Genomic DNA, 72,089 nt, shown 5'->3' with positions numbered 1-72,089 from the left:
CTAGAGAACCTGGACCTTTTCAGCCTCCGCAAGAGAAGGTTGAGAGGCGACCTTGTGGCTGCCTATAAGTTCATCACGGGGGCACAGAAGGGAATAGGTGAGTATTTATTCACCAAGGCGCCCCCGGGGGTTTCAAGAAATAATGGCCACAAGCTAGCAGAGAGCAGATTTAGACTGGACATTAGGAAGAACTTCTTCACAGTTCGAGTGGCCAAGGTCTGGAACGGGCTCCCAAGGGAGGTGGTGCTCTCCCCTACCCTGGGGGTCTTCAAGAGGAGGTTAGATAACCATCTAGCTAGGGTCATCTAGACCCAGCACCCTTTCCTGCCTATGCAGGGGGTTGGACTCGATGATCTATTGAGGTCCCTTCTGACCCTAACATCTATGAATCTATGAAACAATGCTTCATCTCAATATTTACTACAATTTTACTGAGACATGATTAGATACAGTATATTAGTCTGAAGTCACACAGAAGATAGGTCAGCATAACACTTCACACAAGATATTCTCAGCCAGCATGCCAAGGCTTCCTGGGGTTCTGTGGTATCTTTTTAAGGGTACTCCAATGTGCTATGCACTGTTATGTATGCAAATACCTACCCATGGTTCTCAAAGATTTCAGATAGGTATCCATAGCATCAAAAATAGTTCTGACCTGTTATGGTCTTTCCGATTTCTTTACAGCAGAAGAATTGAGATATTATTTTTCTGTACTAAAAATGTGTGAAAGTTAAGAGGGAATATTTTCCACTTCTGTGAGTGAAGGCAGTAGCACTGGCAGGTTGCCTATACATTTTTAGATAACCCATTCAGGACTCAATGGTTAAGCTCAGCTCTTCTCAAGCGGTGTAACTTCCCAGCACAATTCTAAAGTAGTAGCTAGCATCCATTCATACGAGTTCTGTTGTTTGCTGTGATTAATGGGGGTTACATTTTTAATTAATATAGTACTGCTGACATAATGGACAAATTCATTATAAAAAAAGTCAAAAGTTGATAAACTGTGTAGTGAAATTGTAATGAAGAGTGAATCTTTGTATTCAGAAACAGATGAACCTGAACCAAGCATAAGTTCAAGTACTGGTATTAATATGAGACTGAAAATAGGTCAGCTGAGACAGTACAATGAAAACTGTCTAACTATGGGTAACAAGAGAGAAAGACTTCTTTCAGTGGAAGAGGAAATGAGAGTGTGACTTCAATTCAGCTGCAAATTAAAGATATTTGCAAGAACCACCTGGCTCAAGTGTCTCATTAACTATATTATAATATTATACATGCATGGGGTTTTTTCATTTTCTTTAAAAATGTTTCCATTGATATTGTTTTTATACACTGTAATAAATAAATTAGTTTTTGATACTGGGTTCCATTAAATTCAGAAAAATGAGGAGTGGGTGGATGGATGGGTGCCTTGAATTCAATGAGAAGTACCTCAAGACCAAAAACTTGAGAACACCACTGCTTTAGTCTTAAAAGGTTGAGAATCACTGGTCTACAGTTACACTCTGTTACAACCATATCTGCTCTGATCCTACCAATCTGCTACAATACCAACTTTATGACAACAGAATCTCTCTAATCACCACTTACAGCCCCAAACATGAATACCTTGGACACATCATTAATGACATGAAACCTCTCCTGAAAAATAGCAACCAGCTCAAAATAGCCTTGGAGGACAGACCTATCCTGACTTATAGGCCATGTTTCAAGCTCAAATGGCATCTCTCCAGCAACAGATTACAGAGATCCAATTCTCACTAACCTATCAGGCCTTGTTACAGACCCAGATGCCAGCTGTGGTCCCTTATCAACACAGAACACATCATCACTATATAATATGAAATATATGAATAATGAACTATAACATCTGACATTCATTCACCTGCTTATAGTGCTCCTCTGCTGTCCACACTGACCAGATGGGTCAAATCCTATATACAAGAATGAATGAGTGCTCATTTAACCTCAGTATCAGAACACACAAGAGCCCATGGCAAAATACTTTAACCTCCTTGGACATTACATCACTGACCTCAGAGTAGCTGTCCTTAAACAAACAAACAAAAAGTTTAAAACAAACTTGAATGCAAAATTGCATAACTAGTAATCACCCACAGACTGGATTGTGTTAACCATGGTCTCAACCGTAACTATGGATTCTTATCTCCATTACTTGGACTAGCTGCTAACTCCAGTGTCCCTCAAGTCATTAGCTGCCTTGTTGATCTCGATTGATTTAATTAACCTGCTTATTCCCTCTCTTCAGTGTGCTTTCCTCCCCTGACCTTTTCCCTTCTATATAAAACTCTTTCTTTCTGCCAGTCTATAGCACCTAATGAAGTAGGTTGTTGCCTATGAAAACTCTTGCCTAACTGAACCAGTTGGTCACTAAGGTGTTCTACCTTCTTCTTCACTTTTATTTAAAAATATTAAATGTGAAAGAAACCTGGAAATGAAACATTTCATTCTACCCCAAATGATTTGTTTTTTTTACTTTCAGTTCACTGATTTTTTTAAAAAAAAAGGTTCATGTCTGATTGATCCAAAATGAATAGTATTGATTTCTGCCAGACCTCTAAGCAAACTAAAAACTTGGCTAGTCACACAGCTCTAATAATTTTGAAAGATTCTTAAAATGCATAGAAGAATGCATGTTATGCTACATCCTTACTGCTCTCTTTCTGGTACTTAACACCCTACATGTAGAAGCAGCAAGTAATCCTTCTATTACAGAGCCCTATGGACTTGTAGGAAACGTTTATGTAGTCAAGCCAGGAGCTGGGCATATTTAAAGGATGGAAGTCAGGAACAAGGAATTTTGGGATTACTGCTGGTGTACTTGTGCTTGGGGTTTGCAGCCTCCTGAGTGAATTCTCAACACATTGCAGGGAGAGCTCAGCTAAGAGACAGGCTGAGTCTCAGATGAAGACTTGAGTCACAATGAACTACCATGAGGAGTTTCAGTGTAGACGGTTGGCAGATACAACCTTGAGGCTGGCCATCAGGTTGACTCTAACTGGTGGTGTAGACATAGCTCCAATACAAATCTCTCTTTGTTTGTACACCCCAGATTGTGTTTTTCTCTCCCTAACATTTTCATTTGTTTAATTAGATTTGGTCACCTTTGATTAAGCAACTGGAGGAAAAATAAAGGTAAGAGGGTTTGTACAGTAAAAATGTCTGAATATCTTAGAATTATGTTAAAAGAAAAAGAACACATATTTCTATGACAGAACATCTCATATGATAAAAGGTTAATTGCTAAAGACTATTTGGTGGTATAACTTTTAGAATCCAATACTGTAGTAGTGTTGTATAAAATATCTAGACATCTTTAAGAACACATTATTATGAAATGACTACCTGAAATTCAGTGGTTGTCTCTCACATACAAGATGCTGTGGCCGTAAGGAACAGGACTATGAACAATGGACTCAAGCTGCAGCAAAGGAAATTTAGGTTGGAGATTAGGAGGAATTTACTAACTAAAAGGACGGTCAAACATTGGAACAGGCTACCTGGATAAGTTGTGAATTCTCCATTCCTGAAAATTTTCAAGAACATGTTGGATTGACATTTGGCTGTGGTGGTTTAGTCAGGGATGATCCTGCCTTTAACAGGGGGTTGGACTAGATGACCTTGTGAACTCTCCTCCAGCCCTACTTTGCTATGATTTTATAATCCTATAAACCCTCACCATGAAAAAAGGAGTTAACCATCTTAGTTGTCTTTTCAATTTTTTAGGGTTTTTTTTATTTGCAACACATGTATGAAATGTGAAGGGGACTCTTGGTTCAAAGTCTTTCAACTCTAGATCGCCATTTCAAATCCAAACCAAGCTGTGGTAAACAAGCAACGTGACCTAGATCTCTTGTGATTTCTTGATATAGGCATTTTATCACAGGTGAGGTATTAGCAAACCTGCATTATTGCTGTTGATGCTTTACTTGTCCACTAAGTAAACAAAGGATTTAAGACTCGACTTCAACTCAGAACCTTGCATGATTGATCACTTTCATATGTGAACTTAAATTTTACAAAAAAGGAAAAATATTCATATACAAACTAAAAAACTTCTGGGCTTTTTTCCTATTGGAATTGTTTCTATTTTTTCCAAACTTTCCTGAAGTGTTACATTTCCCCACAAAGCTGCCTTCTGGAACTACCTGCCTTCCATTCAGCCTAGGATCAATGTAGTGAGACAGTAGACTTTCATGAAGCTAGGGCAGCTGGGTGAAATAAAGGGCAGGAAGTTGAATGGAATCAGTATGAAAGATTTATTTTCCCCATTATTTAACTTATCCTGTCCAGAAGCAGTGAAATGACCTGACTTCAGAGGCCAGGTAATGTAGGTCCTGATGAATCACAAGAGATAGATGACATTGCTGGCAAGTGACATGACACTATCCTTGCTTTAGGAAGTACATCACTTGAGCAAAACTCCCTTTTTTCTCTATAAACTGAGTTAAGAACTCTCACCATCTTGCGTAAAGCACTGCCTGTAGGCCACTAAACTGGCCATAAATCCCATTTTTATCACCACCTCACATTCCCTAAATAAACATTTCATTACTCTCTTGACTGTAACCACTTTTCACTTGCCAACAAATCAGAAAACTGTGAATCCTTAGGCATATGAACATCTGCTTGGCACCTGAATTCAAACATTCTGCTCCCATTCATAAATTCTGGAGAAAGCCAAACAAGACTCATGTTTATGGTGGAAATGTTTCTACCCAAGTCTTGAACAAAATATTTCTAGCAGATATACAGTGCTAATGATGAGGGCCCGCTTCTAACCAGCTGTAAGACTTTGTTAAGCCCTGCTATTTTAAGAACCAGATGGATGTAGCAATTGGAGGTAGAATGCATTGGATCTAATCCTGTATCTACTCAAGACTATGGAAGTCTTGTTAATGCATTCATTGGGCTGAGGGATGTATGTTTGGTATTTAAGGTTTTCCTTAGAAGTTTTGAATAAAATGGGTCCAACATACAATCCTCAAACTGATGATTCTTAAAACATTCAGATCCAAAACTGTGCTGATCTCTGTACAGGGCTAAGCAAGTCCTAAAACCTTGAACTCTATCTAGTAAAGGGGACCTTCATATCCAGATTAGAATCTGAATTTTGCAGCACATGCTAAATTCTACAACACAGTGGGCGTGTCTACACGTGCATTTATGCTGGCTTAAAAGTAAGCGGGAATATGTTGATATCTACATGTACAGGTGTTAAAGTACATTAACACTGTGTGTGGATTGACTTGGGACTAAAGTCAGTCCACACACAGTGTTACTGCACAGTAAGGTAACACACAAGGTTACTGACTTAGTCTTACTAAAGTCAGACCAAGTCAATCCACACATAGTGTTACTATACAGCAAGGCATCTACACATGTATTACTGTGCAGTAACTAATCAGGCATCAATTTGAAAACTGCATGAAGCAGGTATCAAATTTATGGTCAAGTCAGCATAAGTCACCATACTTACTGTGCAGTATGGGCATGCAAGTGTAGACATGTGCCCATACTAAGCAGTTATTTTGGTTACTGCGCAGTAAATGCGCATGTGTAGATGTGCCCAGCATAGTCTAGAGATGAATCACTTCAGGTAAACATACCCATCATTGTGTCTATGATTTGGCTCCAAATGCTTTAAAGTCATGATAAAGAAGAAAAATGTTTGTCCAAGGCAACCTGTCATGTTTAATCAAGCTACTCAACATAAAAACAGCAACAGTGATTGTTCATCTCTTGACCCACATGTTCAGCAAGACAGACAATGATGAATAAGGACTATGTCAGAAAACAAGTTAATTTACATATGGGGGAAAACAATCCAGAATATTCTGTGAATTTACTACCTTACCTTCCAAGTTTTTTCTGCAGTATCACCTACCATAATGTATATAGAGAGCTGCCATCTGATAACTGCTAGGCAGGTGACAACTTGTGATTACTGCTGCTAATTAGCTATGGCTTGGATGCACTATCTATGACAAAATAGTTTATTTTTGTTACCCTTTTCTCCTTCCCTACACCTGCTTATTTGCTTCATTTACACATTAGCTCTTGTCTTTTAGATGGTAAGCTCCGCGTAGCAAGGATGCTCATTTCATTATAAATTTGTACAATGCTTAGCATTACCAAGCCTTAAGCTGGTTGAACGCTAGGCTCTATTGCAATGTAAATGTTATTTGGGTTCTTTAAAATAGTTATTTAGCACGCTAACCTAGAAACTGTTAAATAGCAAAATTATAAAAATATAAAAGAAAAGTTCATGTATTGCCATGCGTGCTCTTCGGAAAGCTTTTTGCATTCTTTTGAACAAAGAATTGTTGTATCTAAGATAAGCATACAAAAGTGTCATGAAATCAAGAGTAATTCTGGTCATTGCCTTCCCCAGAAATCCAGTAAGGAATGTCTTTTAAAAGACACTATGGCAACAAAGAGTGAGGTGCCTTTCAATACAATCACACTTCTTATGTCTTTCTAGGTTAATTTACCAGGAGGGAATACAGTTTTGGCTAATTGTTCCTTAGGTTAAAAAATAACATATCTGGAATGATGCTATAACTGCAGGTATTGGCAGTGGCACTGCAGGATCATAAACTTCATGTAAAGTAATCCTTTTTTTTTTATCACCATGTTCACTAGCTCTTTATTTCTCAAATAGCTATGAGCTTGTATTTGCTCTAGAAACTCTCGCAACATTACTAAAAGCAAGAGCTTTACTTACTGCCGGAACATAATCTCTAACAGATGCCTTCTTTGCTGGAGGAGGGAATGTAGTTAATGCAAAAAAAAAAAAAATGTGGAAAGGCTGTTAGTTTCTATTCCTGATTCGGCCTTTGAATGACTACATGGTAATGGGCAAGTCACGTCATTGGTTTGTGCCTATTTTCCCTCTGTGGAATGAGACTCATAACACCCATCTTACAAGATTGCATAGAGGCTTCATGAATGTTAGAAAACCTTGCAGATGCTAAGATGAAAGCACTCTACACATGCAAAATATTATGATAATTTTATTACCTGCAATTTATTTTTGATTTGAGCCTCAAAAAGTAGAATGCACTGGCCATGAACAAATCAAGATCATGTATGTTTTGACCAAAAGATATGGACAAATATTTCTAAATGTGGACAGCAAAAATTCAGGAATGAAACCCATGTTTGGGCACCTCTATCAACAGCTTTGCTTTCAGAGTGACTAAGCTCCCACAACTTCTCACTGATGTTACTGAAGATACAGAGTGTTCATTTTCAGAATAAAAAGTTTATTTCAGAACTAAACCTGAGCACAAAATAAAGTCTCTGTGAGTACAAAGTGCAGGAATCTTTCAAGGTACAGTTGTGGGGTTTAGAAATGGTAGCTGTCTCTGCAAAGATTCAGTACACAAAAGAGTCATTGCATTTTTATAACTGCATACGCTGCAGGTACTCACAACCTGTCAAAACCAAAAAGGGATTGATGTGAAGTGCATGTGTGGGTGAGGAGGACTGATTGTATTTATGCATGAGTAGTGCACAGTATCAGGAGATTCTGGCAATTCCTTTTCAGCATAAAGAAGGATACACTTTTAGATAACAACAGTTTATATTATGAAATATTCATTGTGTAATAAATTCTTTTAATACTGTCTTGTGAAAAATAAAACTTTTAAATTGTTTTTGCCTACTGTTGTATGTTCCCACTTACCTGAAAGTCACTAAAGTCAAATCTAGTGAATTTAGAAATTAAATCAAAGCTTTAATTCCAGTAAAGTGCCCAGCACCTATTGGAAATTTAATTAAAGACCTCAGAACTTAGCCCTGAATTCACAGTTATATATATTTATGACATAGCACTTGGAGAGTTACTCAAGTCTGTTATTTGCATTCTTCATTAATTAGTGAAGTCTGAGATACTGAGAGATAGAGTTTATCTTGGCATATACCTACCTTAAATAATGTTAAGAAATAAATCTATACTCTTAAAAAAAAAAAGAAGAAGAATTGGGGTGTTTGTTAATTAATTATCTTCAGCATGTTTTTCCAATATGCTGGAATTCCTTTTTTTTCTAAAGTGACCACTGTAGGGAGAGGAGACTTCATGGTTTATACTGTCCTTGATGTCACTGCTGAGGCTGATAACTAAGGTGGACAGGAAATATCAAATGTGGCACCTATAGATAATGAGATGGTTCAGGGCATATGTCAACATCTAATGCAGCGTAGGATTTTTTTTCCAATGGGCACATTGTTCTAGAAGTACCTATTACAAAGTTTCTTCTCCTGCTAGTCCAGCTAAATGGACCACTGCTGTCATCCTGTATAACATTCTTGTTTCCCTCTATGGACATTTGTTCAACTGAAACCACGCCACAACTTCACATGGATTAATGTCAGAAACAACAGTTGGTTACTATCAATTTAGATATATGTTTATAGGTAATATTAAAGGTTTCTGAACCTTGTGTGTCTGTTACTTAAATCATCATTTAAAAAATAAACAAAAAACCTTTATCATACTGAAGTTTATACCTGTTTAACCTCCATGGATAGCCATCACTGACCTCAGAGTAACTGTTCTTAAACAATGAAACTTTAAAGTCTAATGTAAATAGGAAATTGCAAAGAAATAAATAATCCACAGACTGAATTGTGCTAAGTTTGGTCTCAAAAGAGACTCTGGATACTTATCCCATTACCTGGACTAGTTTATATCCCTGAATGGGTTAGCTGTTTTGTTTATGTCTGTTGATCTCTTTAACTCGCCTTTACCCTTCACCACCCTTTATCCTTTCCACCTGCTTTCCCTATGCTTTGTACTACTTCATTTCTTTCAGTTTAATACACCTGCTCTCTGCAAGCCCTTTCATAGCATTTGACAAAGTAGGCTTTCACTTAAGACAATTTATGTCTTTCTGAATGAGTTAGTCTCCAGTGTGCCATATGGCTCTGCCTTCTTTCTACCTGTTTATTTGTCCCCACATTGAGTTTCATAGATTCACAGAAGTTTAGAGCTGGAAGGGACCTTGTGAGATCATTGGGTCCAGCCAGCCCCCCTGGTCTGGGCAGGAAAGACTGCTGGGGGTCAAATAACCCCAGCAAGTTGTGCCTTCAGTCTCCTTTTGAAGATCTCTAGGGTAGGTGCCTGTATCACCCCCACTGGGGGTCTATTCTAGAGTCTGGTCACACAAACTGTGAAGAAGTTTTTCCTTGCATCCAGTCTGAAACCTTCTCCTAGGAGTTTATTACTATTCCTCCTCGTTTTCCCCTGGGGCACTTTGGTGAATAGTTGTTCACCTAGCCCCTGATGCTCACCCATAATATATTTGTAAGTTGCCACCAAATCCCCCAAAGTCTTCTCTTTTCAAGGCTGAACACTCCCATATCAGCTAGCCTTTCCTCATATGCCTTGCTCTTCAGGCCTCTAATCATATGAGTGACTGTTCTCTGGACTCCCTCAAGCTTCTCCACTCCTTCTTGAAGTGCAGTGCCCAGAACTGGATGCAGTACTCTAGCTGCAGCCTAATCCATGCCAAGTAGAGTGGGAGAATAATTTCCTTAGTTTTGCTTGAGATGTGTCAGTTGATGCATGCCAGCATATTGTTTGCTCTGCTAACTGTAGCATCACACTGGCAGCTTATATTCATCTTATGGTCAATTATGACCACCAGGCCCCTTTCTGATGTGGTGTTAGCTAGCGTAGCACCACTGAGCCTGTAAGTTTGTTGCAGATTTTTCCTCCCCAGATGGATCACTTTACACTTCTTAGTGTTGAACAGCATCTGGTTCTGGTCCACCCATCTAACTAATCTGTCTGGGTCCAACTGGATTGTCAGCCTACCCTGAGGCATGGTTGCACTTCCGCAGAGCTTAGTGTCATCGGCAAACTTTGCCAGTGTACTTTTCATCCCCACATCCAGATCATAGATTCATAGATGTTAGGGTCGGAAGGGACCTCAAAAGATCATCGAGTCCGACCCCCTGCATAAGCAGGAAAGAGTGCTGGGTCTAGATGACCCCAGCTAGATACTCATCTAACCTCCTCTTGAAGACCCCCAGGGTAGGGGAGAGCACCACCTCCCTTGGGAGCCCGTTCCAGACCTTGGCCACTCGAACTGTGAAGAAGTTCTTCCTAATGTCCAATCTAAATGGTGTCCATTACAGACCTCCCACCCAAAGTCCTGAGCTACACCAGGAGTTTGCCCAGGAACTGGCTGAGGCAGCTTGCTCCAGGACCATGGTTGTCATGGGTGACTTCAATTACCCAGACATCTCATGGGAGGATCGCTCAGCAAAATCTGAGCGGTCGCAGAGCTTCCTCTCGTGCGTGGATGACCTCTACCTGACTCAAGAAGTCTATGGGCCAACGAGAGGCAAAGCACTGCTTGACCTGGTGCTGGCTACTGGGGAGGACCTAGTCGGCGACCTAGTGATCGATGGGAAGCTGGGTGACAGCGACCACGAGCTGATCACCTTCACCATCCGCCGAAAAGCTGGCAAGTCAGTCAGCAACACGCAAGTCCTTGACTTCAGGAAAGCCGACTTTGACAAGCTCAGGAGGCTTGTCAGTGAGGCCCTAAGGGACTGTGACCACAGGGAGAGGGGAGTTCAAGAAGAGTGGTTGCTCCTCAAGGGAGCGATCCTCAATGCACAAACTAAGTCTATTCCATCTCGGAGGAAAGGCAGCAAGAGGGCACAGCAGCCCCCCTGGCTCTCCAGGGACCTAGCAGACCTCCTGAGGCTAAAAAGAAAGGCCTACAAAGGATGGAGGATGGGAGTCACCTCCAAGGAGGATTATTCTGCACTGGTCCGGTCCTGTAGGGAGCAGACCAGGAAAGCCAAGGCTGCAACTGAACTCCAGCTAGCTTTGAGCATCAAGGACAATAAAAAGCCCTTTTTCAGATATGTGGGGAGCCGGAGGAAAAGCAGGGGCAACGTTGGACCCCTGCTGAATCAGATGGGGCAACTGACAACTGACGCCCAGGAAAAAGCCAACCTATTAAATAGGTACTTTGCGTCGGTCTTTCATCAGCCCCATGGGACGCCCATGCCCGCTACAGGGCCGGGAAGTCCGGGTGAGGGTGATCCCCTGCCCTCCATTAATGCTGACTTTGTAAAGGAACATCTTGAGAAGCTGGATACCTTCAAGTCAGCCGGCCCTGACAATCTTCACCCCAGGGTACTCAAGGAGCTGGCGAGCATCATAGCCCAGCCTCTAGCGCGGATCTTTGAAAACTCTTGGCGCTCTGGTGTAGTGCCCGAAGACTGGAAGAAGGCCAATGTGGTGCCTATCTTCAAGAAAGGAAGGAAAGTGGATCCGGCTAACTATAGGCCCATCAGCCTGACTTCTATCCCGGGGAAGATCTTAGAAAAGTTTATTAAGGAGGCCATCCTTAATGGACTGGCCGACGCCAACATCTTAAGGGATAGCCAGCACGGGTTTGTTGCGGGTAGGTCTTGCTTGACCAATCTCATTTCCTTCTATGACCAGGTGACCTATCACCTGGACAAGGGAGAAGAGATTGATGTCATATATCTTGACTTCAAAAAAGCCTTCGATCTGGTGTCCCATGATCGTCTCTTGGAGAAACTGGCCAATTGTCGCCTTGGGTCCCCCACGATCCACTGGCTGGAAAATTGGCTCCGGGGTCAGACCCAGAGGGTAGTAATTGATGGAAGTCACTCATCGTGGTGTCCTGTGACCAGTGGGGTCCCCCAAGGCTCTGTCCTTGGACCCATACTGTTCAACATCTTCATTAATAATGTGGACACTGGAGTCAGAAGCGGACTGGCCAAGTTTGCCGATAACACCAAACTTTGGGGCAAAGCATCCACACCAGAAGACAGGCGGATGATCCAGGCTGACCTGGACAGGCTCAGCAAGTGGGCGGATGAGAATCTGATGGTGTTCAACGCCGATAAATGCAAGGTTCTCCACCTTGGGAAAAAAAACCCGCAGCATCCTTATAGGCTCGGCAGTGCTATGTTGGTTAGCACTATGGAAGAAAGAGACTTGGGGGTCATCATTGACCACAAGATGAACATGAGCCTGCAATGCGATGCTGCGGCTAGTAAAGCGACCAAAACGCTGGCTTGCATCCATAGATGCTTCTCAAGCAAATCCCGGGACGTCATTCTCCCCCTGTACTCGGCCTTAGTGAGGCCGCAGCTGGAGTACTGCGTCCAGTTTTGGGCTCCACAATTCAAAAAGGATGTGGAGAAGCTTGAGAGAGTCCAGAGAAGAGCCACGTGCATGATCAGAGGTCAGGGAAGCAGACCCTACGATGACAGGCTGAGAGCCCTGGGCCTCTTTAGCCTGGAAAAGCGCAGGCTCAGGGGTGATCTGATGGCCACCTACAAGTTTATCGGGGTGACCACCAGTATCTGGGGGAACGTTTGTTCACCAGAGCGCCCCAAGGGATGACGAGGACGAATGGTCACAAACTACTACAAGATCGTTTCAGGCTGGACATAAGGAAGAATTTCTTTACTGTCCGAGCCCCCAAGGTCTGGAACAGCCTGCCACCGGAGGTTGTTCAAGCGCCTACATTGAACACCTTCAAGATGAAACTGGATGCTTATCTTGCTGGGATCCTATGACCCCAGCTGACGTCCTGCCCTTTGGGCGGGGGGGCTGGACTCGATGATCTTCCGAGGTCCCTTCCAGCCCTAATGTCTATGAAATCTATGAAATAAATCTGCTCTCTGCTAGCTTGTGGCCATTATTTCTTGTAACCCCCGGGGGTGCCTTGGTGAATAAATACTCACCTATTCCCTTCTGTGCCCCCATGGTGAACTTATAGGCAGCCACAAGGTCGCCTCTCAACCTTCTCTTGCGGAGGCTGAAAAGGTCCAGGTTCTCTAGTCTCTCCTCGTAGGGCTTGGTCTGTAGGCCCTTAACCGTATGAGTGGCCCTTCTCTGGACCCTCTCCAGGTTATCCACATCCCTCTTGAAGTGCGGCACCCAGAACTGCATGCAGTACTCCAACTGCGGTCTGACCAGTGCCCGATAGAGGGGAAGTATCACCTCCTTGGACCTATTCGTCATGCATCTGCTGATGCACGATAAAGTGCCATTGGCTTTTTTGATGGCTTCGTCACACTGCCAACTCATGTTCATCTTGGAGTCCACTAGGACTCCAAGATCCCTTTCCACTTCCATGCCACCCAGCAGGTCATTCCCTAGGCTGTAGGTGTGCCGGACATTTTTCCTCCCTAGGTGCAGCACTTTGCATTTCTTCTTGTTGAACTGCATTCTGCTGTTATCTGCCCACTTGTCCAACCTATCCAGGTCTGCCTGCAGCTGTTCCCTGCCCTCCGGTGTGTCCACTTCTCCCCATAGCTTTGTGTCATCTGCAAACTTGGACAGAGTACATTTCACTCCCTCTTCCAAGTCACTGATGAAGACATTAAAGAGGATCAGTCCAAGGACCGAGCCCTGCAGGACCCCACTGCTCACACCCTTCCAGGTCGAAACCGACCCATCCACTACAACTCTCTGGGTGCGACCCTCCAGCCAATTCGCCACCCACCGGACTGTGTAGTCATCCAAGTCACAGCCTCTTAACTTGTTCACCAGTATGGGGTGGGATGCCGTATCGAAGGCCTTCCTGAAGTCTAACCATACGACATCCACCCCTCCTCCTGTGTCCAGGCGTTTCGTAACCTGGTCATAAAAAGAGACTAGATTGGTCAGGCACGATCCGCCTGCAACGAACCCGTGCTGGTTTCCCCTCAGCATAATTTGTCCTGCCGGGCTCTCACAAATGTGAGCCTTGATAATTTTTTCAAAGACTTTGCCAAGGATGGAGGTGAGACTGACTGGCCTATAGTTGCCCGGGTCCTCCTTCCTCCCCTTTTTGAAAATGGGGACCACATTGGCCCTTTTCCAGTCCTCCAGGACTTGACCCGTGTGCCATGAGCTTTCAAATATTCCCGCCAGTGGCTCTGCAATGACGTCGGCCAGTGCCTTCAGCACCCTTAGATGGAGCTCATCCGGGCCTGCCGACTTAAAGGCATCCAGTTCCTCCAAGTGACTGTGCACCATCTCAGGGTCTACTCATGGAAGTCTGGTGCCCTGCTGCTGCCTCTCTACAACCCCAGTGAGAGACTTGTTGTGCCCCTCGCTTAGGAACACTAAGGCAAAGAACTCGTTGAGGAGTTCAGCCTTGTCCCCTCTGTCCGCCTCCAATCAGACTCTGCCTCCTGAAAACCTCAAGATTGACGCAGCTCTTCATCCTTCTGAGGCAGATTAATTTATTTCTAAGCTGTTTACCATGCAAGGTTGTGCTTTATACTGGTATGCAAGTTCCCATAGCACTCCTTATGAGTCAGGTAACCATACATCCCAGTTTCACCCAGGCTGTTCGAGATTTCTTAGGCTGTCCCTGCGTCCTGGCCAGTAGCTGAAAATTCAAATAAATGTCCTGGATTGGCACTCCCTGCCTGCACATGCCTGGCCTAGTTCCTCCAGAGCTCAGGCTGCTTACGTGTATATATGTGTGTGTGTGTGTGTGTGTGTGTGTGCGCGCGCACGCGCACACTCACATATATGCGGCCCCCCTGGAGGTCATAGATTCATAGATGTTAGGGTCGGAAGGGACCTCAATAGTTCATCAAGTCCAACCCCCTGCATAAGCAGGAAAGAGTGCTGGGTCTAGATGACCCCAGCTAGATACTCGTCTAACCTCCAGGTCATTGATGAAGAAGTTGAAAAGCACTGGTCCAAGTACCGAACACTGGGGGACCCCACTGGCTACCTTCTGCCTGGTTGACACAGATCCGTCTATTAGTACTTTCTGGATCTGACCCTGCAGTCAGTTTCCTACCCATCTGATCATTGAATTGTTGAACCCATAGTCCCCTAGTTCTTCCTTGAGAGCCTATGGGACACCAAGTTAAAAGCCTTCCTAAAGCCCAAGTAAATGACGTGACCTCATCTCCCTTATCCAGGTGGTGAGTAACCTGGTCGTAGAAGGAGATTAAATTAGTCTGACCTACCCATGACAAAAAACTGTGCTGGCTATCATTAAGAATTTTGCCTTCTACTAACTTGTCACTTGACTCTTTGAGACATTTTTCAAGGATTTTTCCCGGGTTGAGGTCAGACTAATTGTCCTGTAGTTCCTTGGGTCCTCTCCCCTCCCCTTCTTCAAGATAGGCACAACATTGGCCCTCTTCTGGTCTTCTGGGACCTCTCCTGCTCACCACAAATTCTCAAAGAGGGTTGCTAGTAGTCCTGAGATGACTTCAGCTAGTTTGTTCAGCACTCTCAGATGAAGTTCATCTGGTCCTGCAGACTTAAAGTTATCCAGCCACTCTAGCTGTTCTTTCACCAGCTCTACATTGACTGTTGGTAGGTGATCATCCCTACTGTGACTATTCTGTGTCATATTTGCATTCGGTAGGCTATCACTCTTAGACTGGGGAAATACAGATGCAATGTGCTCATTCAGGAGTTCAGTTTTCTCCTTGGTGTTGGTGATCATATGTCCAAATGCATTGAACAGCTGTCCCATGTTTCCACTAGTTTTCCTCCTGTTACCTACATACCTATAGAAGGACTTCTTATTGTCCTTGATTTTGGTTGTTAACCTGAATTCAGTCACCGCCTTTGCTTTTCTAATCTCCTCCCTGCACGTGTGGGCCACCCTTTGGGGCCTATTCCTAGCTTCCATTGTTGGCAAGCTTCCTTTTTCTTTTTCAGAAGATCTGTGACTTCCCTATTGAGTTTCCTCTAGAAATCTTCAGAACATGTTTTTTCACAAGTTCCAACCGTTCATGAATCTGGTTTTTTTATGATTAATAGTCTCCTCAGTCTCAAAAATTTAATTTTCTAACTTGTTGGTGTTATCACTAAAACATTTTAGTAGCAGATCTGGGTGTGCTGCTGACAAAATAATAATTTATATTGTATCAGTCAGTATCAATCCACTGTCTTAATCTTTCATAATGGTTTTTCTGCAGCTTCCAATTTTCCTCAGAATAAAACAAATTACTTAGCAAATGGAATATCTTCTTGTCATAATAATTTAATATTAAAATGTCAATAACGTTTGGTACACACAGCAAAGGGCACAAAGGTACAGTGACAGAGTAGAAATAAAGTAAACTTAATAAAGTCAGTGAGGAGATACAATAGGAATTTGTTCTGGCTCCTCTACCTAATATGAAAGAACCTTTTAACCTTGCAGTGCAGTATAATAATTGCGTAAGCAATAATATGGTTGTTTGTGCAGTTACACCTACTGTCTGCTCAGTTATAGATAGCTCCATGTTCAGCTTGCTACCTGGGTATCCGTGCCATCATGGTAAACAAAGCAGCAGGGATAGATGTCTGGGGATATGCAATGGCTATCCCAAAACTGCAATTCTGAGTTTACTTTTAATGTGACTTGCTATGGTATAAAGAGGAAAAGGGCCAGAAAATCTGCTGCTATATGTACCTTCTTGCTTTCCATCCAATGTTCCCATGAAGCTGATTGTAACAGATCTAGTGGCCTGTTACAAACTAGTCAGAGGGGACCAGCAGGCATTGGGGGAGTCCCTGTTCCCCTGAGCACTACCAGGAGTGACTAGAAATAACAGTCACAAGCTGGCAGAGGGTAGATTCAGACTAGACATCAGGAGGTGCTACTTCACAGGCAGGGCAGCTAGGATCTGGAACCAACTTCCAAGCAAAGTGGTGCTGGCTCCTACCCTGGGGGTCTTTAAGAGGAGGTTAGACGAACACCTTGCTGAGGTCGTTTGACCCCAGTACTTTTTCCAGCCATGGCAGGGGGTCGGACTTGATGATCTGCTCAGGTCCTTTCCGACCCTACCAACTATGAAACTATGAAACTAGGTCGCCCTCCCCAGCGCCATAATCTGTGCCTTACGTGGGGCGCCATTCGAGTCTGCTTTGGTGCTCTTATGTCCCTCTCTCTACTCGCCTGCCATGTCTTGATGGAAATTATTGTTGATGTTCTTGCGATTGGGAGACTGCCTATTGTATTTTTGTATGTTGGGGTCTTTCGCCTAGACAGGCCTGACCCCTGGATTTCTCTAGCTAGGCCTTCCCTGTCCAAAACCCACCAAACAGGGTTTGACTCCAAGGCTCTAGCCTTTTCCAGTGTCAGGTCTTGTTACAATTTGGTCCCCTGGTTCTTGGGCTCTCCGCGGCCCTGTCTCACTTTGCGCCCACTCTGGCACTCGGGCTCTCCACGGCCCTGTCTCGCTCTGCTCTCTGGCACTCGGGCTCTCCATGGCCCTGTTTCGCTCTGCACCTTCTCTGGAGCTCAGGCTCTCTGCGGCTCTATCTCGCACTGTACCCTCTCTGGTGCTGGGGCTGGCACACCCCAAATTCTGTGCCCTCTCTGGCACTGGGGTCAGTGCACCCCAAATGCTGCACCTTCTCTGGCGCCAGGGTCATTGCACCCCAAATGCTGTGCCTCTGGTGCTGGGGTTGGTGCACCCCAAATGCTGCACCCTCTCTGGCGCTGGGGTCCCCATGCTACCATGGGTCCCCTATGAGGCCTCCTCCTTCCCCTAATAGCCTCACCGAAGCCACTGGTGTTAGTCAATAATCAAAAAGGAAAAAATAATAACTGCCACCAGTCAATATGATCAAGCAAAGCAGCAGGTCAGCTTACATTCGCAGGCTTCATGCTTCAGCTCCCGACCATTGGCTACAGTCCTTGTTGTAGTGCAGCTGCCGTCTCTCCACAGCTTCATAGTTCCCACCTTTGGACCGCTCACCTATCTTCTCTGTGGAGCTCTCAGAGGCACTCCTTCCCCTTTGGCTGCTGTCCCCCTTACTGCCACTCTGCCCAGGGTTTTTATAGTCCTGCCCCTTCCGGTCAGCTGACTAGCTGGCCAGGTTCAGCCTTTAACTCTTTCCTTACCAGCACTCCGTGCCCAAAAAGTTCTGGCCTTAAAGGGGCAGGCCTGCTTTCTGGTGACAGGGTTAGGGTTCCCTGTTACACTGATCCATAGATATTTTCTGTAGCTTATAGTCAGACAACACCTATGCCTCTAAACCTCTTCCCAAGCACATGGTTCAGATACCCAGAAGATGCATCTGGTTCAGTAATTGAACTTGGCTCCGTTCCTTGTACCAGTGTATCAAGGCCCAAGAGATGAGTGTTTCCATATTACAAAACTAGAAAAGCTAATTTGGCATCCAACTCTGAAATTTTTCCTTCCAGGATTCACTGACAACTGAATATCAAGCTTTGGAGAATATGTAATCCCCAATATTTGCATGCTGCTTCAAACCCTGAGAAACCTAAACATCCAGATGATCCAGAACTGAGCTGGAAGTCTGTAGCAAAATTATGCTCTTTGTAAAGGCCAGCAATCCTCCCATGGCATCAGCTTTCTCTTGTGAGTACTTTGAAACGTCCACTCTCATCTAGAACCCAGAGGTGCAGAAGTGTTCCAAATTCCAGTTTCAGTTCCCTTCCAGTTGTCATTAGCCCTTCAAATCTGATATTTTACTGGCCTTCTCTGCTAACCAAACCTTCCCTTCCTATGTCAATGGAAATGAATATTGATTTCAATTATCTGTGCTTTAAACATTAACATGTTATTGAAGTTTGCTGTATTTCTACAAGCAGAAATGTGGGGGGGAGCACCTTTTTTTGGGAGGCAGAAAGAGGAGCAGATCTATGTAACTTAGACATTTATTCCCTTTAAAAGGATAGTCCTATCACCTATTCTTTAGCCAGGATGAGCCTTGCCCGCACTGTGATTTGGTTGCTCCAAAGGAAAATATAGGTGGAGTATGGAAAGTACAGCCCCAGTTCTTTGTGTAAATGATGGGGTGGGAGGATCTACTTTGATTCCTAGGGTAGAGGGTTCATGGCTAGAGAATCTTTTATTGCATGGTTCATTTGCTATTGCAACCCAGTCATCTGATTTAAGCTCTGCAGAACTCTATGTATCAAATATAGCTAATCAGATTTAAAACAGAAGAGGAAAGGAGAAGAATTTGGTTTTTAAGCCTCTGGTTTTGAGGCAGGGTAAATAAGAGCTAACCAAACACTTTCAACACGAAACTTGCTAGTCATATGAGAAAAAACTGAGTTCCACCAGGAATGATTTTGATCCTTTGTGTTATATTCAACTAAATGTATGCTTCTGGCAGGTTTCCTTAAATTTGTGGTTTAAGGTTTCTTACAATCAAATGTGTGGGTCTAGTGTGGCTGGGCAATGAAACTGAGCAAATAGGTAGCTTGAGAATTTAGTCATCTGCTTGGAGTAGAGAAATCACTAACCAGGCAGACACAGTCTTTATTTCTGCCAGGCAAAGAATATCTCCAATATTAAAGGTCTCTTGGTGTCAGGAATTACCCATATCCTATCCCCCATTTGCCTAGGGTTGCTATTGACCAGTTATCCATCCATGTCTGTCAAATCATTGTCCAACGTTTCCTCAGCAAATTTTGAGTGCAGGGCTGTGCATATGATTACTAGGGTTATATCAATATTCCAGCTCCATCATGAAAAAGATGGTGATGTATTGCTGTGCTTCATAGTGTGTCAGTGCCAGTCAGGAAAACCTTCTCATAATGCCCCAGGGTTCAATGTGCCTGTGATAGACCTCCACACTGCCTCGTGGGGATTGGATAGCCCCAAGCCAATTTGCCTGCCCTGATTTATGGGCAATGTACTCAGTTCCCTTGAGTGATATGAAGATCTTTCTGCTCTCTCAGGCTCCCCTCTGGCATCTTCTGTGGGGGTCGTCCTCCACTAAACCCCACCCCTTTCCTCTTGGGTGTTATGATGGATCACAGGCAGTGTTTGAGTGTTTGATGTGAACAATTGGAGCGCAGTTGCTTGATATCCCTTCCATGGCTGGCTTCCCTGACTTACAGGCTAGTTGCAGTGTCTGTGGCGATGGTGGCAGTGGCTGCAATGGTGGTAGTGGCGGCAGTGACAGCAGCAGTGGCAGGGTCCATGTCAGCAGCAACAGCAGCGTCGGCAGTAGTGGCAGCGGTGGTGTCCGTGGCAGCAGCAGCAGTAGTGGCAGAGGCGGCAGCGTGCCTCTGGTGCCACAGGCAGTGTCCGGTCCTGGCTTGGATGCCTGGCCTCCTCCGCTGGCCCTGGTTCCCAAGCAGTGCTTTATGGTGCTGTCGCTGCACCATACCCCAATCCTGTTAGCCTGCATGACGACAGCTGTGCTGCGCACGGCCTGACCACCTGTGCTGCAGGGATTGGATAAGTCAGGCGGGGGCCTGCCACAGTGCTCTTCTCCTAAAGGCAATGATACTCATTAGATCATTCCATCACACACCAATAACTAAGGCAGGTTGATGAGGGCAGCAGCCACAGCTGCACTGAATGCTAAGCTGCCCTGTTATGCCTCCATGTGTGCCCTATATGCCACTGTTGCACACAACAGTTAAGGTGAGTAAAAAGGGATATATGGAAGATGATTAATGGACTTCATCCTGTCTTGGGCATCAGGAAGGAGGGTTCAACTTTTTTTTCTTATTAGTTGCTGCCTTTCTATGTATGAAGTAAAATGCTACATAGTGAAACCCTCTTGCAGTCAAGGCATTTTATTTTAGGACAACTTAACTAGCAGTACTATAAACAATGTAGTTAGAGGTGGATATTTTTCATTTTGTGCCAGTGCAAGATTGTTTTTTACACTACACTACACTACACGTTCTCCAGTTCTTTGTTCATACCAATTTAATTCTACTTGGCACTTTCTTGGACAACCCATTCAGCAGAGCTAATAGCTCTGATAATAGGAAAACTGAATAGCTACCATAGGTAGTTATTTCTGCCTCTCCTTCACATTTACACTGCCCAAATGTTTGGTGACAGTTGTCATATTCTTAACTCCCTGGCTTAAAATTTGGTGTAGTAAACTATTCCAATGTAATGTTTACTTTTCTTATAAGTAAGTAAAAATTTCTGTTCTCTGAATTCCCTCCAGTTTGTTCACACATTTATGGTATTGAGTAGTTCAGAACTGGATGCAGTATTTGATATATAGCCTTCCTGGTATTTTATGGACCAAACTTGCCTCTTTTCTCCATAGTAATACCTCAGCATATTCAGGCCTAAACACTGAAGACTTTGGTTGATGCTGTACTGAATTGCCAAAAGATGTTTTATAATATCAATCAACCATATTGCTCTTTCAGCATCAGCTGTTCCCACTGTTTGTCATGGATTTTATCTATCTATAGATAGATCATCCTGCATATTTTTCCAGATGGATCTCATTTAGTTATTTCCTACCACATTTTTAGCTTCTCTAGTTCCTACACTATTATGTCTGTGTCCTCATTGGTGTTTGCAACACCTTCTAATTTAGTATCATCTGTGAGCTTAATTATTGTGCTGTTTACCTTCTTTTCCAGATCATTAATGATGCTGTTAAATAAGGCTGGACCTAACAAAGTCCCTGAGGTACTCCTATGGACAGATTTCCTAACTAGATATGGTACATTGATGGTTGTTGCTGTCCAGGTTTTATGGCCTTTCAGATACTTTTCAATCCAAGGGAGACAGTTTATATCCAAACCAATTAAACTGAGTTAGTTTTTCAAGTAAGGTTTTGTGAGCCACTGTATAAAATGATTTACTAGTAAGCAAACTGACCAGACACTATAAAGGTTTGATGTGTCTGCTCTTTTAAATTTAATAAAACTGCTTGCCCAGCAAGTTCTTTCTAAGCACCAACTTGAATGCCTTGTCATAGCACTCATTCACGTTATACAATATACAGATCTGCTTAGCTAGCCAGACATATCATCAGATGTATCATATCAGCTGTGTTTGAAATTCTGCCCCAGAACCTTTAGGAGCATCATGTTCTTCTCTGGGTCTTCTCATCACACTCTTCTCTCAGTTCTATGTAGAGACCACAACAGTTTTGGCTGAATAAAACCCATCAGTGATGTATTTTAACATTAAGAAATAGGTTATAGAGTATTGTAAGGTATTCCCTCCTACTCTAAAATGTGTGTCCCTACTGTCATACTCCATCAGGTGTTGTCAGGGATGGAGTAGTACTAATCACAGCAGGCTCCCTCAATTTGGATGATCTATGAGCGCAGTCAGGATACTGTCTGTGATTCTATAGTTCTACCCCTAATGACTTCAGGATTGTAAGAAAGACACTACAGGCTTTGGTTCTTAATAAGAAAGATGCTTCCAGGTTTATGGCCTATAACCAAGCCTAGGCATTAACATAATGTTGGCATAGTACTAGCTGGGTTATTTGCAAACATAGAACCAATGTGAAATATAACTCCTTAGTGCAAAGTATTCAGGGTTCCCAGCCCTCTTTCTATACACCAATCAAAACAACTTCATGTTTGCAGCATTTACAGGATGTTTTCCATCCACTGGCCTTTTGAGTTGCCTAAGTGCTAATACTTCTTACTTTCCCAGCAGTTCCACATAGGCCATTTATGGTCTACTTTTCAGTTACCAAAGCCTATTGCTCAAGCTGCTACTACAGCCGCTACTACTTCAGTTACCACTTCTACTACAGCTGCTACTACTTCAGTTTGTGCTGTTAACAAGCTCTTGTATGATTCCTGATCAAGCCTGATCAAGCCTCTGTATGATGCACTGATCAATGACTATATGAATCCATACTCCAGTGAAACCCAGACCTACCTTCCACAATATTCTGTGGCCACAGCTAAAAGATGCAGAACTGATAAAATGGTGGGGATTTATTATAGACTACTAAATCAGGATAAGGAGGTGGTTGAGGCAAACTTAAAGCAGGTGGCAAATCTATCCAAAAGCTATGGAATGGTACTGATGGGAGAATTCCGTTTTGTGAACATCTGCTGGAAGAACAATGCAGCCAAATATAAAATGTCAAGCCAGTTCTTAAGTTGTGTGGAGGACAACTTTCTGTTCCAGAAAGAGGAAGATACGACTAGGGTATCATGCATCTTGACTCTTGTTCTGATCAACAGGGAAGAACTGGTGGAGGATGTGAAGATGATGGATAACCTGGAAGGAAGCAATCACAATACGATAGACTTCCAGATCCTAAGACAAGGAAAGGTCAGCAAAATTAGGACACTAGATTTAAAAAAGATGGATTTCATCTGACTCAAGGAGTTAATAGGCATCATGTCATGGGGGAATCGGTCGAAAGATAAAGGTGCCCAGGAGGGCTGGGAGATTCTAAGGGGCACAGTATTGGAAGTCCAACAAGAACCTGTCCTGACACGATCAAAGTACTAGAAGAAAGGCAAAAGACCAATGCGGCTGCACAAGGATCTTCTAAAATGCCTCAAATGAAAAAGGAAAGCATGCAGGCAATGGAAGAATGGGCAGGTCACCAAGGAAGTGTACCAGAAAATAGCCAGAACCTGCAGGGACAAAATCAGGAAGGCAAAGATAAAGAATGAGCTGCACCTGACAAAGGAGGTTCAGGACAACAAGAAGAGGTACTACAAGTATGTTGGCCAGAAAAGGAGGAGTAAGGAAGTTGTGGGTACTCTGTTACAAGCCAGGGGAACTCCTAACAGAAGATGAAAAGATTCAGATTTGGCCGATTTGGAGGACAGCGATTGGATTTGGTGATTCAAATCACTGTCCCAAATCAATTTGGCTGAATCTGATTCAGAGATTCAGCTGCTGTCAAATCTCTGAATCTCCGAATCAGCCAGGCCCCATCCCCTGCAGCCCAGCAATGGCTGCCCTGCCCACCCCAGCTCCCGGCACTTGGGGAAAAAAAAGTCCCAACTCAGCGGGTGCTGCCGGACAGGGGGCAATCCCCGCTGCCCCTCACTGCCCCATGCTGTGTGGGGGGCCCTGCATGAGCCCCTCGACCCCTCCCCCAATGTCCCAGCCCCCCCCATGGCTACCCCACCCACCATGGCTCCGGCCCTTTAAGAAAAAAAAATGAGAAAAACCTCTCACTCGTTGTTCCTGCCAGTGGAAAGCAATCCCCGCTGCCCCCCACTGCATGAGCCCCTTGAAGCCCCAAGGCTGCTGCAGGAGCTATGAGTCCTGGGGCTTTTCTCCATTTTTTTTCTTAAAGGGCCAGAACCACGGTGGGCAGGGCAGCCGGAGGTGGGGGGAGTGGGAGGGGGCATCAGGGAGCTCCAGTGGGGGGCAGCAGGATTCACCCCCTACCTGGCAGCACCCAGTAAGCACCAGGGCTTTTATTTAAAGGGCTGGAGCTGGAGGCAGGCAAGGCAGCCATGGGTGGCCTGGAGGAGCGGGCAGGGGCTGGGGGAGCAGGCAGAGGATGGGGCCTGGCAGGGGTCCCCCCATGGTCCCCTACCCCTTCCCCCAGCTCCCCCTCCTCCCCCTACTTACCAGCTCGGAGTCCAGCTCCAGCTCCCTGTTGCAGCCACCGGGGACTGTCCGAATCATCAAAGCTCTCCAAACCTTTTCCGAGGATTCAGATAGCTTTGAATTGATTCAGGCCTTTTAATTGGTCCCCTGATTTGATTTGGAGTCAGAGATTCAGCCACTGAATCGGGCTGAATCTCCTCTGAATCGAATCACCACCTGAAGCTTTGCACAGCCCTAATAGGTAACTGTGTGGTAGAAGCTAGGGAACTGAGCCTGTTCATGTTTCTGCTCCCTGTGGATTGTGTGTAGGCTTTACTTTTGCTTTCACCTGACAGAAGCTTAAGTGGCATGCATTGCTGTTACCATATTTCCTTGCTTATAATGCACACTGCAATTTCCAGCAGTCGTTAAAAAAAAAGATGCATGTCAGATTGGGATAACTATGTTAACTTATTATGTGACAGTGTTTTTATTAGCAGACTACCTTTATTTAGCACCAGTCCTCAGTCTGTTCTTTAATAGAATGGGGGGCGGGGGGGCAGGGGGGAAGGCTGCACAAAATTTATTTAGTAAATAACTTTGAAAAATGAAAAAATATTAAGAAAAAACTAGGAATTGATCCTGATCAGTCTTGAACAGAGGGAAGATCATTAATTGAAGAAAGTATTAACTATGAATTATTCTCTACCCATTACACAGCTACAGTGTTGCACCCTAGAGAGAGCTGCATTTTCATTGGTGGGCCAAGTGATGTCTGTATATAGCCATTAGCTATTTCACAGTGAGACCTAATGAGATAGTATTTGTAAAGCATTTGGGATCATCAAATGAAAAGTATTACCTTTTTATTATTATCATTTAAAAACACTTTAGAGTAAACAGGGAAAATGATTAACCAATTGCAGAACAATTAAATCCAAGCATGTGTCCACACAGAGAACATAGAAATATGTAATTATGCATAGCTGACATAGGGAGCTTTAGCTAGAGATTTTGCACAACTGCCTCAGCTGCGTGTCAACCCCAACTAGCATTCAGATAATATTTCAACAAGATCAAAGCTGCCTCATGGGCACTATACAAATTTACCATCATAAACACTGAATAATGCATTGCACTAATCTAATTGCTATTGACTGTTACAGTTACATGTATGACCTTGGGCATACATTAATCAAAGGGGAAGCTGTACATACTTCCATCCAATATCCTGTGGAGATGAGCAAGCCTCACCTCCAAGTCCTTTTTTCCCTGTATTTCTTTCTGTCTCATTTGATGTCACATTAAGATGGAGGTTGGCTTTTGGAAAGAATTGGCTTTTTCTATCCTTTTTTTTGTTTGAATAGACTCTACTGCTCCAGTACAGAATAATAAAAACTTGCATTTTTTGTCCATATAATGCACTGTGAACCCAATTTAGCAAGTGTCGGAATCTAACAGAGCATTCCAAACTTTAGAGTAATTGGTTTCTTGGCAAAGACTATCACTAATTTGAAGAAGCTCTTTAGAATTTCACCAAACATACTTATTATTTACCCTAAAAAATGAAGCACCATTCAGAGTTATAAAAATCCTGTGTTTTTGGGGGGTAGAAACAATGCAGTGGGCATAATGTGTTTCTCACACAAGAGGCTGCAATACACGAGCTAGAAAAACCAATCTCTTGTTGATTTTTTTTGTTTTGTTTTGTTTTGTCATTAAGAGATGCCAGCAATATAGAAAAGAGTTGGTAATGTGTTGAAAAAAGAATTGGACAGGATATCATTCAACTGTTCTTTTTTATTTCTAGGCCAAGGGAGGATGTTGATCGTATTTTGTTATAAATCCATCATGGGTACCATAAGTGGTGTGTTGTCACCTTCCCTGAGCTGGTCTTATGTTCTGAGAGTTTTCAACCAGGCTGTATTTCTATCCCACAACACAGCTGTCTCAAACATTATTTAAAAAAATGAAATAAGCTAAAACTTCACAGTAATCTAACAGACCAGATTTTTCTCTCATCTACTGTCATGCAAAAAAAAATTCTTCAATGGAGTTAGCTATCTTGGAATTAAGAATGAGAAAACATACCCATTTTTTAAGGTAAAAGATGCTACAGAGACAAAATTCTTTCCTAAACCAATATTACAAACCCAAGCAATTCAGAGTTACCATGAATCTTCAGATAAATACAGCAGGGAGAGTAGCCCTCTTCCTAGGATCTCTGGAGCATACACTAACTACCTTTGCAGCAGCAGGACATTGGCCACCATGGTGCCCCTGCTTTACCTGTGGCAGGATAGGGTGTTATAGGCAGAGGGGAAAAAAATTTGGGGGGGGAGCTGAGTGTACATGTGCATGTGCGTGCCCGCCCAGCAGGTAAGTGGGGGAAGAGGTGGGGGGAGGGTAAAAGAGCATGGAGGGGAGGGAGTGAGACTGGGGCTGGGACAGGCCCTGAACAGCTGAGACAGAGCAGGGTGGGGCATGGGATGGAGCCACAAGCGACTTATCCAGGGCCGCACAGGGACGGGGTGGCAGCTCCTACTGCTGCACGCTCCCTGGGAAGGCTGGGGCCAGGGCTACGGTGGACTCTTCCCAGCGGGGGCTGGACTGGGATGCACTCAGGTCAGGCAGCAGTGGCAGCAGCACTAGGAGCAGGATTATGAGGGGGGGCTGCAGCCACCAGAAAGTTTGCCCCAGCCCCCCCAATCCTCCCTCCCAGTGCCACTGCCATCTGCCCTGAGTGCAGCATAGCCCAGCGAGCACCATGAAGAGCTCAGCACAGCCTCCTGGCCTCAGCCCCTTCCCCCACCCCCCAAAGGCACAGGGGCCATGTGCCTGGGCTCTGTGCATGGGGCAGAGCAGGCTGCCACTGTGGTCTGAGGACCTGCACCAAGTTGGGCTGGGCCATGTTGCACTTGGGGCAGATGGTGGTGGCACTGAGAGGGTGGGGTTGGGGGGACTATGGCAAATTTTCAAGGGGCTGTAGCCCTCCCACAGCCACCCTCTCCATGGCCCCCCCTCCCAGCACCACCGCCATGCACCCCAAGCAAAGAATAGCCAAGCCCCAACCCCCACCAGGAAGATCCCAGCACTGCCCTAGCCCCAGCCCGCAGCAGCAGCCTGCCCTGCCATGCCCCATTCGTACCTCCCAAGGTGTGCATAGCAGCAGGAGCCACGGCCCCCAGATGAGCCGCTCATGGCTCAGTCCTGCACCCCACTCCACTGTGGCTGTGCAGCACCAACCCCTCCCCCAGCCCCAGTCCCTGCCCCACTCCCTCCCTTACCCCTGTGCATGCCCCTCCCCACCTCTGCTGCAGCCACAGAAAGCCCGCAGCTGGGCTGCCTTGTGGCCCTACCTCTGCCCTGTGTTTGGGGGTACTAAGCCCCATTAGCTCCCATCTTCCGCTACCTATGGTGTTATGTCTTGTGTTGTGTTAGGGTTGACTGTGTAGTTTTGCTAAGAGGTTAAACAATGAATTTTTATAGAAAGTTTACATAAGAATGATTTGGGCTCAGGGAGAGGGTTGGATTAGGTGACCTTGACAGGATCCTTCCAGACCTACTTCCCTATGATTCTATATTAGGACACAGAATTGCATAGTTAAGGGCATGCAACTATCTCAGCTCTGCCCTATAGTGAAAGCATGTGATAGCTGTGCAACTGGGATTAATTCATATGCGTGTTATCCAAGCATTACGAGAACATAATTTTAACTGTCTTGTTATTATTGTCCCTAATGGGCTTCTGAAAAACTATCTCAATGTCTTTTTGAATGTTGCTCAGTGAAGGGACAGTCAAAACACCTGGGGGAAGCGGAAGAAATAGTTTTGCTGCCTGTACTATCTGTGTGTCTGGCTATCAATCAGCCTTCTTTCCTGGAGATACCCAAATTCACAACTAGTAATTAATGGAGCCATACGTTGTCTACAAAGTACATAGCCTTTTTCAGATACATTTACTTAGTCCATCAGTCATATCAGTACCTATGCAGAGAATCATCTTGGGACTACATGCAAGCTTTCACCTTTATACATTTTTCACACTGGTTCTATTACTTTGAGTGGACTTCCGCACTTTAAGAATAGAACTTGATCCCTCCAGACCCAAATAAATTCTCAGTGAAGATGCTGTGATGAAGAGAAATAATGCACATGGACCACTTTTTTCCTCTTTTCTCTCCATTTCACAACATCTCTCAAATTCATAACTGAGAGTTCCAGGAGAAATTAGGAGAAATTTCAGAGAACACAACGGCCATCTATTTTAGAGAGATGCCCTTATTTTTCTTAGGAGTGTCTCCAGGACAAATTAGATATCTATATGCAATACCAATAAAGCAAGTAGAGAGATTTTGGTTGTTGGAGTCACAGGCAAATGGGGTGTCAAAAACTGAGTTACACTGCTTATATGCCCCTATCAGTTAAACAAAATGGTTACCCATCACAAACGCTCTATAGAACTATTTTTTAAATGGTCTTTCTTATCTCCAATGAAAAAAATTGAAAAAAAAAGTCTTTCTTCTCTCCGCTACACAGTAGCGATGGTGTCATAGTTCATGCCCGCTGGCACTGCATCACCATAGTGAAGAACTATGTTGCCATAGCTCATCGCTATGGTGACATAGCATCTTGTGTAGACTCACCCAATGTGACATTACAGAAACTTTTAACTGGGTGGTGAGGTAACAAATAGAGAATCTGATTCCCACTTATACTCATTTTACATTAGTGTAATCAGTATAATTCCACTGAATTCATTGGTTTTACTTCTGATTTATACTAATAAAACTAATAGGCAAAACAGAGCCAGAAAACCCAGTGTTACTGGTGGTCAATGCTGAACATCTCAGAACTAAAAAAGTGTCCCTTACTACAATTCCTATGTGATTCAAGTCCTGGCACAAACAAGATGTTGGAGATGGTAGGGCCTGTAGTGCATAGTGCTCAAAATTGGGGTTGATCAGGTCTGTAGGACATCTCATAGGCATCTCTTGAACACCAGGAATAAATCAAAGCACACTCAAAGCTGTTCTGACTTAAACAGAACAAAAGGATACTCCCTGAGTGATATGGGAGTGAGCAAAAAGGGGCAACAAATAGGGAAGTTTGCAAGGAGCAAGAGGAATAAGAGGAAGGGGAAGAGGAGCCAGCAACCAGATCCTGCTCCTGGATGAGCTAGGCTGCCTGTTTGTTTGGTGGGCTGTGTGTTTGGGCATGTGCTCTGAGCAGCTATGAGTGCTGCTTGCTGAGTAATTGCTGCCTGTGTCTAACAAAAGCCCTAACAGGAGGGATGGAACCAGTAGAGGCCCAGCAGGGTATAAACAGAGACTCTCTGATTGACCAGGGAGCAAGCAACCAGGGGCAGAGAACAGAGTAGTTTGCAAGTCAGTTTGCCATCCCGTTCCTTGAAAGAGATCCTTTAAGGTAGGCTCTTTCTTTCAATTAAGAGTAGCTAACCTACATATATTTAGTGTAAGTAGCTAAAACTCAGCTGTTAGACCCATGCTTAACTAGAGTCCAGAGTGAGGGGGAGTTTGCCTGGAAACTCTCTCACTTTCCTTCACTGTAAGCTTACTGAGAGGAAGCAGGGAAAGGGGAACCTTTTGGGACTAAGGAGCAGTGAACAGACCAGCTTACAGGGGAGCTTGCTAGGGAAGATCTGCAGGGAAGAGGGGCAGGAAGAGAGAAGTGGCAGATTAAGAGACACAGAGAAAAGGCTAGAGGACATTGCAATGCCAGACCCAGTGCCACTGCCAGCTCTTCCTCTGCGTGCACCTATAAGGTGTCTGTCCAGATGGGACCTCTCACCATCAAGGCTTCCACCCAGGTCCTGGTTGGTGCTGTGACAGCCAGGTGGGAAAATGCCTGTGATGTGCACAGTGCCTCCTGGTGGTGTCCCTCAGGAAGCAGGCAAGAGAGCTACAGGAGGGGGTGACAAGTCTTCAAAGCATCCTCTGCCATGACTTCATTGATTCAACACTAAACAAGACCTCTAGGGTTGTAGAGGAAAGACTGCCAGAGGCAATGCTAGAGAAGACAGGGACAAGAACTCCCAGGAAGGTGGAAGCTGGAAGCTGGAAACTGGAAGCTGGAAGCTTGCAAACTCTGGCAGCAAGCAAAAGCCTTTATCTCCACCTGCAGCTGTTTGCCTGGAGAACAGATATGGAAACCTAGCAACGGAGGAGAAGGAGCACATTCTGTTGATGAAAGAGGCTAGGCCAGGCATCCCCAAGGTTGGGAGGGTTGGGACAACTGCCACCAAGATAAAGCAATGGGTGGTAGTTGGAGAGTCTCTTCTGTGGAGGATGGAACCATCCATCTGCCAATCTGAACTGTTGTCTTGGGAGGTCTGCTGCTTGCCTGGAGCCAGATCTGACATGTTACATAAAAGGATTACCAAAACTCATTCAGGCCTCTGACTACTACCCTATGCTTCTTACCCATGTGGGCACCAATGATCCTGCCAGGGGTGACCCTGAACAGATCAAGAGTGAACACAGGGCTCTGGGTCAAAGGTGAAGGGGATAGGAGCTTAGGTGGTATTCTCCACAATCCTTCCAGTCAAAAGGAAGGGCCCAGGGAGGAGTAGATGCACCCTGCAGATCAATGCATGACTGCACAGATAGTGTCACCAGAAGGGCTTTGGCTCCTTCAACCATGGGATGTTTTTGCGAGAAGACAGATCGCTAGGAAGATATGGGACCCACCTGACAAAGCAAGGGAGGAACATCTTCACAGACGGGTTCAATAATCTAGTGAGGAGGGCTTTCAACTAGGTCTGCTGGGGGATGGAGACAAAAGCCCTGAGGTAAGTGGGGAAGTGAGTGACCTGAAGGAAACGCAGGCATGAGGTGGCAACAGGGGAGGCTTTCTCATTCTTTCTGAGAAAGAAGGGCAATTGGTTAGTTACCATGGATATCCATACACTGCACAGAGCCTGGAAGACAAGCAGGAAGAATTAGAAGTCCTCACACAGTCACAGAGCTATGACATGATTGTAATAACAGACTTGGTGGGATAGCTTGCATGACTGGAGCACTGTCATGGATTGGTATAAACTGTTCAACAAGGACAAGCAGGTGAGAAGAGGAGGAGAAGTTGTGCTTTAAGTAAAGGAGCTGTATCATCGCTCAGAGCTCCAGGATACAGGCCTGTTGAAATTTTTTGGGTGAGGGTCAGAGGGAAGAACAACAAGGGTGACATCACAGTGTGTGTCTACTATAGACCATCAGATCAGGAGGATGAGATGGATGAGGCTTTCTTCAAACAGCTAGCAGAAGTTTCCCAATCACAATCCCTATTCTCATGCGGAACTTCAATAACCCTGACATCTGCTGGGAGGGCAATACAGTGGTGCACAGGCAATCCAGGGAGTTTTTAGAGAGTGTTGGGAACAACTTCCTGCTGCAAGTATTGGAGAGGCCAACTAGGGACCATGCTCTTCTTGACTTGCTGCTCACAAACAGAGAAGAATTGGTGAGGAATGTACTAGTGGATGAAAATGTGAGCAGCAGTGACCGCAAAATAATTGAGTTCAGGATCCTGAGGAAAGAAAGGAAGGAGAGCAGTGGAGTAAGAGCCCTAAACTTCAGAAAAGCAGACTTCAACACACAGCAAGCTGATGGGCAGGATCCCCTAGGAGGCCAGACTAAGGGGGAGAGGCATCCAGGAGAGCTGGCTGTACTTTAAAGAAACCTTACTGAGAACACATGAATGAACCACCCCATTCTGCAGGAAGACTAACAAGCATGGCAAAAGACCAGCTTAGCAGGGAACTCTTCAGTGACCTAAAACACAAAAAGGAGCTTACAAGAAGCAGAAACTTGGACAAACAACTAGGGAGGAGTATAAGAGCATTGCTTGAGTATACAGGGATGCAATCAGGAAAGCCAAATCACAATTGAAGTTGTAGCTAGCAAGGGATGTAAAGGATAACAAGAAGAGTTTCTACAAGTATATCAGCAACAAGAGGAAGATGGGGGAAAGTGTAGGTCCCTTACTGAATGAGGGAGGCAACATAGTGATAGAGCACGCAGAAAAGGCTGAAGTGCTCAATGATGTGTTCAACTCATTCTTCACAGGCAGTCAGCTCCCAGACTACTGTACCTAGCAGCACAGTTTAGGGAGACAGTAAGCAACCACACATGGCAAAAGAACAGGGTGGGGACTATTTAGAAAAGTTGTACGTGTACAAGTCCATGGGGCCAGATGCAATGCAACTGAGGGTGCTGAGGGAGTTGGCCAATGTAATCTCAGAGCCACTGGCCATTATCTTTGAAAACTTTAGGCAACTGGGAGAGGTCCCAGGTGACTGGAAAAGGTCAAATTAGTGCCTAGCTTTAAGAAAGGGAAGTAGGAGGATCTGGGAAACTACAGACCAGTCACTTCACCTCAGTGCCTGGAAAAATCATGGGACAGGTCCTCAAGGAGCACCTGGAGAAGTTGTTTTCTAAGCACCTGGAGAAGTTGATTAGGAACAGTCAGCATGGATTCACCAAGGGCAGGTCATGCCTGACCAACCTGATTGCCTTCTATGATGAAATGGCTGCCTCTGTGGATGCAGGAGGGCAGTGGATATGATATACCTTGACTTTACCAAGGCTTATAAGGAAGCTAAGGAAGTATGGTTTAGATGAATGAACTGTAAGGTGAATAGGAAACTTGCTAAATCATTGGTTTCAAAGAGTAATAATCAATAGCTCAATGTCTATTTAGCTGCCAGTATGAAGTGGAGTGCCCCAAGGGTCAGTCCAGTGGCCAGGTTTGTTCAATATCTTCATCAATGATCTGGAAGATGGGAGGGAGGGTACCCTCAGCAAGTTTGGAGATGACACCAAGCTGAGGGCAGTAGTAGGTACACTGGAGGGTAAGGCTAGGATTCAGAGAGACCTCGACAAAAAGGAGAATTTGACCAAAAGAAATGCCATGAAGGGCAAGTGCAATGTCCTGTATTTAGGGCAGAACAATCCTATGTACAAATACCGGCTAGGGACTGACTGGCTGGGCAGCAGCTCTGCAGAAAAGGACCTGGGGGTTACAGTGGACAATAAACTGATTATGAGCCAGCATTGTGCCTTTGTTGCCAAGAAGGGTAATGGCATACTGAGCTGCATTGGTAGGCATGTTGCCAGTAGGTCCAAGGAAGTGATTATTCACCTCCATTCATGAGGCTATGTGAAGACTGAGAAGAGAAGACTGAGAGGGGATTTAATAACAGCTTTCAACTACCTGAAGGGTGATGCCAAAGTGGATGGAGCTAGACTATTGTCTGTGCTGGCAGATGACAAAACAAGATCTCAAGTTGCAGCAAGGGAAGTATAGGTTAGCTATTAGGAAAGTCTTTTTCACAACGAGGGTAGTAAAGCACTGGAACAAGTTATCCACAGAGATGGTGGAATCTCCATCCTTAGAGGTTTTTAAGACCCCGCTAGACAAAGACTTATCTGGGATGATCTAGTTGGGGATGGTCCTGCTTTGAGCAGGGAGTTGGACTAGACAACCTGAGGTCCCTTCTCACCCTAATTTTGTATATTTCCATGATTCTATGAAACCAGAAGCTGCTGTAGGCTTTGTAGTAGCCTAGGATCCCAGAAGTGCCAAGGTGGCTTGGAATTGCCTTTTGTCTGCCCCATCTCTAATGCCTGTAATGAGTATTTTACCTTCAGGAGACACAGTACAACCTCAGCCTCACACTTTGCATAGAGAAAGAGACATAAGGTAATGAATAGAGGACAGCTGAAAGCCCACCCCCCCTAATTCAGACTCTGCCAAATGTCACTGCTATATTTTCTTCATCAGGATCATGTGACAGAATGACATAAAAACTTGGTCCTTAAAAAGCTTTGGAATGTTCTGTGTGTTAAGCAAACATTTATCGGTTAGCGAGGGCTGGGCCACAAGTCTATCAGAGGCAATGGTTCAACAGCTAAGAGTATTCTGTAAGCAGCCCATGAAGCATCAGGCAGATGTTCAAACAAGCCAACAGCTTGTCTGGTAGACTCCTAATTTGTTTTTAGGAGATGCATTAAAAAGGATGAGATGATCCGACTGCTTTGTGCCAGCACCGGTAAATATGACTGTATATTTTAGAAAAGTCTGATATTAAACAATCTGGAAAGTGGCATAGATGGGGGGAAATGTGGGAATGGGGGGGATTTTTTTAAAGGCTTCAATTTTTTACCACTTCTTGATCAAAACGCAAAAATTCACCGTTCTTTGCTCCCTGAAAACACGCAGAGGAAGTTAATTAAAAGTAGGGATTTGTTTGTGGTTGCATGGGGGGCAGGCGGGGGTTGGGAGAGATTGATGGCAGGTTAAATTGCAATAGCTGATAGCATAATTAAGTAATAAAACTCTCCAAGTAGTAATTATGGGACACATCAAATGGAGATATAAGGCAGGAGACCAAAGGCCAAGTGCTTAACCATCTGAGAAGTACAACAATTCCCTGGACATGCATAGGCTACCGTGTTGTTGCCACAATGAAATTGAATTTTATAAATAAAAAAGGAATGAGGCCAGGTCAATACGGGGAATAATGGGAACATTAGCACAAATTCCCAAAAGATACAGATCTACAGAGATAGGCTTTTATGAGATCATCTTGGTTCTGTTTATCCCACGCTCCTTATGGCATTACCAGTGAAACTCCATGCCTCTAGGTCTGTATAATTGCAATTCACCTATTAAAGTAGAAAGGCATGATTGGAACAGAAAGTACATTGCAAACTGAAGCACTGAATCCTGCAGAAAGCTCATCACAGAGCTATGTTAGTGCATGCCTTTTGCTATGGACTGTAAACATTTCCTCACCTATGTGTATGCAGGTGAGACTATATACCCGCAAAACCATTGGACCCCATTGGTTTTGCAGGAGGTAATTCTGTGCATGTACAAATGTTGAGGGAAATTCCATGGGACCGGGACTAAGCAAAAAGGGGAGACAAGATCTGCTCTTTCTTAAACCCTCCTTTAGATTGCTTTCCCAACTTCACCCCTGCCCTTTCATCCCCCTTGGTACTGTATGAAGACCTGGATGGTTACAGATACATAACTCAAGGTATACTTATGCTGCCTCTTAATTCAGCTCATGATCAGGCAATGATGTTTTATTTTCTGTGAAAAGAGGGCTGGAAAACTAGGGAAAACATGAACACTTAGATAGCTGTGGTGAAGTAGAGGTATTAGAGGAAAGAGGTGCATTAATAAGAAATATTACATTTTAAATCAAAATCACAATGCCAAGGATTGTACCTGCATCCAATGATAGTCTTTAAAAATAAAATATTAGGCCAGATTCTTTTCCTGGTGATTTCATTTGGAACGGTTTCTTTTTTTGCTTACAAGAAAAAGGGAAACTACAGGTTCACCTTAGGAATATGTGACCTGAAAGATTTGTGTTCCATGTCATGTCATATCTTATCTTTGAAAGTGATCACTGTTAACTGCTTCAGAAGAAGGGACAATAAACACATTAAGCATGTCTCCCCGAGTGTGTACATGTGCTTTGTAGCACCACAGACCCATCTGAAGCACTGCAAATTGCACACACCACACATGCAAGCATTTGCTGTGCTGCTAATTTGCCATGCCAGAAAAAAGTGAGGCAGTGCATGTGGCGGCAGTGTGCACTGCCCAGAATCAGAGCCTGGCCAGCCAAAGTCATACTCCAGCTGCCAGCCAGGCTCTTCACACCAGATCACTGCTGCTGGGATCCCAGGAGACCCCCAAGACCCCAGGTTAAGCTGCTGGGGCCAGCCCAGGTGCTGGCTCCAGCTTCCCCTACCCCACCCAGGGTAATTTGCCACATGCCAGAGCATGCATGCAGGGGTGTTTCCTGGGAACAAGTGGCAGGAGTGCAACTATGTACCGCTGCTATTTGTCCCCAGAGAAACACACAAGCACTCATCTGGACGTGCCCATCGTTGGATCCATGTGCCATTCTGAGAAGTTTCTCAGTGGTTGGCTGAGGCCCTGAAACATGAAGTTACATCCATTACACAAATTTAAATTGGATGTTCCTTATACAAATGCTCTTTTTCTTTTTTTAAATTTTGCTATATTGTTGGTCGGAATAACATATGGCAGTTAGTTCCACAGGTTGTTACATTGTTGTGAATCCATTTATAAATTCTGAACTAGCTGCTCTTTAATTTCAATTTATGTCCACTTATTCTAGCAACAGAATTTCCTGATTTACCTTTTTTAAACAATTTATGTTATACATCTCACTATTGTCACCTATTCATCCAAAATCGAAGATATATACTGTAGTTCTAATCTTTTAAAATGCTCTTTGTACTGCTGTTTTCTTTACCTGTGATTATTTTCACTGCCCTTCCTTAGACCTTTTATTTCTGCTATCGCCTTTTAAAAACATGGGGTAACCTGAACTGAAAACAATAGTCATGGTGAGGTGTCACTTTATATAATGGCAACATAATATTTTCAGTGTTACCCCCTAACATTTTCTTAACGCATTTGAACATCTTGTTTGCTTTCCTGATAACCTCTGCACATTAAATAGATGCTTTCATTTAGTTGCTGCATTAAGTTGCTGACAATCATACCTCAATCTTTCCTTGAGTGCTTACAGTTAATTTAGTACCTAACAGTGTGTATGAATAGTTCAGATCATTCCCTTGGTCCTTTCATTGTCTCTCACCTTGCACTTATCTATACTGAAGTTCATCCCCATGATGCTATACCGCTTCCCTGTGTTTTTAGGATGCTTTTGAAATTCTTTTCAATATTACCTATACCCTTGACAATCTAAGTTGTTATTGTGGGTTAACAAAAAACATGAGCTTTAGTAAAGATCCTTGGGACAGCCCACTAGTACTCTTATCCTTTATTTTGCTTTATTTAACCAGGGTCTGACTATGAAAGAACTTTACCTCCAACTAGTTGAATACATAAATTACCGTAATAAAGGTTTGTGAAAGAATAGTAAAAAAAAAAAATTGTGGACAAATTCTGAACTGAAATTTTGCTGGCACTCCCAAAGAACTCTAACAGATTGGAGACACATGATATTTTGCTTACAGAGCAGCTCAGGTTGGTGCATCATATTACGCTCATTATTCTTTTTAAACTATTTTATTTTTTAATACCACATAAATTGGTTGTAAATGGGTTTTCACCAGTTTCAGGGACAGCACTATCTGCCTGCCATTCCTTCAATGTAACAGCTGAATTCCACTGAAGATTCAGTTTACATGGCTGCCACTTGCCTTCTGTGTGATCTTCACAACTCATTTTACCTTTCTTTGCCCCAGTTTCTTCATCCATTAAAGGGAGATAATGGTGCTGATCTCTCCTTCATAAAGCATTTTGAGATAAGAACTGCTGCATGGCAAATAACACCACCACACATGAACTATCCACAGTGAACATTTGATTTGATTTATATAGCACTTGTTGGAGTTTATTAATTGCCCACAGACTTAAAGTCAGTCCTACATTGTTAAATTTCCTCTCAGTCACACTAGTTTTAATATAATTTCATTAACTACAACAGAACCAATCATAATTCCTAATAGAACATTGTAAGCAAGAGGATGAAGGCCTTGTTCCTTGTTCAAAATTTAGTTTACAAGCTATCTTTCACTTACTATAGTGAGCTTTCACTTATCATTATAGCTCTTTCCACTGTTCCCTTTGTAGATTTGCTTCTGTGGTATTTGTAAGCCCTAGAGGTGGCCATATTCTTATTCTGGTCTGCCACTAGGGTCACAAGTGGTCATTTTGATAATGATGCCACTTTTTCTCTAAGTAGAGATCACCATTTGAGATTTAGAAACAAGCATTTTACCTCAGCTGCCTTCACCAGACTTCTTTTTGTCAACAAGCATTATAGGCTCCCAACCTAAGCCTGATGTGATCCTGCCACAGGCTTTGTGCTGTTGCATGAATCTATGAATGGGCATTTAGGATAGGAATTTCTGTGCCCTCTGCTTGAATGACCAAATGAGTAACAAAAGGTTCTAGATGTCTGCAAGGTCAGCTCCCAGACCACAGCTCCTGGCAGCACAGTTTGGCCAACAGTGGCAAAAGAACAGGTTAGGGACTATTTAGAAAAGCTGGATGTGTACAAGTCCATGGGGCCAGACACAATGTAATTGAAGGTACTGAGGGAGTTGGCCAAGGTGATTTCAGAGCCACTGGCCATTATCTTTGAAAATTTCTGGCAATTGGGAGAGGTCTGACTGGAAAAGGCATATATAATGCCCATCTTTAAGAAAGGGAAGGAGGAGAACCTAAGGAACTACAGACCAGTCAGCCTAACCTCAGTGCCTGGAAAAATTATGGAGCAGGTCCTTGAGGAATCCATTTCTAAGCACTTGGAGGAGAAGAGGATTAGGAACAACTGACATGAATTCACCAAGGGCAAGTTATGCCTGACCAACCTGATTGCCTTCTATGATGAAATGACTGGCTCTGTGGATATGGGGAGAGCAGCAGACATGATATACCTTGACTTTAGCAAGGCTTTTGATATGGTCTCACACAACATTCTAGCAAGGAAGCTAAGGAAATAATGGTTGCATGAATACTGGAGGCCCGGGGCTAGTTTTGTTCAATATCTTCATCAATGATCTGGAAGGTGGGATTGAGCACACCCTCAGCAAGTTTGCAGATGACACCAAGCTGGGGGTACTAGTAGATACACTGGAGGGTAGGGCTAGGATTCAGAGAGACCTAGACAAATTGGAAGACTGGACCAAAAGAAATCTCATGAAGTTCAATAGCGACAAGTGCAAAGTCCTGCACTTAGGACAGAACAATCCTATGCACTGCTACAGGCTGGGGACAAACTGTCTAATTATCAGCTTTGGAGAAAAGGACCTGGGGACTAGAAGCTGAATATGACCCAACTATGTGCCCTTGTTGCCAAGAAGGCTAACAGCATCTTTGCCTGCACTGGTAGAAGTGTTTCTAGCAAATCAAGGGAAGTGATTATTCCCCTCTATTCGGCACTGGTGAGGCCACATCTGGAGTATTGTGTTCAGTTTTGGGACCCCACTACAGAAAGAATGTGGAGAAATTGGAGAGAGTCCAGCAGAGGGCAACAAAAATGGTTAGGTGGCTGGGGTACATGACTTGTGAGGAGGGGCTGAGGAAACTTGGCTTATTTAGTGATGAGAAGAGAAGGAGATTTGATAGCAGCCTTCAACTACCTGAGGGGTGGTTAGAAAGAGGAGTGAGCTAGACTGTTCTCAGTGGTGGGAGATGACAGAACAAAGAGCAATAGTCTTAAGTTGCAGCAAGAGAAGTTTAGGTTGGATGTAAGGAACAACTCTCATGAGGAGAGTAGTAAAGCACTGAAACAGGTTACCCTGAGAGGTGGTGGAATCTCCATCCTTGGAGGTTTTTAAGACCCGACTAGACACAGTCTTCACTGGGATGATCTAGTTGAGGATGGTCCTACTTTGAACAGGGGGTTGGACTAGATGACTTCCTGAGGTCCCTTCCAACTCTAATTTTTTATGATTCTATGAAGTGTGTAGTCTAGGTTATGCCTCCGTAGAGTGCTGCTGAACAGATTTCAGTACTCACTCTTTGGTAAATAAGACAAATTGCTACATTCCTCCACCCCAGTCCTCACTTCCCCTCCACTGTAATCTCATTTACATAATTAATCCTTGCGCCAACAATGTGACAGAAACAAACTTGGACACTATTTTATTTCCCATATTGTGGGAAGATTTTTTCCACCCTCCCTCCTGGGCTTTACTAAATGATACAGAGAAACTCTGCTATAACTTGTTGCAGACAAGTCCAATTAAAAAAAGGAGATGCACTTGCTGTTGTGGAAACAAGAATATTTGCTCTCCAAATTCACACTTCTGATACACAGTAAAAGGCTCCAAAATAGAAACTTTGAAGGCAGCAGGAAATATGTAACTTGGACTAACAGAGAAATAGAAACAAGTCCCCTGAATTATTGTCTCCTAATTCCTGGGAGCTAAGGTTTCACTGCAACTCTGTCAGAATGGAAGATAGATTCTTTAATCACCTACAATCCTCTGGATAATTTTAAATTTTTTTAATAGCTTTTTTTAATTATAGAAATTATAGAATCTTTAAGTATTACTATCACTGGCTGTTAACTGCCTCAGCAATGATCTTTAATGAAGAGCATGCATTTCTTCTACAACATTTAAAAATAAAAACTTAAAGCACTATTATATAGAAATGGAGAGCTATAATAGTAGAATTTAATGCTCCTTAGTTTTATGTTTGATGTTTGATGTGTGTATTAAGCAGCATCCTGAATTTCCCATCTTTGCATATTCTCCAGAATTCAAATTATTACATCTATTTCACATACACTTACTCCAATAAATGCTGGGTGCCCAGTTTGCAAATATAGGCACTTTAATTCAGTGTTTGCATCCTGCACTTGAACTGTAAGGCTAGGTACATATCATGGGCATTTTTACTCCAAGCGCTTATTTAAGCATTCCAATGTTTGAAAATACGGCCTTTTTATTGAACCATATGAAGCGAATTACACAAATAGGCAAGGTATAGTGCAGCTGTGGAAATATTTTACAACACTAGATTTGAAAAGAAAATCAGAATTCCATTTCCCCAAACTTTGGTTTTCTTTACTTTCTTGGCTGTTGTTGTAGGTAAACTAAAAAGAACATCAATTTTGGTCAGCAGATATGAGTGCTCCGAAAAACAAACTTGTATCTGTGTGTTTCTAAAATTAAAATATCCAAAATTTCTGATTTTTAAGAGATTTAAAAAAATGTGTTTAGATTGAAATAACAATTTTTAAAAATCAGAATATCCTGTGAAATAGAAATCTCAAGTTTTGGCCATCTCTACTAGTTGCAGGGTCCTTAGCTATTCTGGGATGAGTGCTCTTTCATGTGCTTGCTCTTATTTTCTGCTTTTCACCAAAAATTCCATTGTGGATTAAGAAACTTTCTTGGAAAACTGGATTTTTTCAGAAGGAAAAATTTCACTGGAAATTTCCAGATCTGTTCTGGTAAATATAAAATGCCTCTATAAAAATCAAAACACAAAGTAAACTGGATATTTTGGATATTTAGGCTCCTTAGTTAAGTGTACACTTTCATGCATGCCTTTGTCTATCTCATCTTTGGAAATTAGGCCCTACATTTATTCAAAGCAGCTTGAATTTAGGGGAACTTATACAAAAGTGTACATGTGCAAATGTGGATTTAGTCATTTTAATTATAGGATATAAAGAATACATCTGCATACCAAGAGTCTGGTTCCACATGCTGTTCACTAAAGCGAATGTTGCGTATCGCACATTGTGGTCATTTATGGCACAATCAAATGTTTGATTATTCATAGATTTATAGATTCATAGATTTTAAGGCTGGAAGGGACCTCAGAAGATCATCGGCTCCAGCCCCCTGCACCAAGCAGGAAAGATAACTGGGGGTCAAGTGATCCCAGCAAGGTGACTGTCCAGTCTCCTCTTGAAGATTTCCAGGGTAGGTGACTACACCACCTCTGGAGAGAGCTTATTCCACAGTCTGGACACACTGACTGTGAAAAAGTTTTTCCTAATGCTGAGCCTGAATTGATCTTCCAGGAGTTTGTGACCAATACTCCGGGTTTTCCCCTTGGGTGCCCTTGGTAGCTTACCAAGCCCTTGATGTACTCCCCTAGTGTAGTGGCAAATTGCTACCAGGTCCCCTCTCAGTCTTCTTTTCTGCAGGCTGAAGAGTCCCAGATCCTCAGCCTTTCCTCATATGGCTTGCCTTTTAAGACTCTGATCATATGGTTGGTTCTTCTTTGAACTCTCTCAAGCTTGTCCATGTCCTTGTTAATGTGTGGTGCCCAGAACTGGATGCAGTACTCCAGCTGCAGTCTCACCAGTGCTGAGCAGAGCGGAAGAATCATGTCCTTGGTTTTGCTGGAGGTGCATTGGCTGATGCATGCCAGAGTATTATTTGCCCTACTGGCTACAGCATTGCACTGCTAGCTCATATTCATACTGCGGTCTATTATTACCCTCAGGTCCCTTTCATTCATGGTGCTAGTCAGTTTGGTGCCACCAAGCCTGTAGGTGTGTTAGGGGTTGCTCGACCTGAGGTGGAGCACTTTACATTTCTTGATGTTGAACTTAATCAGATTCCGATCCAACCAACTTGCTAGCCTGTCTAGGTCCACCTGTATCTGTAGCCTATCTTCAAGCGTGACCAACCCCCACCATAACTTGGTGTCATCTGCAAACTCGGCCAGTGAGCTCTTCATCCCCACATCCAAATCATTAATGAAGATGTTGAAAAGTACTGGACTGAGCACTGACCCCTGCAGGACACTGCTGCCCGCTTCTCACCAGGATGACACAGATCCATTCACTATGACTCTCTGGGTTCTAGCCTGCAGCCAATTTCTCACCCACCTGACTGTCTTGGAGTTAAGCCAACAATCCTCCAATTTTCTTGCAAGGACATTGTGGGAAACTAGATCAAAGGCCTTTTGGAAGTCAAGGTATACAAGGTCAGCCTGCTTTCTCATGTCTGAGTGGTGAGTTACCTGGTCATAGAAGGAGATGAGGTTGGTAAGGCAAGACCTACCTGAGATGAAGCTATGCTGGCTGTCATTCAAAATCTTACCTTCTGCAAGCTTATCATAGGTAGATTCTTGTTGAAATTTTCCAGGATTTTCCCTAGGATGGAAGTTAAGCTGATTGGCCTATAGCTACCCGGGTCCTCCCTTCTGCCCTTCTTGTGGATGGGCACAACATTGGCCCTCTTCCAGTCCTCAGGGACTTCTCCAGAAAGCCACGAGTTGTGGAAAAGTTTCGCCTGGGATTCTGCAATGACTTACGCCAGCTCCTTCAGCACTCTCGGATGACGATCATCTCTCTGACTTGTATACATCTAATTTTTTTAATTGATCATACACCAATTCTATGGCAATAGTAGGAAGGTGATTATTTCTACCGTGCTCATCCTCTACTCTACCTGCCAAGGTTTTCCCCTTGGTCCGGTGAAAGACTGAGATGAAGCAGTCATTCAGGAGTTCAGCTTTCTCCTGGGTACCGATAACCAGCTCTCCTGAGTTTTTGAACAATGGCCTCACACTCCCATTTGTTTTCCTCCTGTTCCCTATGTACTTAAGTAAGAATTCTTGCTGTCCTTGATTCCCATTGCTAATCTAAGTTTGATTGCTGTTTTAGCCTGTCTTATCTGTTCCCTGCAAATGTGGGCCATCCTGGAATAGTTTTCATAGGGGCCTGCCCTGAGCTTCCATTGTTTATGAGCCTCTTTCTTCTTTCTTAAGAGGACCGTGATTTCCCTTATTATTGTGATTCTCCATCACAAATTTAACTTTTAGCTGATAAACTTTATTTTCTGTTCACTGTTCAGCATTTATTGTGGTTTGTTGAGAGCCACATACACTTTAATAAGTGGAACAGAAAGTTTCAGGTTCCATCTGCATTGGGAAATAAATACAGATTGTGAAAGTCAAGCTAAGATACCACCACTGTAATTACTGGATGCAGTCTCAGCTGAAAAGGGTCACTTAGGATGTGTCTACATATGCAAGTAGTTGCAACTAAATTTACTGCACGTTAAGCCAATGCGCAGTAAGTGATTTTTGGCAGGTGTCTACATGTGCAGGACCTTGGCACTAAATCTAGTGCCAAGTCCCTCCTCCCCTGCCATGTGCCCCTGTGGCTACTGGAGGAAGCTCCAGCCTCCAGCTGCCAGCACTTGACAGCCATGTTGAAGCCAAAGCCACATACCAGCACTTGGTAGCCATCTCAGAAATGCACTCCCACCCCATGATCCCTGGCCAGCCCCTTCCCTGCCCAGGAGCTGTGTGCCCAGTGCAGGGGCAGCATGCAGAAGCTCTCTCCTTGCCCACCCTGCCTCTCCATGCCATGGCTGCTCCAGCTGCTGCTCCTGCCCTTGCCAGTGACACGCAGTGCCTCCTCTGCCTATGCCTGCATGTTCCACTCTTCTACCACCACCACCAGCTGCTGGAGCAGGAGGGTCTAATACATTGCCCATCTAGACAGCTCCAGTGCCAGGTGACGGTGACCTGGAGCCTGCATTCCTGGTGGGGCTGGTGGGCTCTGCCTGCATCCAGATGTTGGCTCTGCAGAGGCAAGAGACAGAAGCCTTTTGTGAGAGTTTGCAACATTTCATAGATAAGATGCTCTGCACCAGGGCCATGTGCTGCACACCCTCAGGTGGGAGATCAGCCATGCACAGATGCTGAGAGACCATGATAAGTTGACTGGGCAAGCCTGGGCCCAGGTTGCTTCTGGTCAAGCCCCCCATCCCTGCTTGTTCCCCTGGGGCCAGTACACCACTGGGTAATGGCAACAGGCAGCCTGTCTCCCCTGTCCCCTTCCTAGGGTGGGACAGGCAAAGCTGCTGGCAGCATCTGCTGCCATGGCTCCAGACCCTGCTCTCCCCGCTTCCCTGCAAGCCAACTGCTTTGCTGCACTACCTCCTAACCCAAAGCACCTAGGCTTAGAGTGCAGGGGGCTCCTGGACAACAGAGGTGAGGGACTGGGGGCCTGCCCTCTCTGCTGGAGGCCTTTCCAGGGAAGTGCCCCAGAGCTGCCTTCCCCCCCCCCGCCCGCACTACCACAGCATCCTGAGCATGCCCCTGTTGCATGTGGCCTGGATAGTGCACAATCAGCTGTTTGGAAAAATGGAGGGCTGTCTGAGCCACTCTGGCCTACTGCTAATGATCCTGCTGGTACCCTGGTCACATCTACACTCTTGGTTTGGAAGGTACAACAGTGTGGGGGGCAAGCCCAGGCTGCACAACAACATCCGCTGCCACCTGAAGGACTATGTGTGGCAGTACTATACTTCCCTGCCCCATGCTGCCAACACAGATATTGCTGCCAGCATTGATGCCTTCCTCAGCATGTGAGAGGCCTGTGCCTGCTCAGCTGTGAGGACATGGGCTGCTCAATAAAGTTTTTAACTGTGTCCTGCCTCTCTGTGTGTTCTGGGGGGAACCTGGGGTCAGAGGAGTGAGGGTGGGCCAGGCAGGAGCCAGAGGCAAGGGCAGGGGCAGGAGCAGGGGCAGGGGCAGGGGTGCAACTGCGGGCTGGGAGGGCCCTCCTCCATTGCAGGACTTATGATGGGGCTGGTGAGGCTGGTGGCTCAGCACAGACCTTCTTATCAGTGAGGGCGAGTGGCTATGCATGATGTCCACAGCCCACAGCATACAGTGGACCAGCACCTGGCCAGGGGCTCCCACCACAGATGAGCTGGCACTGCTGTTGGCCAGAACTGATTGTTCCAGCCCCTCCTTGTGGCAGGGTCAGGGGCTATACTGAGGGTGAGGCTGCCACTGGCCAGGGCTCCCCAAGCTGCCAGTGGATGTAGTAGCTGAGGGGAGGGCAAGGTGGGGCACTGAAGGCCTGAGATCCCCTCTTCCCATTACATATTACTGGAGGGGTCAGGGAAGGGTGAGGGCTTCGGCAGGCAGCCCCTGCTGGTGATAGTCACAGGGGTATGGCCTGGGTCCTGAGGTGCCAAAACACAGGTCAGCTCTTGCATAAAGGCCATGGCCTTGCGGGCATGACCGGACCAATGACTGTAGTCAGTCATGGCCATCTGCTGTGCTCACAAGGCCTTGTCCTTAATCCAGCACTGCCCTGCCAACTGGGAGTGCCCTTGCTCCCACATGCTGTGCAACCGGTCCTCTTTAATGTGGGTGTTCGAGTACCTACCCTACACAAACTGCCTCAGTACTTCAGCACCATTCCAGACCACCACAAGGTCACCAACCGCCTCCTGCATCCAGTTGGGGGCCCAGGTGGTTGGGACGGTTATGAGCATGAAGGCATGGCCAAGGCTTGACAGGGAGGAGGACGACAACATTCTTGTCCTGCACTGACTCTCTGGGCCCTTGCTTATCTGTCCCTGTGATGCTAGCCCTGGACACCTGCTAGCAGCATCCAGCATTGGGGCATGGCCAGAGACTGGGTGCCACACGGCAAAGACACTTTACCACAGGACCTGCAAGGACAGGAGACACTGCTGGGGATGAGCACCAGCAGGGAGCAGGTGCTGGCGCTGCTTCCAGAGACAGCCAGGCAGCAGCCCTGGGGGGATCTCAGGGCTGGGCAAAGCAGCAGTCCTTTGCAATGCTCATGTGTGGTTAAGCAGCAGCTATGGAAAGGGGACAGGCCAGGCAGAGGTAGCCTGTGGCCTGTCCATGGGGACACATAAGGCCTGCACTTGTCCTACGGAATGCACAGGCTCCAACAGGCTTCTGTGCAGTGTGCTCCAAGGTACTAAATGTCTGCAGGCTTTTATACCCTGCAGCTAGGGGATGCCAGGGAGCAGCTGAGCCCTGGAGCAAGAAAGGTGCCCAGTAGGCCTGGGAATCAAGGAGATCAGTTCAGGGGTTTCTGGGAAACTGCACCTCAAGGTGCTGACAAGCAAAATTCGTGATATGTGTGACTTTGTGTGTGTGTTAAGGTGCAGCAGGGCTGTTCTCACCCTCACAACTCCACTGCAACCAGTAAACCTCAGGCCTCTGAAAGATCTTACAGGTCTGGGCTTTCCCCAGCCAGGACTATGCAGTGACAAGTGTATCAGGTGCCTCCTGTTCCTACCCGCCTTTCACCAGGGAGGTTTGCGCTCCTGAAATTTCCTGGGGCTGCTGCGCCACTAGAAGTCCCACCCAGGCCTCCCTACTTTGGCAGGGTGCAGTTTTAAGTCATGCCCAGGATTATGTGGGGCCTCCTCCTCCCCATATAGCCCTTATAACTCCAAGTTCTTCTGAGCATGGGAGCTCAGCAGGTAGATGTTCTTCCTCTGCTGGCTGGTGAAAAACTAAACTGCCACCTCCAGCTCTGACAGCAAGGCATTAAATGGCCACCCTCATTAGCACCTGTCCTGCAACATACATAGCCCCTTGTGTGGGCATGAGGGAGGCTTGCCAGTTTTCAGGCAGAGTAGTGCAGGGGTTTTTGTGAAACTCCACCTCAAACTGCTGAAAGCAAAACTCATGCCACATGTGTGTGTTAAGGGGTGTAGGTTGTAACCGTGTTGGTCTAAGGACATATCCCAGACAAGGTTCTTAGGGTCAATCTGATATCTTTTATTAAACGAACTGAATAGTTGGAGAAATTCTTCTTTGCAAGCTTTTGGGTTTAAAAACCCTTTGTCAGGCTGAGGAAGCATCTAGTTGATGTATCCTGTTCCTGGATGGAAGGAATAATAAAGAAGCCAGAGCCTGGCATGCAATGCAAGCAAGGAAGCCAGTCAGTGAAAATGGAAATGGAGACATCAGGGGGTGAGAGACAGGCTTGGGTAGAGGAAGAAGGGGGATGTAGCACCTAAAATTAGAGAGGTACCTGGGGAGTCAGATGTCAGGCAGGTTGTAGTGTGTCATAAATCCAATGTCTATATTAAGTCCATGAGTTTCTGTATCTAGGAGGTTGATGAAGTGAAGTTCATAGGCCCATCTGTGAAAAGTGGTTTGTAACTTCAAACAAGCACCAAACCTTACTAACCTCATCACCAGAAGCTAACTTCCTACAGCCCAAAACACACCGAATGAATGCACACCATGCCATGACAAGAAATGCAAAACCTGCCAACATGTCTCCAGTACCCCCACAAACTGCACACCAGAATCTATCCAAGACAAGAATACCCAACTATCTGTGGCAGCACATTTCTCACAAGAAAACCACTCTTTCTCCAGTCCTGATCCTCTAAGGGAAATTACAAATGACTTTTCACAGATGGGCCTATAAACTGGACTTCATCAACCTCCTAGATACAGAAACTCATGGACTCAATATAGACATTGGATTTATGACACCATACAATTGGCTTCATATTAATATTTGCTGTGCTGGAAAATATGTGTGTGTGTCTGTGTGTGTGTGCAGCTGAAATATCTCTTCTGTGTGTGTGTGTGTAACTAACTAGTATCTCTTCTTCTTCTCTGATTACTGTATGTGTCTAACTACTATCTCTTCTTCTCTGTGTATGTGTGTGTGTGTGTGTGTGTGTGTGTGTGTAATGTATGTGCTTTCCTTAACAGTGATGGATCACACTGCCAGGGAAAACACAGCTTTCTTCTAAAGTGTGTGTGGGGGGGAAAATAACAAGAACAAATAAGAGGTTTTGGGGGGAAGAATAAATTGGACTGATGGACTGAATAGCAATAAGTAGAGGGATTCTAGGCAAGGTACTTAGTAAGCTGTATCCAATCCTTTCCACAAAGAGAAACTAGTAGGAGACTGACTAGGAAACCAAGTCAGTCCAATAGTACCTTTTAGACACTGTTGCTCAGGCAGAAACAGCTCAGAAAATGGGCAGAAAGGCTGAAGACAGAGGCTTATATGCTGTTTCTATGCCCTCCCACCCCCCACCTCAGAGCACTATGATTGGAAGGGGATTCAGGAAAGACCACAGTCACTGGCCAGCTACGATGTCAATCCCCCCCTCCTCTGCTGCTCCCCCTCCCTCTTCTCAGCTCCTGTTCCCCTGAAAGACTGCCTTCTGAATCTCCAAATCTTCAAATCTTTTTCTGAATCAATTCAAAGCCTCTGAATCAATTTGGAGGGGTTCTTTTTCTCTCCCAATTCAATTTAAGTTTGGTGATTTGGCCTCTGAATCAGGCCAAATCTTCTCCAAATCAAATAGGTGAATGAAGCTTCGCTCACCCCTAGTGCCCAGCCAGGAGCCCTGGGGCTGGGCTCAGGCGGGTCCCCTAGTGGCTGGGCAGACCCAGCACTAAACTTAATGCTGAGTCATGTCTACACATGTGTTATTGCACATTAACTAAATGTGAATAATTTGATACCTGCATTTGCAGGTATCAAATTTAGTCATGATTAGCCAATTTTACTGTGCAGCAAGGGTGCACACAGGTAGACATGCTCCCAATCTGTGCAATAAAGTAGGCTAATGCATAGTAACGTGTCTCACATAGATGTGCCCTTAGTGAATAGGATAGTAGCAAGGATAAAGATTTCTATTTGTCACTTCCCCAATAGCTATCTGAGATACTCTGAGCTGGTCACATAAACTCTCTGTGCCTCAGTTTGCTCACTCTGTAAATAGGAAAAAATATATACCATAAAACAGCTTGCTCCCCAGTGCCAATGAATTTTTAGCTAGGATTTGTAAGATACTTTAAGGCTTTTCACTCAAAACATTACAATGGCAAAGTACTATTAATTATTCAGAAGGGACAAGCACAGCAAGTGAGTGCTACCTATTGACACTAGTTCAGCTGGGAAATATTTTTCACTTTTAAAAATAAAAGGTAAATATCAGGTTCCAGTTACTTTTACCTTTTAAAAGACTTTTAGTTATTTCCTGAACACAGGTGCTAGATTTCTACTTCCTGTCCTGTAGGCCTGCAACCCCATGTTTCCAAGCGTAGTCTAGTAATGACTAATGTTTTCCCCGAGCACAGCATTGCAAGAATAATTGTGAAGATACTATATATCCATTAGGAGACTTAATGGAGTATCTTGCATTGCAGTAGAGCAGAACTCTTCTATGCCATACAGCTACTGCTAAAGAATTCACATTCTGTATTTTCTTTGACATTCATTTCTTTTCACATTCTTCACTTGATTCACTTAGGCAAATTCCTCAGCAGATGCAAGAATGCATTTTAGATGGATTTCAGGGGATACTTGCTGCATGTTAAATACCACTAGGCAATTATTTAATGAGGTTTAACAAGTATGTAATAGATACATTACTTATGACCTAGAAGTGAAACCTGAATGAATATGTTTAATCAATTGGCATTCAATTAACATACATTAGACTTTTCGTGCAGCACGACACTTTATTTTAACTGTCTGGCTAGTAGGCAATGTGTTTGTACCTGTTAGCCACTTGCCGCCTGTGTTTTAATGTCAAACATTTATATAGATCTCATTAATTGTACCTGAAATATGAGAGTGTATTTATTTGTGAACACAAGCGCTTACTTGAACATAAATCCCTGGACTTATCAATTATATATCCTCAGTTCAAAGAATCAGGTCAGTGTTCTGGTTCGACATAAATAAGAGGCTTTTTCATGTCAAAAATAGGCAGAACCACCACTTTTTCTGAAAGCTTGCTGAAAATTTGTCATAAATGGCAAACACCTCATAATTAAGTTCCTTTCTTGCAATGCCAGGATTCCCTCTGATGACTTAAATGCAACACAGGATTAAGTTGACATGGGAGGACATTTTTGTTCAATGTCCTAGGTCCCTATTACTCTTCCAGGATCCTAAACTATGCTGAAAAAATCTCTGCATCTTTGCAGCGTTACTATTTAGTTAAATATTATAAGGGGATGATGAATTTATAGAGCATCTGACCAGTTGCATTCACTAACTTCTACTCTTTGAGGTCCATTCATACTAGAATTGTTGCTGAGAATTATTCGGTTTTCTCTCAACTGATGCTGCAAAAAAAGATTTGCCAATAATATTGATGGAAAAAAAATCATTTTCAGAACTGCTCTAGAAAATACTGCACAGAGCATGGAATGTGATATCTGCCCTCCTTTTACAATGGACTGAAAATGACTTTGCCCCATCCCTTTGTGCACAAGAAGCTAAACCATTTTAAACAGGAAAGAGACAAAAAATAGATGCCAAACCAGTAGACACTGAAAATTATTTGTATAGTATTAATGTTTTAATTTCCTGGCTAGCTGGATCTTTTGTTAGGTCTTACTCTTTTTACGCTGATATATAACCTTGTGATTAGATTTTGAACTCCGTCCTCTGATCCCCATCTAACTCTCCTTGTGACTTTACAGGTTTCAATTTATTGTGCACAGGATGACGTGCATTTTTTTTTTGGAAAGGAAAAATTATTATTTGAAGACATAAGCTGAAGTGGGAGAGGTGAGGAAATGATCCAGATCTAAGCATGCAGCTGAACTGGCTTAAGAATGAAAGCCAATTTCAGTTGTATCCCCCATCCATCAAACAGAAGGAACCTCAATCTATTTTGAAGGAAGAACAGGATGAGAAATTAAAATATTGCAGAACACTTGCCCACAAGTCTCTGCATACCTATTAATGCAGGGTAATTGCAAAAGCAATAGAGAGATGTGTTTGTTGGATATTAAATACACTCGTGTTTTTCTTTTGTTATTTTGTTGTGGTTTCTTGTAAGTTACATGACACTAGCTGATTTTGCATGTCTTGTCTTTGAAGAAAGCAGCAGTCCTCTTCTGAACTGAATCTCTCACTTTCAGGCAACCCTTGGTATCAGTATCTAAAGGGCTAATAGGTAAGAAGATACATTTTGTTCTTTTCCTCTGCAGAAAGGACACCCTGAAAGATTAAAGTAACTGGATTTTGATCAGCATTTCCCATTTGCACTGGGCTTTTTGTGAATTGAAATGTAAAAGGTCAAAGCTCCAAAAGCATTTTTCATTTCTAAAGAGGTTTGTTCACTACTATAATTTAATAGCCATGCCAAAGCTGATAAGATTTTGGAATCTGTCCATGGCGTGTATTGATGTCACAGGTCAAAAATAAAGGCTTCAATGTAATTTATTTCTCCAAGTACAGTGAAGATAATAACTCAAGCACTAGAGCAATATGTTAAAACTAAATTATATTCAATAAAAATGACTTATGCTAGTCTTCGAAAAACTAAATACACTTAGCTAAATTCAAATGTGCTCATTACTGTGGAATGGTAGCTTCCAAAAGGTACTTCACCATTGGACAATGGCATTTCTTATGGACTGGTCTCTTAGTTCTATTGTGCTTAGTCTGGGTGGTCTAATGCACAAGAATAAAAATCTCCCCCCCTATATACTATAAATAGTGTCCATGCATGTGATGCAAGTAAGAGCAGACACTGTACAAACGGCTTCAATTAAAATGCATTTAGTGATGGGGAAAGGTGCCAGATTCACAACACTGGAAATAGAAATTCTTATCAGCAGAGCAGGTGCAGCACAGGAACCAGCTATACCCATCATTCCTCATATTACCCAAACAACATACTTTAGCTGGAACTTGGAGCAGCTACCGTGAAGGTTCAACAGATGGCTCATCTACTCTTGGTCTTTCACTAAAGACAACAAATATTTGTGATGACATTCAATGATCCAGGCATGTACTGGGAACTGGAAGAGGCAACCAACAGAAGCACATAGATTGACAAATAATCATTACCTTGGTAGTCTGTTTCTCTCACCCTACTACACCAGTGGTTCTCAACCTTTCTAGACTTGAGGCACCCTTTGGAAAATACCAGCTATTAGTAAATATTCAGAACAGATCAGAATGTTTTTACCACTATGGATTGCTATTTGAAAACTCTGGGGTTATCTTGTGATCATGTTCACACATTGTGTGGCACCCCATGAAAGGATCTCAAGTCACCCCATGGTGCCACAGCACCCTGGTTGAAAATCATTGTACTACATTAAGCAAGATTTAACTGGTGATATCAAATGAGATTTTACATCTATATGTAGGGCCAGCACTTAAATCCTTGTTCTTTTCCTGCATACACAGCTGAATTTTACCCTTAAAGCTGAAAATCTCATGTACCATTAGCAATCCTCTCACCCCTTCTAGTTTTTATTAATATGCTTTATAGATCTGAGCCAATAGGATTTGATTCAAAGCATTTGATGGTGACAGGATGGGACTAGTTTATTTTAGAATTGCAAAATGGGAATACTAAATAGATTCTTCTTGCAGGCATTTTTAGAGTTTTTGTTTTAATTTTGACTCTTCAACTATGTTTTTAATTGCTAAGGCCAGGCTAAGAACTGAAGGGGAAAATTAGGACAATTTCAACATGCTATAAGACAGGGTGGCAACATTGTGCCACTAGACGCTGAGAAGCACAAAAGTAAAGGATATCAGTAGCTCTGCTTTACACTACTCATGGCTTTTGAGGAGACATGTTTGGGTAGCGACAATGGTCCTTCAACACCTGTGTGCTAGTAAATACCAGGAAGACAGCAGTAGGTACGCCAACTGAGAAAGAAGTGTTGAAAGACCAGTTGCTTAAGATGTTCTCTTGGGAAACAGAATAACAGTACATCTGTTCCAGAGTTGCATGTAGCTGTCCCATGACCAGAGTGACTCCATTCATAAGGGGCATATATACCTGACACCTTGTAGTGAGTGTGAAATGTAGTGTGTTATGTATGCAATAGGTTTCTATTAGCACCATACTTTAGTATTATAAATTTTAATAATTTAGTAGTTCCAATCTCTGAAAAATCACTGATATACTGGAAGCCAGTTACCAGCCTATTTGAAACTTAACTTGGAACAAATACAGTTATACGAAAGTTGAATACGTGCTCCTTCTCCTCACTGTTTTTTGTGGTTTGGTATCAAGGGTAAAATGGTTGTTCTATAAGTAGATGCAGTAATGGATTTTCAGGGACTCAAGCAGAGTGGAACAGAATCACAGTTAGGCATATATGTGGACTTACCACCTATTAGGTAGAATAGAATCTAAACCCAAGAGTATACTACAATGATGAGATCAACGCTCAGTTCTACAGTTATCTACTGGCTCTGACAAAATTTCTAAGTATAACTTCATTTTAGTAATGGGAGACTTCAATACTAAGGCACAAGGATGGCAACAGAATGGAGAAAGCAAAAAGGTAAGCAAAGTCTTGGTTCCCAAAATCTAAACAGTGAAAAACTGGTAGAATTGTGCTGGGCCTTAGAGTTCATAGTGTGTAGAACATTGTATCCATACAAAAACATTCAGACAGTAATCTGGAATTTTGCAGAAAGACAACATATGTATTAGAGATTTAGGGCAGGCTTTTGGATTTCAAAGTGCAAAAATACTGCGGTGACAATAATCTGTGCAATAACAATGAGCTTCAGACTCAAAAAAAACAAACCACAAAAGAACTAAGAAAATGAACAGCAAAAGGCTAATAAATAAGACTTAATAGCAGGAATTTCAAATTGAACTAAAAATAAATGATTTCAGGTACTACAATACTTAAATCCATTACAGGTACATCTACACATGCTATTAAGACAATGTGATAAACTCTGGTGCAGTAAGCACTGGAGTCAGCTGCTCCCAGGTGCAGGGCCTACACGTACACCCCAGGACCACAGCACTTTGAGCTGGGGCAGAGCAGCCCTGGGCTGGCAGGGGGCATGCAGGAGACATCCCTGAGCTCCAGGTGGCAGTGTTGGGCAGTGGAGGGGCTGGCTGGGGCATAAGGGTGCTAAAATGTAGGGCTAGGTGTCAGGCAGCCTCCACACTTTAGCAGGCTTGGGCCCCAGCCAGCCCGTCACCATCTATACATATGTTTTGGTGGAGTTAAGTATTCCTCTGTAAGATAATACTGCCCCACACTGTACTATCTTGCAGTGTAGTTAATGAATATACTGAGCCCTAATACCATGTGTAGATGGTGACACTTTACTGCAGAGCTAATTAGTCAGCTCTGCAGTATAATGTACGTGTAGATGCACCTTACAAGTATTAAAGATTGATAGATCAGTTTTTTTCCTGCAAGACAATATCACAGACATCACAATGGCTGTAGCTGGCTTCTAGATGTTCAAACCCAAACTCTGAATAAATAAGGTTATATGGAAGTATGGAAAGAAAAGACTGAAGATAAAGGAAACAACTCCTCAAAAGCACATTCAGTAAAAAGCAGCAGCAAAAACATTTGTACAAGATAAAGTGCAGATCAGTAAAAAGCAGCAGGAGAAGAGACAAAGGAAATACATGAACAACATATCCAATGAAGTTGAAGTGGCTGCTAAAACAAGTGGTAGAAAGCCACTTTATCTGCTTAGCAAAGTCCTAACTGGTGAGTTTAGAGTAGCCAGAGGACCTATCAAAGATAAACAAAGACAGAATTTAAAACAGAAAAAGAACAAAGAAAGTGGCAAGGAGAAAGAGCACTTCCAAAAACTGTTAAGCAGACCAACACCAAGAGAAACTATTGAATTTGACAAATAAATGCAAAGAAGTAGACATTGCATCATCTCATCTAATGAACAAATGAAAGACTATAGGATAAAGCCAAAACCTGAAAAAAATGCAAGCAAAGACTGCATCACTGAAAAAATATTGAAAGCTTTCTCTGATGAAACTGTCACCAAATTCTTCCACCAAATTTGGGACAAGGAAAAGCCTCCAAAAATGGGAATATGGTATCAGAATCAAAACACTAAAGAAATGTGACCTCAAATTGCAACAACTGTATGGTGTTGCATTCCTTTTAGTGACAGAAAATGTCCTGCGCAGTTTTATCTTAGAGTAGAGAAGTAGTTGAAGTATATGAAGTTAGGCAGAATAGACTTCTATAATTTCTTATAAATCTGCCATCCAGATTTTTGCTGTTAAAATAATCATCAAAAGTCACACTGAATGGCAAAAACACAATAAATTTAATAGATCTCAGTGAAGTATTTGCCAGCCTCTATTGCAGTTCACTCTGGAACTTCCTGAAGTGCTATTGTACACCAATAAAAATTAACGTCAACAACGAAGCTTTGTACTGACATGTAGCTTGTACTGTTAGAATAAAGACTTGAGTGAATGGTTCAATGTAGACACTGGTACCAAACAAGGGACCTCTATCATCAGACATTGCCTTTGATGGTTTTATAATAAAAGTACAGATGGGTACAATATAGGCATCTTGAGGCTCAATAAAAACACACTAGAAAAGTCTACCTGCTGGTGACAAGATGCCATTCTTAATGACAGTTTAACCAACATTCAATTAAGGACTGAAAGACTATCCAGCAGCCCTCTAATAACTAAAAGAAATCTAATGAAAGCTCCAGAAATTCCAGCTCAAGCACTGCTTTAGAACAAAAGGACGCAAGAGGTAAGACCACACGCAGGCCTATGGGGTATCCAAAAGTCAATAATATCATAAATTGGGAACACAGTAGATATATTTACCAGCTGGAATGAGATTTGGCTATTGAAAAATCTGCAACTTGAAGATCAAATCACAAGTTTTCAACTCTAATTTTATTTCCATCTTAACATATGGATGTGAATATTGGAAATCCACCAAAGTACAGACAGTCATGTAAATGTCTTCGCAAGCAAAAGCCTCAGGAAAATCCTAGCTATCATTTGAAAGGAACTGATAGCAAATAGTGAAAAACACTTTCATCTGAGGCATCAGAGGCATGTTAAGAATGAAGCTGAAGGACCTACCATGAAAGGTATGCCAAGGACACCTAGGAAACAAAGAAAAGTAGCCAATTAAAAGATTCATCCCCAGCACCACTGACAGAGAGAATAATTATGGGACTTAACATTATAGATGACATGTAAAAAGTGGCCCAAGACAGAATTAACAGAGCCTGCTCAAAGCAGTTTGTTGAATAGCTTAGGTTTCAGCTTCCAGGTGCTCCACAAATTAACCCCACCCCCTCCCCAAGTGCTACTCTGATTCCCTTCTCCTGCCTGATATGCTGCTCCGCTTTCTGCTCCCTGCCTGTGTTCCTTGTTTGATCTGCTAATTTGCTTTCTGCTTCCTGCCCTATCTGCTGTTGTGCTGCCTGTCCCTTCCCCAGTCTGCTTCATGCCACACACTAAGGCTGCCCATGTCACTTGTGGCATGTCCTGCAAGTTGGCCAGTCCTTATGTAGGGAATGTGTTTGTTTGATTACAATTTACTCTCCTTCCTTAAGGGCCTGAGGTTCATGGTCATTCCCATCTCATTTGTAACTGAGATTTCACCTCTGGCTGACCAATGAAGAGTGTACCTGGCCAGGTTGTTCATCATCAAGCTTGGGGAATATTGAGAGATGGGATACCTGATTGAAGTAAAAGAGCCAGCTGCAACAAAACCTGCACTCCCTAAGGATTTTTTTTTTCAGCAAGATGCATCCTCAGCCTTGTTTAGTAGCAACGAGGTTTTCCTTCACTTCTCCCTAACATCTGAACACACAGGAATTTTCACTAGGTTAAAAGAAATGGCTCAAATTTCATGTGCACAGTTGTAATTGCATGAACAAATTGGGTGCTTACGTGAAATCATATATTGTACCTGCCCTTGTGAAAAATCAGATTGTAGGTTTCCATGCTCTGGAAGTAGATGGATTTGTTTTATATGCATATTCAGAGCTTCATAGGGTTGAAGATCTGGGGCTGAAGATGTAGGAACACTAAGTAGGATGTAGAAAGTATCTTTAAAATTGTTAGTAGGGTCCATTATATCCCAAGCAGTCATTGTGAAACAGTACTGCCATGGTGAGCTAGAAATATAAATGGATGGATAAAAGTGGCAGACATGAAGAACAGCCATTGAAGAAGCAACAAGAGGAAGGAAACAATGCATGAAATAAACATACATAAGGACAGAGAGGAGCAAATAAAAGCCCTAAGAATGGAAAAATGTTGAGGGAAATAACTCAGGAAATAAGGATAGAAATAAACTGAGTAGAAAGTAGGTCAGCTGAGAAGTTTCAAAAAGGTGTCTGTATGCAAATGGGAGAGAAACAGGACAAAGAAAGTAGGAAACTAAAAATAATATACAGTAAAATGCACACTGCGGAGACTGCAGTACTGGATTTAAAGACTGCCTGCTGAGACAGTAATGTTCTGTTGGGACTCATCTGGTAGGATATATAGACTGTTGTGAAGACAGAACACAACACCAAGAGCATCTTTATCTATAACCCAATTGGCTGTTCAAGGCAAGTGGATGGGTCAAAACTAGAGCTCAGTTATGACTCATTTTATCCTAAGAAGACAAGCCAGACAGAATGAGCAGGATTACAGTTATGGCTTTAGGACAAAGCCCAGTTGCTACACCAGGGCTCTCCCACACCTGTTCCTTCAATGTCAGGGACCAGCTGAGATGAACAGTGCAAAATCATTGAAAAATATATTCTATAGAAGCTTTTCAAGCAAAACTTTTTTTTCCTGCTAGTCAACCAATCAGGGGGCAAAACCTTGCTCATGCAAATGAAACTGACAGTGCAAACTCTTTAATGAGGCATATCATAATGAACTGAGAAAAAGCAGGAAGCTGCAGATTTCAAGACTGATTAACTTCAGCATACCACCCACAGCTAGGCATACAAGACTAGGACTGTTCTAAACAGGGCAAAGTCAGAACACTACCAGTGGAACAGTCTCTGCCCATTCAAAAGTGCCATCTATTTTCAAATATAAAATTAAGTATACATTCTAGTAGTGAGTAAATATTTAAGAAGCTTGCTACATGACAGTAGATTGCACTTTTGATGCACACAAAACTACTACACAACTGAGCTTATTGCAGTGAGAACTTTTTGGAACAAAGGTTATTCCATAAATCCACCTTCTCACACTGGATCTCTTTTTTTTTTTCTTTTTCTAGTGGTGACACCTCTGTTGCAAAAATGCAGTGCTTTCACATGTGCAAAATGTTTAGGTGCTAATTTGTATGAACATTGTCATATTGTAGGTTTGGAGACATGGGAAGTGTTTGAAACCTCTTTCTGCCCTTGCAAATTGCAGTAGATGTATGGTTGATATGCATGGCCCACACCCCCTCCTCTGCATAGTGCAATCCAATTGCTGCATGTGTAACAAATGAAAGCATTACATCCGCTGTAAGACTTAACACTGCCATTTAAACAAAACGCACATGGAACAAAATAGGCAATCCCACTTCTGGTCTACCTGTACAGATAAGCTATAACATCCCTTACAAGTGGTAAGCAAACTTATGGAAAGGACTATACCTCAGTCACTGATAGCCAGGAACTTATATCCGGTCAGAGTGATGGTCTCCAAGGCCACAGAGCTCCCACTCAGAGGGGCTGGAAATTAACCAAAGTGAAAATAGAAATGGGAATAAATGCAGGAATCTGTTTCCCAGTGCCAAGGGCTCATTAGGGCCCTGACATACTAGTATTTGGTCTTATTTCTGTAGTTGGTATAACTAGTGGCTTACATACAAATTATCTGATGAATATAGCCTTGTTTTCTGTTCATGAATCATTCATTAACTGATCCCAGCTTTGGCAAATGGATTCATTGCTTGTAAGTATTCTCGGCACCCTTTGAACAAGTTTTAGTTTATGGGCTGTTTGCAAGCTGCTCAGTTAGTTTATTTGCCAGCTGGGGTCTGTGAATGGTCAGAGAAGTCACATGGACTAACTTTTGCTCCCTAACTGGATGACTTATTAATGTATTAAAAAGGAGTAACATGAATGAAGAATAATGTACTGTATTTTTATCCATAAATGGATCTCCTCATTTCACCTGCAAAGATATCATTGACATGAAAAGCAACCATTTTTTTCATCCACATAACTGGCTGAAATCTTATTTATGCGCATTTATTATTTACATGGGGTATTATAATACATGGTACTGAAAGTAAGCTTGCGACTTTATGGAAAAATAAAAATAGAACATAGGACCGGAAGAGACCTCTGGCATCATCAAATCCAGTCACCTCTTATTTTAGGAAACAGTGGGCTCATCTATACAAGATTCATATATGCTAGGGTCGGAAGGGACCTCAGCAAATCACCAAGCCCGGCACCCTGCCCTGGGCAGGAAACAGCGATGGGGTCAGATGACCCCAGACAGAAGTCTAGCCAGCCTTCTCTTAAAGACCCCCAAGGTAGGGGAGAGCGCCACCTCCCTCGGAAGGCCATTCCAAATTCTGGCCACCCTTACTGTGAAAAAGTTCTTCCTGATGTCCAGCCTAAATCTGCTCCCTGTCAGTTTGTGACCATTGCTCCTTGTTACCACAAGAGGAGCCCTGGTGAACAGAGCATGTCTAATTCCTTGCTGTGCGCCCCTAATGAATTTGTAGGCAGCCACAAGATCACCTCTCAGCCTTCTCTTGTGGAGGCTGGAGATATCCAGATCCCTTAGTCTCTTCTCATATGGCTTGGCCTGCAAACCTTTAACCATATGAGTGGCCCTCCTCTGGACCCTCTCGAGGTTATCCGCATCCTTCTTAAAGTACAGTGCCCAAAACTGGACTCAGTACTCCAATTGTGGTCTGACCAATACCGCATAGAGGGAAAGTATCACCTCCTTGGTTCTATTTGTCATGCATCTGCTGATGCATGATAAAGTGTGGTTAGCTTTGCTGATGATTTCATCACACTGATGTTCATCTTGGAGTCCACTATGGCTCCGAGATTCCTTTCCTCTTCTGTGCTGCTGAGAGGGTCATTTCCCAGCCAGTAAGTGTGCTGGATATTTTTACACCCTAGGTACAGCACTTTGCATTTGTCGTTGTTGAATGGCATCCTATTGTGCTCTTCCCACTTTTCCAGCCTGTCCACGTCCACCTGCAATCGTTCCCTACCCTCCAGTGTGTTCACTTCACCCCACAATTTAGTATCATTCACAAACTTGGACAGAGTACACTTCATGCCCACATCCAAGTCACTGATGAAGACATTGAACAGCACAGGTCCAAGGACCAAGTCCTGCGGGAACCCACTGCCCACATCCTTCCAGGTTAATACTGACCCGTCCACCACCACTCTCTGGGTGCGATCCCCAAGCCCAGTTGCCACCCACCGGACTGTGCAATCATCTAAGTCACAGCCTCTTAATTTATTTATGAGAATGGGATAAAATACCATATCGAAGGCCTTCCTAAAATCCAAGTAAACGACATCCACCTCTACTCCTGCGTCTAAGTGTTTTGTGATCTGGTCATAAAAAGAAACCAGATTAGTCAGGCATGATCTACCTGCTACAAATCCATGCTGGTTGCCCCGCTACATTATTTTCCCCACTGGACTCACACAAATATGATCCTTAATAATTTTTTCAAAGACTTTTCCAAGGATAGAGGTGAAACTAACTGGCCTATATTACTCAAATCCTCCTTCCACCCCTTCTTGAAAATAGGGACCACACTGGCCCTTTTCCAGTCCTCTGGGACCTGACCCGAGCATGACGAGCACTCAAACAGCCATGCCAGTGGATCTGCTATGGCACCGGCCAATTTCTTCAGTACCCTTGGATGCAGCTTATCTGGGCCTGCTGACTTGAACACATCCAGTCCATCCAAGTGACTCTGCACCAAGTCAGCATCGACAGTTGGTAAGCTAGTGTCCCTCTGATGCCCATCTAAGAACCCATTAGAAGCCTTGTCTTGACCCTTGTTCAAGAACACTAAGGCAAAAAACTCATTGAAGAGCTCAGCCTTCTCCCCCCTGTCTGTCACTAATTGCTCCTGCTTGTTCAGTAGGGGTCCTATGCTGCCCTGCACCTTCCTTTTACTCCCTACATACCTAAAAAAAACCCTTTTTTTGTCTTTAATTTCTGTTGCCAGCCTCAGTTCCATCGTTGCTTTGACCTTTCTAACTGCCTCCCTGCAAGTGCAGGCCAAGTAGGTATACACCTCCTTGGTAGCTTCCCCTGCTTCCACTGCCTATATGCCTCTTTTTTTGCCCTTAGGCTCCCCTGGATTCCTTTGTTTAGCTAAGAAAGTTTTTTGGCCCCTTTCCCCACTTTCCCTTACAATGGGATCATCTCCCTCTGCGCCCAAAGGATCACTTCATTTAGGAACGACCACCCTTCCTGGACTCCCATCTCACCAATACTTCTATCCTGCAGTGCATCATTGACTAAACTCCTGAGCATACTGAAGTTATCCTTCCTAAAGTCAAGCACTTCTACCCTACTAGTTATCTTTCCCACCCTACGCCGTATCCTACATTCAGTTGATTGATGGTCACTGTCCCCCAAGGTGACCGTGAATCTGCAGCTCCCCTAACAGGTCATCCTCCGTAGCCAACATCAGGTCCAGTAAGGCATTCCCCACAGTGAGACCGTATACCTCTTGTGTTAGGTGAAGGTCCTGTATGCAGGTTAAGAACCTATGTTAACAGTTGGATTTGGCTGACTGCTCCTCCCAGCAGATGTCAGGGTAGTTTAGGCCCCCCATGACAACCATGTCCCTAGACCATACAGCCTCTGAGAACTGCCTCAAGAATTGCAAGTCTAGCTCTTCCTTTTCATGTGTTGATCTGTAACAGACCCCCCACCACCAAATCCCTTTCCTCCTGACCTCCATGTATCCTAACCCACAATACCTCAACTTTGTCCTCCTCTGAACCCATTTTGATTAAGGTAGATGTATAACACTCCTTAACATAGAGAGAAACCTCCCCTCCCCACTTTCCTCCCTACTCTGTCCTATCTGTACAACCTATAGCCCTTGATGTGTACTGCCCAGTCATAGATTCATAGATTCATAGTCATGGGTAGAGTCTCACCAGGTTTCCATTGGCCCCACTAAATTGAAGTTATTGTTTGAAAGCAGGATTGCGAGTTCTTCCGGCTTGTTTCCCATGCTCCTAGCATTAGTATAGACGCATGTGAGCCCTCGAAAAGGTGCCTTTGGTGTCCCCCCATTCTGATGCCCAATGGGCTCCTTAGTACATACATAGGATGTTCTGTTTCATGTCTTGTCAACTGTAGGTCCTAGATTCTCTCCATTTCCTGCCTCCCCATCCCCCATTAAACCTAGTTTAAAGTCCGATGTAGGATATTAGCCAACCTGTAAGAGAAGAGGCTCTTACCTTTTGTGGAGAGATGAAGCCCATCAAGTCCCAAGAAGTCCCTTGCACGGAAGTGCGGATTGTGGTCCAGGAAGCCAAAACCCACGTGATGGCACTAACTCTGTAGCCACAGGTTGACCTCTCTGACACACGTGATGTGATGCCTACACACAGGTGACGTGATGCTTACTGTTTAAGATGTTTACTGTGGAGCTGACTAATTAGTTCCACAGCAAAATGCCATCGTCTACACATGCAGTGCTATTAGGTTGGAGTAAACTAATTAATTCCACCGTAGGTTAGTACTGACAGACACAAGTACTACCCTACAGTGGAATTATTTACTATACTACAATGCATGTATAGATGCTGACAGGGCTGGCTGAGGCATGAGGGTGCTTCAGTGCAGGGGCTGCCTGCTGGCTAGCCCTGCACTGAAGTACCCTCATGCCCCAGCCAGCCCCTCCACAACACATTGAGCTGGGTCGGAGCAGCCCCCGTCTGGCAGGCTGACCCCTGAGGGGTCAACGTGCTGCAGTCCTGAGTGCATGGGCAAATGTGGTGCCCAGAAGCAATAAACTCCAGCACACGCTATACCAGAGTTTACTCATCCATATTAATTGCACATGTAGATGTGCCCAGTGTCATATAATTCCTTTCCTCAACTGATCAAGCTCCATCTTAAAATTATTAAGAGTTTTTTCATTCCCATTCCTCCAACTGGAAAGCTGTTTCAGAACCTGATTCTACTTTGATGGTGTGACAGGGGGTCACCCTGGGGCAAGGTCTCACGTCATCCTGTCTACCTGTCTAGGGCAGTCTGCCCCATCTCACCTACCACGACTTGATGTTCTCTGATCTAGTAAGCAGAAGGTTCCCCATTCACTGTCCCAATGCCAGGGGGCACTATCCATGGCTCCATGGATAGTGGAGCCCATGCGCTATCCAGATGGCATCCAGATTATTATTGCTCCCTGGCTTCAGGCCAGGACAAACTCAGTCTACTGTTGCACCTCTTACACACTCACATGCACTTTGTCCCACTCTCACAGGGGCCTCTCGCATTCCACCTGTCACTGAGACACTCTCTACTGCCCTGCTCCCTTGAACAAGCCGTTTGGGGCCATAAGGCTTCACTACTCTCATTCTGGCATGACACACGCAGCAACTTCATTTCGCTCAAGATCCCCTACTCTGTGTGGCCTTGTCCTTGTGCCAAACACTGGGCTACTTCTGCCCCTAGCACCTCACCAGGCAACTTGTTCATGTTCTTATTCATGGGGGTTGGCCCATGTACTGCTCTTCAAGCTGCCCTTGCATCCTTACTCAATACAGCTCGGGTGCTGTCCTTCAAGGCACCCTCAGCAGCCCTACTCTCCACCACACACACACAGTCCTTCAAGTGCCACTATGCACCCTACTCTGTGCAAGCCCCCACATCAATACTACCCCTCTGGGGCCTCCAGGGTCTTATACCCCTGCTGGGCTCAGGTGCTTCTTTATAAGCATGCCTGCCCACCCCCTGTTGTCACAATAACCCACCAGATGATGAGGGCTGGGATTAAGGTGCCCACCCACCTTTCACCAGGGAGGTAACTGGCCTGGCATTTCTTTGGGGGCTGTCCCACTGCAGACAGCCCCACCAGGCCACCCTTATCTGGCAGGGTTCAGTTTCAGGTCATGCCCAGGACCAGGAGCCTCCTGCCATATGCATAGCTGTCCTGTCCTTGCCTCTAAGATGTTCTTGGAGCAGCTCAGCCAGACATTACCTCCCCAGCTGCTAGCAGTAAACTCCTCCCTCTGGACCTGGAAGCCAAACTCTAAAATGGCCACCCTCATCAGGTACCTGTTGGCTGCCTGCTCCCAGCCCTTAAAGTGGCAGGCACCAACAGTGCTCTGCCACAGATGGTTTGAAACCTTCTTCTACCCCGCATATGCCCGTTTGTACTGATGCCATATTTTTCCCGTAACATAAATAGTTTTTTCTCACCCTCATTTTTAACACCAATATAATCTTATCCCTTTCAGCCGTTATTTTGCTGTGCTAAACAAACTAATTTAAGTTCTTTATTCTCAACTGATTATCCTAGTAGCTCTTCTTTAAACCAGTTCCAGATGGAGTCTACTTTAATTACATATGGGTAACCAGAACTATACACAGGTTCTAAATGAGGTCATGCCATGGTTTTGTACAATTATATTAATACTTCATTACCTCTATGGGAAAGGTTTCTCCTGATGCATCCAAGGACTTCATTTTCCCTTTTCGTTGTTGGATCACATTGGCAGTATATCTACATTCTTCTCTTCCTAAGTTATTTCCAACTAATTAGCTTCAAGTTTATAGTTATTAATCATTAGTTTCCAAGTGCATAGCCTTGCATTTTGTAGTATCAAATTTAATCCCATTTCTATTGTATCAGTTGTAGATCTTTGGGTTAAGTTTGAACCATTTCAGCTTGTATTCTAGTAGTGTTAATGGCATTTGACTGTGTTAATTTTCAGTTAGGCCAAGTCTAAGTGAGGCTAAGGGAAGTAGTATAAAATAAAATGCAGTCACACCCAAGAGAAGCTTCTTAAAAATACCAGCCAGTCTTAAGACATCAAAACTTGATTAAGGGTTCAGGTCAGTGTTTCCTAGCTGGCCAACAGGACAACACAAGGTCATCTCCTTTCTGACCATATTTGTCAACATTTGTATGAAGTAATGTTGTAAGCCTTGCTTGAGGGGGTCGGGGATGCGGGGGAAGAAAGGAACTCTGGGCACTTACACACATGCAAGGAGGCTGCTCTGATGCACTGTAAATCCAGCTGTAAATCCAGTGTGGAAATTAATGCATTCCAGCAGCCTCCAGCGTCATGTGTATCAGCATCCCCATGCTGAAAAATGGCAGTGGGGTACTTTGAACTAAAGCTCATTGAACAAGCTTTAGTTCAAAGCACCCCACTGCCATTTCTACAGCATGAGGAAAATGATACATATGATGCTCAGGCACTTGTAATTAGTGTGGCTCATTAATTAAAGCTCCCTTCCCCGCCTCCCAAAGTATGTTTATAAATGCCCTTATTGCTCTGAGATGTGTTTCTCTTACATCCCTTGATGAGGTTCTCATCCGGATATGTAATGAAGATCCAATACCTCTTAGAACTTAGACTCTGAATTTGGATAAGATCTCCCTAACAGGGTAGCCATTGTTAGAGATTCTTAGAATCTATGCATCTTAAAACCCTAAATTGTAAGACTACTTATTTCTGCTTGGATCATAAAAGTATATCTAAATATGTACCATATTATTCTTTCTTTGCTAGCAGTGTTTAGAACTGAAGAACTCTAATAGTTTGTTTTTGTATGTATTCCACTGGAGGATTTGTTTTGCATAAAAACAGGGGTTGTGAACGGAAACCTTCAGACCCCTAAGCTTAGTCCAAGGGTCAACACAGTCCTCAAAGTCATCCACTTCTTTCTGTAACATAACCAAATGTTCCTCTATATTGACAATGCCTTTGTGTCATCAGCACACTTCTACTATTTGTATCCAGGTGATTGATGAAAACATTAAACTAGATCAGTCCAAAGACAAATTCTTGCAAGATCCACTGGTAGTGTCCCTCCAGCCAGATACTTCCTCTAGCAACAGAACAATTTATTCCTGTCTTCTTCAGCTGGTTCCTCGTCTTCTATACAGTTCTTTTACTGACACAGTGTTTTCTAGCTTAACTAATAGTTTCCCCATGTGACACTGTGGCAAATGCTTTATTGAAGTCTAAAGAGGTGAAGTCTGCTGCCTTTCCTTAGCAAACCAGTTATACAACCAAATCTTCACTTACCAAATATAGACAGGGGCCTTTCTCAAGTAGCCTAAATTCTAACTGTTGACATGAGGACAGTGAATGCAACAAAAAGCAGGATGGTTGCAGGTCCTTCTTGATGTTTCTGATACATAACTCACAAAAACATATGAAAGTACTGTATTTGTGTTTCCAGAGGCAGAATCCTGCTCAATATTTCCCTGTGAAACAATGTTGTTGGCAGAGGAGGGGGAGACGGGGAGTTTCTGGTGGGCCAGTGGCTAACTGCTGTCTTCTCTCTCTTAAAAATAAAAAGTTTTGCTTCTAAACAGCACAAGGCTACAGACTGTCATTTTAAGAAAAATAAGTATTTAATTGTTTTATCTTGTTTGTTTTATAATATATTATTTGTTACAAAAGGAAAGGTACATGTTTTTATGCACAAAACAGACAGATTTTATGTTTTCATTTTATGTTTTCAGTACTTAAACTATCCAATATTTTTAAGCAGTTGTATTGACTTCTATAACTCTACAGAGACAAAAAACTCTGAGGCAATGGAGGGAAAGGCACAGATCTTTGCAAATTCATATCGCCTCCTGATATTTGGAGTGATCAGTTATACTGTAAGGAAAGGTTACATCATCATACCAAGCTTTCCACTTAAAAGGGGTTTTCTTTTATTTTTTTCTGGAAAATGTGTGGAAAGCAAAAACCACTTGCAAATCTTCAAAAAAATTGTGAAATCTCAATTTAAAAAAAAAATGCCACTGGCTTCAAGAAAAACAAATTCCACCTGTTTCTCCCATTCTTAGAAATCCACTGCTCATAAACCTATTACAGCAAAACATGTAAGTATATACATTCATCAATTTGAATGGGAGGCAAGCAAGGAATTAAATCTGTGGGACTGGAGCCTATTCCATAGATGAAGGCCAGACTTGCCAGATATCAATAGTAAAAGGTATACATTTGTATTCACTATCCACATTTTATTCTCATTGAGGAGACATCAAACATTGTTGGGGGAAGTTAATATAGGGATCTACATTAGCCTGGATGGAATTCTGTTCAGTTTTCAAAAATATGAAGTGTGTGACTTGGCTGTACTGATAGTTTCCACTCTCAGAAGCCTAGCTCAAGGAAACCCTTTCTCTCTACCTAGCAGTGCATTTATATCAATCACAGTATGAGTGGTTGATCATCTTACATCTATCTCACATGCAGTATTGGGTTGCAGTGGGCAACTGAGAAGCAGGGGGCTGGGTTGAGATTGACCAATTCATCAAACATATTGCAATTTGCAAAGACAGTTGATCAAGATTTTCTGAAGTTTGGCAATCCGTTAGCAATCCGTCTGCAATCCTTCACTTTTATTGTCTATATATAACTTCTGCCAAAAGTATTTTCTTCCCCATTACAGCTCACCCGCTTTATAACCAAAAACCCAGGGATATTTCATAGATTCCTAACTTCCTGACCAGCAATAGATGCTTACACAATTTGGGTCACAATGTTTTAAACTGCTGCTTATGCACAATTTCTAACATGCATGGAAATCGATGTCCAATTTGCAAGTGCAGTTACTGAGACTGCATGTCAAAATGGGACAATTGCACATGGAAATGAACCATTTTGCATTTAATGGCCAATTGCACGTGCAATTACCCAATTTGCCTATGCAGTCATGCCCAGCAATTGCATGTGTGGCTTTGTGCACTAATTGGAAAATTGGGCCCTGAAAGCATAATCCCTGTCTTCCTATTTTAAAAGGGGATTTCTTGCATATAGAAAATAAATGTATAAGTAATATTAGAATATAAAATTTAGTATTAGGCTAGCAAATGACTCTTCAAATCCCAAAACAACCAAGTTGTTTTGCTCTCTCTCAGGAAATATCAATAGGATGATGAATGACAGAACTTGCCACAGAAATTGAACTACCTTCTCATGTCTTCCAGATCAGAACAAGATTCTATCAAAGACTAACTGGATTCAAAATGCACAAACCTTTATATAACAAGAATGATTCATGCATAGGTCACTTGGACTTTATCAGTACGTGCTATTGTACTATGGCAATTCATACTCAGTAGGAATTGCATCAGTTTGCCTATGCCTTTCTCCACTTGAGAATATTAGCACTTAGCAGGCCATCCACATCTTCCCCTGCAAAGGTTGAAGGCTATTCTTAAGTCTGGGGTGGCCAACCTGCAGCATGCATGCCATTAGTAGCACAGGCAGCAGATCAGAAAGGGATCAGGGAACACGGCAGCCAATGAGGCAGGAAACAGAGAGCAGGACAACAGATATGGCAGGGTAAGGGGACTGCAATGGCACTTGAAGAGGGTACAGGGTTTACCTTGTGGACTGCAAGCCAAAAAGGTTGACTACGACTGACTTGCTGTAATGAGTGTGGGGAACCTATCCATGCATTCTCTGTGCCATTTAATGGTAAGAATTATCTGAATAAAGACTCTTATCAGTCATGAACATTTTGAGCCCCACTCTAAACTAAGCCATAAGGTTAGTACTGCAGTGAAGGAGAAGCTATTCAACATGGGGTATAGCTAGAGTAAACACTCGTACAACTTTTTCTCCTGCTGTGCCCATTTGTTTTGTGTGAGACAAGAGTGTTAATACAAGACTTGTCTATTTTCCTGCCTCTGTCACATAGAAAGGGAAAGTGCTGCTGGGGATGCAACAGGTCACATGTTAAGGGTCAATTTCTACCAGCTCCACAGCCATATGCTTTGTGCTGGGAAAACCTAGGCATGGAGTAATGTAGAGTGAAATACAACAGAGAATCTTTCCATGATGTGCAAAGGCGTTACACCTGGACTGCCTTTTATGCCTAGTACTGGCATATTTATCTTCCCCCTTCTAGGGGACTGTAATGAATCAAAATGAAGCACTCTACACTCCATTTGGCAAAAAAAAAAATTGTTTATTTGCATCATAAACTCACGGTTAAGAGAAAGAAACTGGAAACTGCTTCACTGTATGCCAGTCTGCAAGAATACCCAGCATGCTTTGCATCATCGCTGAGATGTGGCCAATAAACTTTAAGCTGTTAAATGTTCTCATTTAGCCAGTATATTTCAATAACCCTACTTCCCTCTGTCACAGGTACTCAGATCCAAAAAATAAGGCTGCACTTTATAAAAGTACATTTAATGAAAGTTTAATGTTCAGACTGTAAATCTGCAAGCAGCTGGATATGTTTTTAAGTTTCCTTGATGTCTTTTATTTGTTTAATACATGGGTCTATAAAAGCCATTCCTCTCATCCTGCTAATGAGCAATAGGGGACACACAGCTATTTAAAACCTGGAACAAGGCACCAAATTGAGGGATGCCATAAAGACTGCTAGAGCAGGAAACTCCAGATGTGTCAAGTGGTGGTTTATGATGCAATAAGATGAAGCACACTCAGCACCAGACACGTGGCCTAGCATTTACCTGTGATGTTGTATAAGCTGTAGGTTTGATTACAGGAATGAAGGTAGAACCAGGAACGTTACAAAGTTCACTTCTAAACTACTTTCTAATTGTAGGATGCTCCTTTTGGACTCTGTTGCTGGCCAAGTGATGGAACTGAAACAGGAATTTCACTCTATTTCCCTTGGATAGTCATTCTGCCAGTCCTGGCTGACTGGTGATTAGATGGTGTGGCAGACTTACCAATTCAGCCTGGTACATCCTGGGCTTGGAAAATCTTTAGTTTGATTGATGGAGCCTGTCCACCAATCAGATAAGGGCTGGGCAGAGCCAACCCCACCCTGCCAGGGGCGGAGGGAGCGGGGCAGGGCAAGGAGCCTCCTAGACCTGATTGAAGCATGTACTTTGCGGGTCCAGCAAGACTTCAGAGGCAGAACCTCCAAGGCAAATAAAAGGAGCCGTGTACCCAGCACATGGCAAACGCGTCAGGGGGTGACAAAGGAAGAAGGAGCTAAGAAGAGCTGGGGAAGAGCTGTCCAGCTGGTGAAGCAGAGCCAAGAGCCCCAAACCCCCGCCCCCCCCCACTGGGACCGATGCCTTAGCCCCATCCGTGCACAGAGCGATGCACCGGGCTCAGTCCGGGTCTGCATCCCCTGGCAGGTGGCCAGGGAGTGAATCACGGATTGGTGCACGGAGCCCAGACCCTGGGAGCCACTCAAGGCAGCTCGGTTCTGCAACCCCAGCAGGCGGCCAGAAGTATGGTGCAGAGATCGCTGCGTGGAGGGTCCAAGAGTAGACCAGGACTCTGGGAGCTGCTTCAAGGTGTCTCAGGTTCCCAACCCCTGGCATGCAGCTAGGTTGCCGATGCAGAATCCCACCCCCCAGCAACTCCAGGAGCTGATCAACCCCTGGTGTCACACAAGGCGGCTCAGGCCTCCAACCCCTGCCATAAGGAGTAAGCCAAACAGTGTACGGGTCATTGCACAGGGCTGTGAGCAGGGCTCAGGGCAAGAGAGAGCCCAGGCAGCAGCCAGTCACTGTGCCAGGAGAGGTGTCCATCCCACAGAGCCGAAGCAGCCCCACATCACTGGGGGTCATGAGTGAACAAGGGTATCCCGCAGGGAAGGGAACCCTTGAGAAGGAACCAGCAGAGGTCCTGTGAGGTAGGGGGTCCCATCCCAGCCCACGAGGGATTAGAGGGGCCTGGAGCATTGTCCCCTTTCCCCCTGGCAAAAGCTGTGGACAGGCTTCCCCTCACTAAATGGAGAGACCCTAGAATAGTAGCACCCTTAACACCCGGAAGGGTGAGCAATTGACTCATATTTTATCACTTGCACCTTATATTTTGTCATTTAAGATTTCACTGTTATATGAGTCCAAATATATTCTTATCTTTGATTTCCATTGCATACATGACAATGTTCTTGCATGGACTGTAAATAGTTAATTGTGTTTATCTCAGTTGACGTGCTGTATTTACCTGCGTTTACCTATACTTAGCTGTTCCAGATCTGTAACTTACCTGTGTGGGTTGAAGCTCTATAGAAGGTATAAGTCTAGTATATAATATAGTCCTGTACCTTTAAATAAATAAGTATTATATGTATGTATGTATATCACTTAATTTTATTGATTAATAAACCTGTATATAGCTAAACAGTTGAATCCTGGCCTGACTGTATATGGAAATGAGAAACTGTGTGTGGTTAACAGTTCCCTCCCACGGCATCTCTGCCTGCTAACAATCCCCTTCAATTCAGAGTGGGAGTACATACCCTGTGTACACCCAGGCTACATTTTGGGGGCTCGTCTGGGATTTGTCAGCAGGTAACTGAGCAGTGCTAAGTGCTGTGCATCCCTATAAAGGATCAGAAAAGGAAATATTTTGGAGCACAACATCCCACATCCTTTTGGGGAAAATGGTGGGCAGGGACCCTCAGGGCCAGGAAGAACAACATCCTCTCCCAGTTCCACTTCTGAATGGGTGGCAACACTACAACAGGTCCTCAATAAGATGGCCAATGCCTCCAATGACCGAGCTGTGTTTAAAAGTCTGCGGACTTTCTCAGGCAGTCTCCCAGTCTAAGCAGGAAAAGAAAGATTTG

This window comes from Alligator mississippiensis, chromosome 9 (assembly GCF_030867095.1).
Source record: "Alligator mississippiensis isolate rAllMis1 chromosome 9, rAllMis1, whole genome shotgun sequence".
Taxonomy (NCBI): Eukaryota; Metazoa; Chordata; order Crocodylia; family Alligatoridae; genus Alligator; species Alligator mississippiensis.
The sequence above is the reverse complement of the archived record's forward strand: the minus strand, read 5'-3'. Positions refer to the sequence as shown.